General features: G+C 32.5%; 1 protein-coding gene across 1 annotated transcript; it reads left to right on the top strand.

Annotated features, from left to right (window-relative positions):
* The first annotated feature begins 27323 nt into the window (after positions 1-27323).
* LOC124928167 lies at positions 27324-44186 on the top strand. Its single transcript, XM_047468698.1, has 7 exons — positions 27324-27392; positions 43014-43115; positions 43235-43399; positions 43472-43633; positions 43730-43783; positions 43894-44043; positions 44142-44186. Exons 1-7 carry the CDS (start codon positions 27324-27326, stop codon positions 44184-44186), a joined length of 747 nt encoding a protein of 248 aa, XP_047324654.1.
* Positions 44187-72089: the final 27903 nt, after the last annotated feature.

Here is a 72089-nt window from a genome sequence, read left to right on the forward strand (position 1 = left end):
AGGGTTTATTTGATTTTTATATTTCCTAATTGGGCTGGACCCATAAGGCCCAACAATCTCCCCCTCCAGCCCACGGAGAGAGGCACACCGATCTTCAAGTCATCACTTGGTATTCACGCCGACAAGCCGACAACAAAGCTCAAACTTGTCTTTTGGAACAATCTTCGTAAACATGTCTGATGGATTCTTATCAGTGTGAATTTTCTTCAGCTTCATCTGCTGGCTTTCTATTGCATCTCTTAACCAATGAAATCTCACATCAATATGCTTAGTTCTGGAATGATATGTAGCATTCTTGCTCAAATCTATAGCACTTTGGCTATCACAGAAAACAACTGCATTTTCTTGTTGCATACCAAGCTCCAAGAGAAATCTAATCAACCACAATAGCTCTTTACCAGCTTCAGTGGCTGCAATGTATTTTGCTTCTGTGGTTGACAAAGCCACACATTTCTACAATTTGGATTGCCATGACACGGCTCCCCCTGCAAAAGTAAACACATAACCTGAAGTGGATTTTCTGTGATCCAGATCTCCAGCCATATCAGAATCAGTGTAACCTTCTAGCACATGTTCACCATTTCCAAAACTCAAACACAAATTGGAAGTACTTCTTAGATATCTAAGAATCCATTTCACTGCTTCCCAATGTTGTTTTCCTGGATTAGAAAGAAATCTGCTTACCACACCGACTGCATAAGCTATATCTGGCCTAGTGCAAACCATTGCATACATCAAACTCCCTACAGCTGAGGAGTATGGCACACTTGATATTTCATCCTTTTCTTTTTCTGTTGATGGACACAACTTCTTGCTCAATTTCAAATGGCTAAGAAGTGGACAACTTACTTTCTTTGCTCTTTGCATATTGAATCTTTCAAGCACCCTTTCAATGTACTTCTCTTGTGACAACCAAAGTCTCTTAGCCTTTCTGTCACGAGTAATCTTCATGCCCAATATCTGGCGTGCTTGACCCATGTCTTTCATTTCAAATGTCTTGGACATCTCTTTCTTCAACATAGCTATAAACAGAGCATCCTGTCCTGCAATCAACATATCATCAACATAAAGTAAAAGGATTATAAATTTTCCATTAGGAAATCTTTTGAAGAAAACACATGGATCTGCCTTGGTTTTCTGGTACCCATGACTCATCATAGAGGAGTCAAATTTCTTGTACCACTGTCTCGGGGCTTGTTTCAAACCATATAGACTCTTCTTCAATTTGCAAACTATGTTCTCTTTTTCTTTCACTTCAAATCCCTCTAGTTGCACCATATAGATCTCTTCTTCAAGGTTACCATGAAGGAATGCAGTTTTACATTAAGTTGTTCAAGTTCAAGATCTAGGCCAGATACTAGACCTAACACTGCACGAATGGAAGTCATCTTTACCACTGGTGAGAAAATTTCCTCAAAGTCGATGCCCTGTTTCTGTCCAAAACCCTTTACAACCAGTCGAGCTTTGTACTTCATAAGTTCTCCATTTTCATCTCTCTTTAGCTTGAACACCCATTTATTTCTCAAGGCCTTTCTGCCCTTAGGAAGCTCCACAAGCTCATATGTGTCATTTTCTTGCAATGACTTCATCTCGTCTTTCATTGCATCCTGCCACTTAACTTTGTCTTTATGAGCTTGTACCTCCTGAAAACTTTCTGGCTCTCCTTCTTCTCTCAACAGGATATATACTCTAAAGAAGGGTATCTTTTAGAAGGTTTGTGCTCTCTTTCTGATCTTGTTACTTGGGGCTCTTCTGGCTCCACTTGATGATGTTGCTCCCCCTGCATAGAAGCATCATTAACAATATCATCATCATTACTACCATTCATGTCAGAGGTTTCTTCAGCAACTTCTTCATCATGTTCATCTTCATTTGTTACTGCTGACTGTACATATGAAGGAACTGGTATCAGTTCTATGAACTCATCAACCCTCTCTGAATTCTCGTTGATTTCTAGACTTATCCTTGTATGACCTTCAATGAACACAACATCTCTACACCTGACAATTCTCTTCTTTTCTGAGTCCCATAACCTGTACCCAAATTCTTCATTTCCATATCCAAGGAAAATACATGGAGTTGCTTTATCATCCAACTTGGATCTTTGTTCCTTTGGAATATGCACATATGCTTTGCATCCAAACACCCTTAGATGTGAGTATGAAACATTCTTCTTAGACCATACTATTTATGGTATCTCGAATTTCAAAGGAACAGATGGCGACCTGTTTATGAGATAGCAGGCTGTGCGAACTGTTTCTCCCCAAAACTGTTTTGGCAACTTTGCCATCTTCAGCATGCATCTCACCTTTTCTACAATGGTGCGATTCATTCTCTCAGCCACACCATTGTGCTGCGGAGTTCCAGGCACTGTCTTCTCATGTCGAATACCATATTTGGTACAGTATGCTTTAAATTCCTTGGAGGTATACTCTCCCCCGTTATCAGAGCGAAGACATTTCAGCTTACTGTATGTCTCTCTTTATACCATGACATGGTAGAAAGAAGGGTATCTTTTAGAAGGTTTGTGCTCTCTTTCTGATCTTGTTACTTGGGGCTCTTCTGGCTCCACTTGATGATGTTGCTCCCCCTGCATAGAAGCATCATTAACAATATCATCATCATTACTACCATTCATGTCAGAGGTTTCTTCAGCAACTTCTTCATCATGTTCATCTTCATTTGTTACTGATGACTGTACATATGAAGGAACTGGTATCAGTTCTATGAACTCATCAACCCTCTCTGAATTCTCGTTGATTTCTAGACTTATCCTTGTATGACCTTCAATGAACACAACATCTCTACACCTGACAATTCTCTTCTTTTCTGAGTCCCATAACCTGTACCCAAATTCTTCATTTCCATATCCAAGGAAAATACATGGAGTTGCTTTATCATCCAACTTGGATCTTTGTTCCTTTGGAATATGCACATATGCTTTGCATCGAAACACCCTTAGATGTGAGTATGAAACATTCTTCTTAGACCATACTATTTATGGTATCTCGAATTTCAAAGGAACAGATGACGACCTGTTTATGAGATAGCAGGCTGTGCGAACTGTTTCTCCCCAAAACTGTTTTGGCAACTTTGCCATCTTCAGCATGCATCTCACCTTTTCTACAATGGTGCGATTCATTCTCTCAGCCACACCATTGTGCTGCGGAGTTCCAGGCACTGTCTTCTCATGTCGAATACCATATTTGGTACAGTATGCTTTAAATTCCTTGGAGGTATACTCTCCCCCGTTATCAGAGCGAAGACATTTCAGCTTACTGTATGTCTCTCTTTCTACCATGACATGGAACTCTTGAAAGTAATTGAATACCTGGTCTTTTGTTCTCATAAAATAAACCCACACCTTTCTAGACGCATCATCAATAAATGTTAAAAAATATCGATTTCCACCTAATGACTCCACTTCAAAAGGACCACACACATCAGAATAAATCAAGTCTAACACATAATGTTTTCTTTCTGATGTCAGACTAAAAAAGACTCGATGTTGCTTACCAAATGGGCAGTAGTCGCATAGATCCAGAACCTCATCTTTGGTTGAAGGGATGTGCAGCTTCCTCACCAGAATTTGCAGCCCTTTCTCACTCATGTGACCAAGGCGTTGATGCCACAGATTTAGAGAGTTTTCAGCTTGTACTGCATTCAGATCACCTTTGAGTACCTTCACATGTGTTATGTACAATGAGTGCCACGACTTCCCTTTTGCTACAATCATTGATCCTTTGCTGAGTTTCCATTCACCACCACCAAGATAATGCTTGAATCCATCTTTGTCCAATGCATCACCTAATATCAAATTTAGACGCAAATCAGGAATATGCCGCACATCTTTCAGTGTTAACCGATGCCCCTGTTCTATCTGCAAATAAATGTCACCAATACCCACAATGTTTGAGTGACTAGTATTACCCATCTTCACTGTACCAAGATCTCCAGCCTTGTACGTGGTGAAGAACTCTTTATTCGGTGTAGCATGATAGCAAGCACCTGTATCAACTATCCACTCAACTCCTTGGTGATCTTCTACATGTAGATATTGTTCATTTTCACAAGAAAGAATAACTACATCCTCTGCAGTTACTGTGGCTGTGGTATTTCTGTTTTCATCATCTTTCTTCTGATTTTTGCTTTCATTCTTTAGTCTTTTACATGCTCTACAATTTTTCTTCATGTGACCTTCTTTACCACAGTGATAACATTCTCTTCCCTTAGATTTTGATCTGCCTCTTGACTTGCTATGGCCTCTTGATTGTTGTCGGTGTTCAGCTCTTCCCCTGTTCTCTGTGACTAGGGCCTGTGCACTATTTGTATTAGTTGACTTCCTTCTTGTCTCCTCATTGAACAAGCTGCTAGTAACTATACTCATAGTAAGCACACCATTCAGAGCTGCATTACTAACTGTCACAACCAATGTCTCCCAACTGTCAGGCAATGATCCCAATAGCAATAAGGCTTGTAGCTCATCTTCTAAAGTCATCTCCATCACTGATAATTGATTAATCAAGCTCTGGAACTCGTTTAAATGCTCAGCAACACCTGTGCCTTCTCTGAATTTCAGATTTACCAACTTTCGGATCAGAAACGCTTTGTTACCTGCCGTTTTCTGCTCATACAATGACTCTAGCTTCTTCCATAGCTCATGAGCACTTTTCTCACTTGCTACATGGTGATAAACACTATCATCAAGCCATTGTCTGATTGTGCCGACTGCTTTCCGGTTCAGTTTTATCCAATCAGCTTCAGCCATCTCTTTTGGCTTTGCACTATCTCCTTCAACTGGCTCATACAGATCCTTACAATAAAGGATGTCCTCCATTTTGGATTTCCAAATCTGCCAGTTATTGTTTGTCAGCCTGATCATAGTGCTACTGCCTTCCATCTGAACCTGAGAAAAGCACTCTTCAATAGAAAGTAAACCTAACAGCTCTGATACCACTTGTTAGGAATTTCAAGTTGAATAATACTTTCCTATTGAAATCAATTGATCTGATTAATTTCACAAGTCAACCAAATCATACTAGCAGATCAGCAAAGTAATAAAGAACACTAGATTTACGTGAAAACCCCTCTCAACACGGAGGGTAAAAAACTACGGGGCAAAACCAACAGATTTCACTAATCAGTAAGAAATCGATACAATTGTTCTTCTCAACTTTAAACCTAAAGTTGAGGTATACATACAGAGAAACTAATTTCATTCAAACCCAAACAAATATAGGTTTGAGAAAACATGAAATTCCCTTTACAAGTAAGAGAGAAATGAACCTGACGGTAATCAAGACAAATAAGGTGATACTCTGTTCTCCTTCTCTTCTTCATCCTCTATATCTTCTTCTCTTCTTCTTCCTCTGTATTTTCTTCACTCTGTTTCTCTTGATCTCTTCACAGAACTCTCACTGAAAATTGTGGTAGAGAGAGAAACAAAATAAGGGTTTATTTGATTTTTATATTGCCTAATTGGGCTGGACCCATAAGGTCCAACATCTCCTTCGTATAACTAGGTTGGAACACCGTAAATTAAGGACGCCGGTTCAAAAGAGTGATCAAGTGAGCGAGGAGTCGGAATTATGACCATGTCTGTGTTGATTTTGGATTAAAGTGGATTCAATTGAATATTATTGGTCTAGTGAATATATTTTTTTTATTTGTATTAAAAATATTATTATTATTTTTTAAAGTTTGTACTAAACAATATTATTTAAATAATTTCATGAATTATTTAAATAACAATATACCATGAATTATTTAAATAACAATATTTCGAACAAACAAACATATATTCGAAAGATGATTTCTTAATTTTGGAAATGAGAAAATTTGACATTTGTATCATTACATAATTCTGCAAAAATTTGTAGCGACATTTAAATAGACTTTTAAATGAAAGATATTATTGTATGATTCCAAATTATGTTAAATAAATGTTAATGAAAAATTGAAACTTATCTTAATATAATATTAAAAAATGATAATTAATGCTGCCACAAATTAATAGGCAGAAGATCTGAGTTTGAATTAGTAATTGACAAAAATGATCTGGATTCAATTTATTTTCTAAAATTAACGTTAATAATTAAAATAGTTACTATTTTATTAAAAACAAAATCATACCAGATCAAAAAAGCTCTAATTATACCTTTTATTTTATTTATTAATCTCATTTAGATTTATTTTTAAACCTAACTTATGTATATTTTTTTAATAATAATAATAATAATAATAATAGTTTTATTTAAAACTAATGAAGTATAACGAGGGCCCAAAACCATCGGTACAGTGATTACAATACCGAGAGCTTTTTAAAGTGGTCGCTATTAAGCCCTAGATACCGAAGGCTTTGTGAATGGTCGCTATTATATCCTAAATACCTACCACTATCGACTTGGTCGGCATTGATATAATATCTACCGATGGTTTTTGCAGTGTTTTTTACTAGTGCTTCTTCCTGATTTTAAGTTTGCAAATCTTCTAAAACATTATATCCGATAATATAAAGCATTTATATTTCTTGTTCATTTGATACTGTTTCAAATCATTTAGGATGTTTAAAATGAGCCCAGATTTGTAGTGGGATAATCAATGATTGAAAATATTTCTATTCATATAAGTATGTAACTGGCTTCTTGTGAACATATCTGTTAATTTTGTAATTTTTACAATTATTTTCTTGTTTATTTCATTGAAAGAAAGTTTATGTATTCATTGTTAAATTGATGCACAACATCTCCAAGACTACCAGGATTTCACGTTTGTGTTGGAAGTGGAGGTAAAAGATTGCTAGCAGAGTGGTATATGGAGAAAGGTAAGATCGATTCATGCTAATTCTTGAAAATTAAGACCACATCTCTGAGGTAAGAATCTAATAAACAAATAATTTAACCATGCTAATTTTTTGTTGTTGCAGGAATTGAATTGATTCTAAACAAAAATATAGTTAAGGCAAATCTTGCTTCTAAGGCTCTCATAAGTGCTATTGTGTAATTGTAAACCTTTAAATAACAATCTTTAAATATCAATCTTTGATCATTGCTATTGGTTCCAATGTAAGCATGCTCAACATTCATTCACACTAGATTAATCTGATTTCCTTCTATTCCAGCTTTTGATTACATTTGTTGTCTAAAACTTTTATTCTAAGAATCAAACATCTGTTTAAAAAATTTGAGAATAGAATTAATTCACACTAGGCTAAGTCAAAATTACTTTCTTTTACTTTTTTTTTTATTTTTTTTCATCTACTATAATTGATTGAGATGTTCTCATTTTCAAAAACAAAATATGCATATTATATTTCATCTATGTATTCATACACAAGTTTCAATCCAACCTAATCAAGAACAAAATGTTTGACTTTGGGTGATCATTCAAACGTTAATGGTTCGCAATCAAAATTTCAATCCACATAATTTCCTTCTGTCCTTGGGGAAATAATTCAGAGGTTAACCTTTGAAACTAAAATCATTCAAAAGTTTCAATCCACCTGTTTTTCCTTTTGTCTTGTTATTTAGTTATATATTTTTAAATCTTGAGCCACTTGAAGAGCAGTTTTTGGTGCAGATTGAATTCTCCATTCACCAGTTCCACATGTTATGTATATGTTTTTCTAAAATAGCTTTCTAACTTAATTTTATTAGATTACAAAAGATCTTTTGGAAAAATATGGTCCAGAGAGTGTTGTTGATATCAATTACAGATGTTGATACTTATAAGTGGAAATACTGAGTTTTATTTCTTCTACTTCCAATCTCAATAGAAAAATCTAACAACATACAACTTCCATTGGAAAATGAAAGTCTCGCTTTACTGGGATTGGTGTTGGATCTGCTTACTACAACATGTGGCCTATTATAGAGTTCATGACATTTAATTTCGCCATGCAAATTAGCATAACTATAACCCTTAGTTGAGTAAATCTCTATCCTTACCAACTTATGTTGCCAAAAGGCTATATCATAGGTTGAGTTGAGATTTATTGCTTTATAGTGTGTGAAGATTGAGTAAGTTTTGGAGATTTACTTGACTCAATTGCTGGATATGGAATTGTCTTTTTGTACCATTTAGTATTAAAGTCTGTCTTGGACTGCATGGGCGTGAGGAATTTTCCAACACTTTTTGTTGAGAGTATTTACGAAAAGGAGTTACGTGTTTGACATTTTTTTTCTCATTTATTTAAAGGGAATTTACTTTGTGGTCTGCTGCAACCATTTGTTTATGCTGTGAAGGGAAATGAACTTTTTCTTCTTTGGATCTCATTGCATGCAATACACCACAGTTGCAATACATGGTGGTCAAATATCAGTTGTGATTATGTTTAGAGGAGGACCTACTGGAGTTGGTGCCCTAAAAGTTGGATTTACAAAATTATCTTTATCTTGATTTCAGTGGTTTATGGGGTAATTATTGTTTATATCTTTTTATTTAACTCAGTTTAGTATTTTTTTTTTAATTGCTTCTATAACTATCAGAACATTATTAAAAAAATTGTAATATGTTAGTTAATATTTTTTTATTTAAATATAATATGATTTTATGAGATAATATTATTATAATGATTCATATTTTTTTTGTTATTATTTAAATGTTAATAATCAGTAAGAAATGTTATTTTTAATGATTATTCAATTAAAAAAAATTGTTACAAAAATTAAAATATAAAATAAAATTATTAAAAACTAAATAGACTTTTGGAGACTTAAATTAATGTTATCAATGCTTAAATAAGCGTTGTTAAAACTTGCATCACCCTGCTTCTAGTAGCGCAAGAAGTTTGGTGATATTTCTGGCGACGCTTTTAAGGGTTGGCTGAAGTTTTATTAAGCGTCGTCAGAATATTTTTTTGTTGTAGTGATGGGTTATGGATATTCATAAATGCAGAAATTAATGCAAAAATTTGAACATTATTCTATACATTCAAGGAATATACATTCTTTAAGAGTTATTGTTAGTGGTGGTTATATAATAAAAGAACACTTTATAATGTTTAAATCAGTTAATAGTAAGAACAAGAAAAAAAATACATATTTGATCTGATCTCATCCAATGGTGTTTAAACATTAATAATTATTCATTTCTTTCCCAAAAAAATGAGTCAAAATTTTAAAATACAATCTAAGCACCTTTGTCTGTTGGGTATGACGATAAAGTGATACAAATCAAACTTAGTCTCCGTCATGTATTTCTATTACTACGAAACTAATGCTTCTCTTTGGGTTGGAGACACAGATGAATTAAGTGAAACCATTATTTACCTTAATAATTATATTAAATTAAATAAATGGTTAAGTTCTACATTCTAAAAGCCTCAAGTACTTTTCCTAAGTTATTAATACATTGGTATTTTTGTTTTTCCAATGAGATATCATGAATTCCACAATAATGTGATACATTTGGTTGGTTTTTCTATGGCCAATAATTTTCTAAGAGGATTCTTTTAAAACTTAAGTGTTTCAAAGAGAGCTTATTCCCCTAGTGAGAAAATCCACTACTTGATCATGCCTTGCATATTAAGAATATTTGTTCAACAATATTAAAGTAAACAAAAATTTAGAATCGATATTGTCACACAAAACAACTAACACGAGGACACAAAAGCAAACCCAAAAGTGATCACAATAAACAAATCCAATCTTAAAATTGACATGAAAATGAAATTGAAGTTCCAATTATAATAATACATGACTATCATCTCTTTGTTAGCAAATTAACATTCAAAACACTAAAAATATAACATTCAATATGCTGTTTTGGTATAACATCTTTTTCATGTATATCATAAAACATTTACCTTGTTATTTTTGTCAAAAACCACAATCATGTAAAAAAAATGTTTTCATGATTAAAAATGATTTAATCATATGATGTTAGAAAAAAAATCTGAAACAACTCCCCAAGTCTATCTCTATAGTGTAACGTGTCCGACAAGAAACTTTTTGGGTATATCTGTTAATTAGAGCTCATTTGTCATTCTTTCAGTTTTAGGCTTGATGTAAACGAGGTTACAAGCAGGCAGGCAAATTGACTAAGTCTTTTTATCCATGTACATATGGTGTGGGATGTTTCTAAAATTGACCCTGATTTGTTCTGTTTACGGCTATCTAAGTTTCAGATTCATACCATTTTTTAACTTTTCAACTTTAAACCAAGTCTCTAGATATAGGTATAGTTATTCACAAAAACCTATAACAGGTCTTGTCCAGCTTCTAAACATCAGATAATAAAACTCATTTTGGACCATTTTCTCTAGCCCTATAGATTCTCCTTGTTTTATTAGCTAGGGAGTCCCTAATAGCCGGGAATGACATATTTACGCCTCCGATGAAGTGACCAATTACTACAAATTTCCACAATTGAACCACAATGTACGAAGGTGAACAAGTATTTGCTAAGCATCCTTTATCGGTATTAGTGAACCAATAGTTGACATTTGAAAACCACGATCAACTAACCACAACCAAAGATCTGGTTTTCAGTAAAGCTGTAAACCACTATCAGATGAAACCACTATCAGTAAAGCTAAAAATCAGAGGAGAGGCATATCAGATGAAGTTCAGAATCGATAATGGAAGGGGAATATTATTTTGGAACGATCTATGGTTAGAGAATAATCCCATTATTCGTTGGGAGGAATTACAATCTATCAAAGTCAGATTCAGAAGAAATTGTCTCTTTTACTCAATTAGAGATATTCAAAAAGGAAAATGCAGCTCTATTCTTAGGAGTAATCTAGAAGGAGTCAAAATTCTGAGTCTGATCAATAATATACAATTAAATAGAAACATTGGTACAAGGAACTGAGATACTGTTATGGATGAAAAGTTTGTGGCAGGAAAAACATGGAAGATCATTAGAAAAAAAGAGGTGGTGATCGATTGACATAAAGTAGTTTAGTCTTCAAAGGTTAAACCTCGAAACCAATTCATTATTTAGCTGACATTCAAAAAAAGATTGGAGAAAAGAGATATAATTAAGAAGTATATGAATATTACAGATGTCAATTGCCCAATCTGCGTAGTAAAAGAGGAAAGTATTGACCACTTGTTTGGGCAGCATTTGCATCCAAGCTGTTGATCATTTTTTCTCAAATAATGAATATCACTAAATTTCGAGGTACATGGAACGAATAATATATATAAATAAAAATGCTAAGGACGATAGCTTTTATGCGAATGTTTTTAAATTCTTATTTGGAGTCCTGGTGTACAATACCTGGAGAGAAAGAAATAAAAGAATTCATCGCACGAATAAGAAAACATAAGGAAAATTTTGGGATGATATTGTTTCTGATAACGACGCTCTCATACATACATGGATGAGAATTCCGATTAATGAAGACAGTTGGAAGATCAGTCAAGATGAAATATCCCCTATAAAATCATTACAAGGAAATGAAGACTCAAATAGTTCTTGTTTGATGACTTGTTTGTAATTCAATTGTTCTTTGTTTTGTTTCTTTTGAATTAAATTGTTTAAAACTCATTTGGTATTTCTCAACAAAGTTAGGGCATGTCTACCTTTTTTCTTGAAACTCATTTCCCTCTTTTGAAGTTTTTAATGAAATGACAATAAGCCGAGATTATTTCATAAGAATTAAAAGTATTATTATTCTTTATGCCATGACGATCCAATCCCTAAAATAATTAATTTCAGACTTTAAAATCCAAAACATAAATGATAAGTTGATAATTTTAGTAATTTAAATAAATATACATATTATTATTAATGTTATTGTTTAAGTTGGTACTTTATGTGAGAAATATTCTACATAAGGGATGCTTTCGATCACTATGATAACCATTTTATTCATTATATGTTGTCTTTGAGCTGATCTTACTTTTGTTTACTTTTGTTACCTAAGTAATAATATAATGATAACCATTTTATTCATTATATGTTGTCTTTGAGATGATCTTACTTTTGTTTACTTTTGTTACCTAAGTAATAATAGAATGGCTAATTTTTTGCACATGAATTTCACATCCCACCTACTAAGATCTAAATAAAGAAAATCGTATGAAGGGATGCATAGTTAGGAGTTGCAGTCTAACTCCATTAGACTTTTCAATCTAATGGAACACGCAATTAGACATTGATGTCTAACTCCCTTAGACTAGGAAGTCTAATGGAGCATGTCTAATGCCTCTCTTCAGTATCCATTTGAAGTTAGCATACTCTACCCATGATCAACTAGTTGTCTGCTACTCTACTCCACTCACTCATGTGCAGTCTGACAGCCAACTAATTATATCCAATGAACGAACGTCACGTACGCAAATGTCCTTCCAATGGTTTGTCCAGTACAGGACAATATTAGAGAAGATATTCGGCGCACTACCAGTTCGGTACGATCACAATCTATTTTCTCAGAGTCTGTTGTACTCTTGTCCTATGGGCGACCTTCTAATGAATGCTTGCTACGTGTTCATGAAGAAGATTCGACCGTTGGTGTCCTTCTACTACAAATAGATGCTCAAGGACAACGGCTAAATCACCAGTTAACTTGCTTACTTGCTAGTCAATTCACCAGCTTACTCTTGCCTTACTAATTTCTTACATCATTCAAGCTCAAGAGAGAAAGAATCAAAACATTGTCTAGTTGTGAGAATATCGTTCTTAATATTGTAAGTTGGATAGAGGTTGTTCTGTTCAACAGAGTGTTATCTAGATCAGTAAACTGTATTTGATTCAAAGAGTTTAGTGAAATCCTTCTGGCTGTGGAAGAAGGGGTGACATATGATGGTTTGCTTTAAACATCCATAAACAACTCCCTGTGTTCTTTACTTTTTGTCTTTCATCTTTCAGTGGTTTAAAGCTTCAAATCCGACAAACACTTCCGCCCTTGAAACCGTTTCAAGAGTTTGAAGGATTTGTGAAGAATATAAACAGATTTTAACTTCTAACAGAGTTAAACTCGAATCTTTTGTCATAAGTTGTTATCAATAGCTAGACCCTAGTCTCTATTGGTTACATCGATTCTATCAAATTCTATAGAGGTATTAAGTAGTGTTCGGCCCGAGATTTGAGAGGATAAATGTAAATTCAAATTTTTTACCCCACAAAATTAAAATAAATATAATAATTACACATTTTATCAAAAACAAATTAAATATATAACAATATTAACTAATATTAAAAAAATACTTCAAAAAATATATTAAAAATATTAATATAATAAGTTGTAAACAAAAAAATATTCCATAATAATTTATGGAATGGCTTGTAATATTAGATTTAACAAAATTACTAGAGCCTTGCATTTTTTTTAGGAAAAATTACTAATCCATTTAATCTTTCTTGTGATAGTGTATTTTGTAAGTAATTTTTTTATCAACTTGAACTTAGAAAAATTTCTTTTTGCACACAAGCATTGTCTTCAAATTACTAAGATTTTTAAATAATTCGTCATTATCAATTTCCATTTATTTGTTGTGTTTTAAGAATTTTTTTTAATTTAGTACCATCCTTCAACAATTACTAGTCATTAACCATTTTGAATTTTCCATTGAATAAAAATACAAAGAGTTCTTCATATCGTTTAAATTGTTCAAACCGATTCCGAAGTGATGTAAATAAATTTAAAGACATTAAAATGTAACCTCAAAGTTGATTTTTACAATTTTTTTCTCAGTTTGCAAATGATTTTTAATTTCTATAATAATAATATTGTTGGATTTATGATAAAAAAAAATATTAGAAATAGAAAAGGCAATTACAATGTAATTATGTTTAGTGATATAAAAGTGTTACAGTAAGGTTATATAATAAATGAGCCTAATATTAAGGATAAAAAATACTATAAAAAAATAATAAAAGGCTTACAAAGTGCATTTCAGAATAAGAATATAACAAAATGAGCCTAATATTATTTATTAATATATTATACGGAAATAAATAGAAAATAAATATAATATTATACAGTAAAATAAATGTTTTATAATATATATAATATATAATTAATAATATTATATATTAAATATTTGGGGACTCTGAAAAAGTGGGAGACATTATAGCTTCATTACCCTTCAGATTAAGGTTATCCAAAATAGCTAGATAGGTAATGATTAGTGATATTTTAAGGAGTTAGAGATTTTCTTGGTAAAAACATTTAAAGTTATTAATATATAATAATAAAAAAATAAAAAATAATAATATAAAATAGAGATTATTTTGATTAATAAATTGTATGATGCGAGGACAAGAGGGTAGTGAGATGATATTTTGATAGGATCGACTTTATCAATAGAGACGGGGTCTGGCGATTGATGAAGGCTTATAGAAAACGGTTTGAAAGAAATCTTGTTAGGGATTTGATTCACTTTCTATTCTACGCAAACCTTGTAAACACTTGAAACATAATCAAGTGCGGAAATGTTTACTTAGGTTTGAAGCTTATGATCAAGAATGAGAAGATGACAAAAATGAACAACATAGCAGTTTGTTTATGGATGTTCGGAGTAAACTCTCCTATGTCATCCCTTTTTCCAACCACTGGAAGGATTCACTATAATATGCTTTGAATCAAATATAGTTTGCACGAATAGCTCACTATTGAATAAAACAAACTCTGTTCAACTTATAATATGATGAATATCACTCGGCTAAAACGATGCTTTGATTCTAACTCTCTCTTGATTAACATACAGTACAATCAGAAGTAGCTAACAGTTTGACAGAATGAACAGATCGATTAATTTCACTCTATGTAATTCCAGTAAGTGAGGCAAGTAGAGGATGTTCTTCCGTTGTCCTTAAGAATCTTTAAATATGAACATGTACCAACGGTCGAATCTTCATACTGATACGTGGAACTCTTTCATTGGAACGCCTCCATAGTACACAATAAACTCTGAATACAAGGATCATGACCGTACAGAACAGGTAGTGCGCCGAATATTTTCAGAGATTTACCTTCAAAAAAAGTAGTGGGAAGGATATTTGCTTACGTGTCATTAGTTGATTGGTTGCATATGGTTGTCGTACTGATCTTCACTAGAAAGTGGAGCAGGAGTAGCATACAGCTATAGCACGTGGGTAGGCGGGTGCTAGCTTCAAGCAATTGCTTAAGCAAGGCATTAGACGCATTTCAATTAGACGACCTCGTCTAATGAAATCAAACGTCCCCGTCTAATAACGGAATCCATTAGACCACCTGGTCTAATGAGATTAGACTTACATCTAATTACAATCACTTCAGACAAATCTGAATGAGTTAGACTGCACATCTAACTTTCACCAGTTAAACTGCACGTCTAAATTTCACCAGTTAGACTACATGTCTAACTTTCACCAGTTAGACTGCACGTATAACTTTCTCTTTTCATTAGACTGCACGTCTAACTCCACGAGTTAGACTGCACGTCTAACTCCACGAGTTAGACTGCACGTCTAACTCCACGAGTTAGACTGCACGTCTAATTACAGTTCTACTTCAGACTAGTCTGAAGGAGTTAGACTGCATGTCTAACTTTCATAATTCATTAGACTGCACGTCTAATCACGGTTCTATTAGACTGCATGTCTAACTCCACGAGTTAGACTGTACGTCTAATTACGATTCTATTAGACTGCACGTCTAACTCCACGAGTTAGACTTGCACGTCTAATTACGATTCTATTAAACTGCACGTCTAATTACGAGTCTATTCGACTGCACGTCTAATTAAGAGTCTATTAGACTGCACGTCTAACTCCACGAGTTAGACTGCACATCTAATTACAAGTCTATTAGACTGCACGTCTAATTATGAGTCTATTAGACTGCACGTTTAATTCTCACAAGGTAGACTGCACGTCTAACATCGCTTAGTTATACTACAAGTCTAACTTCGCTAGTTAGATTGCACGTCTAACAACATGCATCTAATACTAAATCGGTCTAATGAACCTCATTAGAACTAAGTCTTATGAAGTCTGATTTCGATACACCTGCATCAAAAACAATTAGACGCATAGATTATCCATTCATCATTTCATCATCAAAATTACAATAGTCAAACTATTTCAACCTTTAGTCAAAATAATTTGACCCAACAATTTCCCCCTTTTTGATGATGATATTGAAATCCTGCATAAGCAACAGATTAGTGTATCCATCATATAGATGTACACTAACCCCTGTTTACATACAAACATTTTCAAACACATAGTATTCAGAATATAAAATTCATAAGTACATAAGTAAGAGTGTTTTAAGGAGAAACACACAAAACATTCTTCCAAAAATAACTGAAATAAGTTCAAAACACAACAACAACAAAAGATCTTTCAAAAACTTCATCTTAAATAAAGTCTATTCTAATCTTCTTCTTCTTCTTTTAATCATTTTTCTGGAAAGGATAGTCTTCAACCTAAGAAGTCTCTTAGACTGTGGTTAGAGGAGGGTTGGAAACATCTCTTTTCCTTTTCATAGACGTGAGCCTCTTCACCCTAAGAACATATTCAACAACCTTCTGGTTGTTTAGAGTTTTAGAAGAAAGGTGATATTCTTTACCGGGTTCATCGAGAAGGAAGCAAAGGAAAGCTCCAAGAGGACCGTCAAAGCCAAAGATTCTCTTCTGAGCGCAAATCATTCTGACCAGATTTTCGAAGAGAAAACTAGTCCAGTTGACAGGTACGCCCCTGGTGATAGCCACCATTATCTCAAAAACCTTCGTACAGTACTTGTAGGAAGATTCTTTGGCGAGAAGAGATTTGGAAATGATTTCGCTTAGAAGAGCAAACTCATCTTTCAGGAGACTTTTCTTACCGTGAATATCCATAAGGGGAGAATCAGAGAAGACTTTCATCATTTTGAACATAATTTCAGACGGAGAGGGTGAAAACTCATGAATACCTACATTGGGAAGTTGGAAGAACATACCGAACGGACTTTCGGAGATACAGATCATCCTGCCCATAACGATCCCAACAATATACTTGTCCTGATAGAAATTTGTCGTTTCAAGGAACTCATGAATCAACTGTTCGTGATAGATAGGATGAGTAGGGCTGTAAATGAGCCGAGTCGGGCTCGAATTTGCTTGAGCTCGAACTCGACTCGATTTAGTATTTATTAGCTCGACTCGAACTCGAGCTCGAACGAGTTTATAAATTTGAGCTCGAGCTTGACTCGACTATTTACCTATAAGCTCGGCTCGACTCGAAAACCTCGAACTCAAGCTCGAATTCAAGATCGAGTTCGAGCTCAAACTCAAGCTTGAGCTCGAATTCAAGCTCGAACTCAAACTAAAATTTATTTTCAAAATGAAATATCAAACTTTCATACATATTCAACATTTAAGTATAATATTTAAAATTGAAAATATTAAAAAATTATAACTATTTAAAATTACAAAATTATAATAATCCAAAAAGCATTCAACCACAATTACTAGTCAAAATTCTAAAATATAAAATTCTAAAATTAAAGTACAATATTATATAAATTGTTTGAAAATTCAATATATTAATATTTTTTAAGTCACGTTCTTCAAGCATAGCACAAGTACACCTACCTAATTTAACTTACTTTAAGGGAGATATGGACAAAAAGAAATTCAACCTATTTTTATTAAATATTATTATTTATAATTAAATTATTTGTGTACAAATATAACAAGAATTTATTTACTTATTTATAGAAAAAATCTATTAATTTATTTATATATTACAATATATTATTAATATTATAAATTCATTTTTTCTCTCAACATATTATATATAATATATACTAACCTTTTTTATCTCTTCATAATATATACAAAATATATACTAACATTTTTTTATCTTTTATTATATATAATATATTAATATTTCAATATTATATATAATATAATATAATATTATTTACCATAATAGTGTTTTTCTATATAGATCTATGATCAATACATATTAAAAATATTTTTCTATATACATCTATGAACACTATTAATAATATATAATAGTGTTTTTCCATATAGATCTATGAACAATTAATATATATAATAGTGTTTTTCCATATAGATCTATGATATGAATGATCTATATAAACACAAATTTCTCATAATACAAAAAAATCAAAATTATTTAAAAGTATGAGCAATAACTATAGTAGAAATGAAAATATATTTTAATTTACCTATAGGTTTCTTGAGAATGAATGATAGAAATAGTGTAGATGAGAGATAACATAAAAAAATGTATTAACCTATTATGAATGAAAGTAATTATGAAGACGAAAGAAGAAGAAATAGTGAAGAAGGAAGAAGAAGAAGAGATGGTGAAGATAGAGGAAGAACAAGAAGAAAGAAGAAATTTTGAAGATGAGGAAGAAAAAGGATGAAGACGGAAGAAAGAAGAAGAAAAAGAGATGAAGAGTCACTTTTGATTGATACATTAAAATTAGGGTTTTGTTTTATGACAATATAATATAATAATGTGGATTATGGGCCTCCTATATGGGCTTTGAAAATAGAGAGAAAAAAAAATGTTTTAAATTTTAAATTTTTTTATATTAAATAAATAAATAAATATATTATATATTATCAGGCTCGAAAAAGCTCGACAAGTCGTCGAGCAAGCATTATATGAGCTCGAGTTCGGCTCGAATATTAAACGAGTTGGTTCGAGCTCGGCTCGAACTCGATCAAAGTCAAGTTCAAGCCGAACTTTAATCGAGCGGCTCGTGAGCCGCTCACGAGCGGCTTGACTCATTTGCAGCCCTAAGGATGAGGGGTGAGGAATTTTCGCAGCCCGGAGGCTTTCAATGACTCAAACATTTTCAACATTCCAGGAGATTTCAACATGGATACCGATCTAAAATCCACTTGAAAAGATTTCGGAGAGAAGGATGACATTTCGACTAGGTGAACAAGAACTAGACGATTCAAATTGTAGAGAGAGAGACACGGATTTTGAAATACTCAACCATTTGAGTAATATCACTCATTAAATATTAAAACCTATAGTGTAGTTAATATGCAATGATCATATCTACCATCAAAAATTCAGAAATCTGTTCCTAATGGACGCATCATTTAATATTAATCATGAAAACACACAGTTAATATTAAACGTACAGACTAAAGTTATCAGAAATATTAGTCATTCTTTATGTATTGAGAGACACGTGTCTTCAATCCTTTTAAGGAATGACTGATTTGATTTTTGGCGGGAATAAGTACATGAGCATATACATAATCAAAAGACAACTGTGCAAATAGCCAGAAGATGAAAGGTCCAATTACACGAGTAGTTAGACGTTTATTCTTCTTTTCACATTTTCAACTTCTACTTGGAAATCCGTCTATTAGACGTATACGTCTAATTATGCAAGAACACCACGTGCAACACGTGAGTTTGGTTAGATGTGAGCATCCTCTTGCTCATGACGTAAGAACGTCTAACGTCTATTAGACGTATGCATCTAACCACGCAGGTTAACTAACCAAGAAAAATATTCCAAAGGAAGATTAAACTGATAGAGTAGACGTACGTCTAAGTAGTTTTGTTTCTCAAACCCCTAATCCTTAGGACGTATTAAGACCTATGTCTTCATGTCTGTTCAGTTACGTTTTTGAGCAATACGTTCCCTCTCAAATTATGCACGTAATCACATCAATCAAGATCAAAAAGACCTAAAATATTTCTAACATGAGAAAACTTAGCATCGGGCAGAGGTTTTGTGAAGATTTTTGTCGTTTGTTGATCTGTGAGAACATATTCAAGACGAATCTACTTCTGATTGACGTGTTCTCGGATAAAATGATGCCTGATATCGATATGCTTTGTCCGAGAATACATAACTAGATTGTAGGTGATTGCAATAGCACTAGTGTTGTCGCAGAAAATTGGAGACTCTTCAGCCTCAATCCCATAGTCCCTGAGTTGTTGTTGAATCCACAAAAGCTAAGAGCAACAACTGCCACCTACAAGGTACTCTGCTTATGCTGTAGACGTGGCAATTGACGTCTGCTTCTTGCTGAACCATGAGATTAGACGATCTCCAAGGATCTGGCAAGTTCCACTCGTGCTTTTTCTATCAATTTTGCACCCTGCACAATCTGCATCTGAGAAACTGGTCAAATTGAAACTGTAATCCTTCGAATACCACAGTCCCATATTTTGAGTTCCCTTTAAGTATTTAAGAATACGTTTAGAACCAGTAAAGTGAGAAAGTTTAGAATTAGTCTGAAATCTGCCACAAACTCCAACGGCAAACTGAATGTCTGGCCTGTTAGTAGTCATATATAGCAAGGATCCAATGAGTCCTCTATATGTTGTTACATCGACACTTTGGCCACCTTCATCATTATCCAGTTTATTAGAGGAGCTTATTGGAGTGGCTGCGGCAGAGCAGTTCTTCATTCCAAACTTCTTTAGTAGTTCTTTGATGTATTTGGCCTGATTGATGAGGGTCCCTTTTTGTAACTGACGGATTTGAAGCCCAAGGAAGAATGTTAATTCTCCCATCATGCTCATTTCAAATCTGTCCTACATCAGCTTAGAAAATTTCTCACACAATTTGGGGTTAGTTGAACCAAAAATAATGTCATCAACATATATTTGAACAAGTAGAATGTGAGAGTCTTTAGTGAATCTAAACAAGGTTTTATCCACAGTTCCAATAACAAAATCATGATAAAAAAAAATTCAGTTAAAGTGTCATACCAAGCTCTAAGAGCTTGTTTCAGACCATACAATGCTTTATCAAGCTTATAAACATGATTAGGTAACACATAGTCTACATATCCAGGAGGTTGCTCAACATATACTTCTTCACTCAATTTCCCATTTAAAAATGCACTTTTCACATCCATTTGAAAAACCTTAAAGTTCTTAAATGATGCATATGCTAGGAATATTCTAATTGCTTCAAGTCTTGCTACAAGTGCAAAAGACTCATCAAAGTCGATACCTTCCTCCTGTCTGTATCCTTGAGCAACTAAACGAGCTTTGTTTCTAATGAATAAACCATATTCACTACGTTTGTTTCTACAGACCCATATTGTTCCTATAACTAACTTAATAGTTGGTCTTGGGGTAAGATGCCACACTTTATTTCTCACAAATTGGTTTAACTCCTCCTGCATAGCATTGATTCAATCTGGATCAACAACGGCTTCACCAATTTTCTTGGGTTCAATCTGAGAAATAAATGCAGAATTGGTAATTTCATCCATCAATTGACGTCTTGTCCTTCGAGGAGAGAAGGGATTTCCGATGATCAATTCTGGTGGATGATTTATGTTCCATCTGAAGTTGGATCCAAGGGGATTGGTCATCTGAATGCGTGACTCCGCGATGTCAAAACTCTCAACATCTTGTTGAATAGGAGTTTGTACGTCTGGTTGAACCTCAACCGGATCAGCCACTGGATCAGACAACGTAATCCGTTTATCTAGAGTTTCTTCTTCTTCACTCACAGACTCAAGACTTGTCACTTTTAGTGTGTCAGCAAGATCAATGGGTTCAATGGATTTGCTCTCAATAGGCTCATCAAAAACTACATGGAGGGATTCCTCAACGGTTTGTGTTTTTTTGTTGTATACTTTGTAATCCTTGCTTACTGACGAGTATCCCAATATGAATCCCTCATCTGCTTTAGCATCAAAAGAGGTCAGATAAACCTTTCTATTGTTATTAATAAAATATTTACACCTAAATATCTTAAAATATGAAATTGTGGGAATTCTCCCATAATACAGTTCATAGGGAGTTTTATCAAAACGTTTGTTGATTATTGACCGATTTTGTGTATAGCAAGTAGTGCTTATGGCTTCCGCCCAGAACCTCTAAGGCACGTCTGATTCAGCTAGTATAGATCATGCGGCTTCCTTCAAAGTCCTCACTCTTCTCTCAACAATGCCGTTTTGTTGTGGAGTTCTGGCACTAGACAACTCCTGCCTAAGATGTTAGATGTCTGTTAGTGAACTCAGTTCCCTGATCACTTCTAATGCATGCAATATTCAAAGATTTCTGATTCTGAATTCTTTTAAATATTCTAATCAAGTTTTTAGCAGTTTTATCCTTTGATGGCAAAAATGAAACCCATGTAAATCGAGAAAAATCATCAATAACAATTATGGCAAATCTCATTCCTCCTAAACTTTTTACAAGAATTGGACCAAACAGATCCATATGTAACAGTTCTAGGCAACGACTAGATTGAGATTTCCCTTTACTTTTGAACGATATCTGCCCTGTTTGCTTAACTGGTAAGAAGGACATACCTTGTCCTTAGCAAACTGCAATTTAGGTAACCCAATAACTAAATTGTTTGAACATATGTTGTTAATAGTTTTGAAATTCAAATGATTAACCTTTTATTCCATAACAATTGCTGGTCATTCTTGGTAATCATGCACACAAGATCAGAAGATTCTTTTTGCCAATTCATTTTGTATGAGTTTCCTACTCTACTTCCAGTTAACAAAGTATTTCCATCTTGGTCCTTAACTAGACATGTATGAGTTTGGAAATCAACTGACAAACCATTATTGCATAACTGACTAATACTGTTCAAGTTATAGCACAGATTGTCTACAAGTAGCACGTCATTAATGGTTAGGTTACCATGGATAATATTACCCTTACCCATGGTTTTACTCTTCTTATTGTCACCAAAAGTAATCTTAGGTCTAGAGCAATCTGTTATATTAGTAAGAAGTTGTTTATTTCCTGTCATATGCCTGGAACATCTACTATCGAGATACTATACAGATTCCTCCAGTCCATCGTTTATTTGTACCTACACAAAGATATATTTACAAACTTTTGGTACCCACTTTTAATTGGGTCCTCGGTCAATCAGTCCCTTTAGGAATCCATATTTGAGTTATTCTAATGAATTTCTCATTTTGTGCTGTGATTTATGCGTATGTTTTTGACCTAGCAGACGACTTTTTGCTAGCCACTGATCCCTTAGCTTTTGAAGAAGACTTTCTTTTAAAACTCTTTGACTTTGAGTCAGGTTTTAGATTGCAAGACTTGTTAACTGCTTCTAATTTATTCTTCTGTCAGCTAACAGTCGATGGAACATAAATAATTTCATTCTTAAAAACTATTTCTTCACGAATGGGGTCAGATTCACTGTCAGTCAGACCTCCATTAACAAAACTTATTGGCTTAAGCTTGTCATTTGATGAGTTTGACATTTTGTAGGACATGTTAGGGTCATTGCTATTAAATCCTAGACCGAATCTAGATTCAACAGGTTTTAACATACTGATTTGATGTTTGACAGTATCTCCGGACCTTGTCCATGCACTGACAACATAGTTTAACCTCTTATTTTCAGATTAAAGAGTTTGAATCTGTTCTCTGAGCATCTAATTCTCAGATGAGATCTCTGCTATGTTTTCGTCAAAAATATTTGATTCAGAATTTTTGTTAGAAGAGAGAACAATTGATTCATATTTCACTTTCATTTCGTAAAAAGAATTAGTTAACTTTTGTACTCAATGGCCATTTCATTGAGTGCATTAGTTAACTCTTCGTTTGTAAATTCTGGTGTAGAGACATCATTTACCTTGGATTGGTCATCTGCCATCAAACATGTAACAGGTTCAGTCTCTCTTCAGCAGGAGACTCCTCTGAGTCGCTATCAGCCCATTTGGATTTGTTTTCAACACACATGAAAACTTTCTAATCCTTCTTTGCTTGAACGTTTCTACCATAGATCTGAGTAATATTATCTCAAATCTCATTATCAAAGGAACATGACTTGATTTCATAGAAAACGTTCATGTTGATCGACTGATACAGAATGTTCCTAGCAACATTATCCAGGTTGTTGGTCATCTTGTCTTCAGTAATCCACTCACTTATTGGCTTTGAAATCTTTATGGGGCCATCAGTAATGACGCTCCACATATCACAATCAAGGGCAGCCAAGTGAGCTTGCATTCTCATAATCCAATATTCACAGTTATCTCTTGATAGACATGATTCATGATATTTGAGCTTGAGAATAGAAACAGAGCTATGATACCAATTGATAGGATCGGCTTTATCAATAGAGACGGGAGTCTGGCGATTGATGAAGGCTTATGGAAAATGGTTTGAAAGAAATCTTGTTAGGGATTTGATTCACTTTCTATTATACGCAAACCCTTGTAAACACTTGAAACAGAATCAAGTACGGAAATGTTTACTTAGGTTTGAAGCTTATGATCAAGAATGAGAAGATGACAAAAATGAACAACACAGCAGTTTGTTTATGAATGTTCGGAGCAAAATCTCCTACGTCACCCCTTCTTCCAACCACCGGAAGGATTCACTATAATATGCTTTGAATCAAATACAGTTTGCACGAATAGCTCACTATTGAATAGAACAGACTCTATTCAACTTACAATATGATGAATATCACTCAGCTAAAACGATGCTTTGATTCTAACTCTCTCTTGATTAACACAAAGTACAATCAGGAAAGCCGCTAAAAGTTTGATAGATTGAATAGATCGATTAATTTCACTCTCTGTAATTACAGTAAGTAAGTCAAGGCAAGGCTATTCTTCCATTATCCTTAAGAATCTTTAAATATGAACATGTACCAACGGTCAAATCTTCATACTGATACGTGGCACTCTTCCATTGGAACGCCTCCATAGTACACAGTAGACTCTAAATACAAGGATCGTGGCCGTACACAACAGGTAGTGCACCGAATATTCTTCAGAGATTTATCTGCAAAATAAGTAGTGGGAAGGATATTCACTTACGTGTCATTGGTTGATTGGTTGCATCTGGCTATCGTACTAATCTTCACTCGAAAGTGGAGCAGGAGTAGCATTCAACTATAGCACGTGGGTAGGCGGGTGCTAGCTTCAAACAATTGCTTAAGCAAGGCATTAGACGTATTTCAATTAGACGACCTCGTCTAATGAAATCAAACGTCCCCGTCTAATAACGGAATCCATTAGACCACCTGGTCTAATGAGATTAGACTTACGTCTAATTACAATCACTTCAGACTAATCTGAATGAGTTAGACTGCACATCTAACTTTCACCAGTTAAAATGCACGTCTAAATTTCACCAGTTAGACTACATATCTAATTTTCACCAGTTAGACTGCACGTCTAACTTTCTCTTTTCATTAGACTACACGTCTAACTCCACAAGTTAGACTGCACGTCTAATTACGGTTCTACTTCAGACTAGTCTGAAGGAGTTAGAATGCACGTCTAACTTTCATAATTTATTAGACTGCACGTCTAATAACAGTTCTATTAGACTGCACGTCTAACTCCACGAGTTAGACTACACGTCTAATTACGATTCTATTAGACTACACGTCTAACTCCACGAGTTAGACTGCACGTCTAATTACGAGTCTATTAGACTATACGTCTAACTCCACGAGTTAGACTGCACGTCTAATTACGAGTCTATTAGTCTACACATCTAATTACGAGTCTATTAGACTGCACGTCTAATTACGAGTCTATTAGACTGCACGTCTAATTCTCACAAGTTAGACTGCACGTCTAATTCTCACAAGTTAGACTGCATGTCTAATTCTCACAAGTTAGACTACACGTCTAACATCGCTTAGTCAGACTACACGTCTAACTTCGCTAGTTAGACTGCACGTCTAACAACATGCATCTAATACCAAATCGGTCTAATGAACCTCATTAGAACCAAGTCTTTTGAAGTCTGATTTCGATACACCTGCATCAAAAACAATTAAACGCATAGATTATCCATTCATCATTTCATCATCAAAATTCCAATAGGCAAACTATTTCAACTCTTAGTCTAAATAATTTGACCCAACATATTTTTTTAATTAAATTATTTAAATAATCCAAACCGAAGAAGTATTTATATACCTCCACTCTTAAAGAATGAATCATGCATCTCTCATTTATGAGAAAATGGTGATTTATTTTTCATTGATATCTGCAGTTGGGATCCTAGCCATATCCCATCTGTTACACCATGGACTTGTCAAAACCTAAAGGAACTATTCAAACCATCAAGTTCATTTCTCTTGTCACTCTGTATAGATTATAAAAGATTTTATTTTATAACTTTAATGTTGAAATTAAAGAGAAATTAATGATGGTTTTAACAGTTTCTTTAGGAATTGATAAGTCCAAAAATTTCATAGTGGCCTCAGTAAATCCATAAGGTAACAAATGGGATATAGCTAGTATTCCAAATGCAGAGTTCAATGCATAACAAAATCACTATCTCATAAATGAGAAATGCATCAAAGAGGATTCATTGTATAAGAGTAAAGTTATATTTTGGCTTATTCAGTTTTGGTTATTTAAATAACCCATTGCCTTGTTATCTAAAAACAAATCATTTTTTATAATCCATTGATTAAGAGTTTGCAACTCAATATTAACTTGGTAAAGCAGTTACATTATACCACACAAGTCCCTAGGGAAATATTTCATAAATTCTTAGTTAATTAATTAATCTTTATAGATAAAAAGGGATATCTCTCTCCCCAAGAATAAGCTTATCCAGGGCTGGCATAGAAATGAATAATGTCCATTTCAAACAGTCCCTATTTTGAGATCCCTTGACGTCAAACTTGGTCGTTTCAGCCACTTCCAGCCATCAAGAGTGTTGACATTAAGAAGCATGATATATGATAATGTTATTACATTTTAAATTATTATTTTAAAATAATTTAGTATAATGAATTAAAATGTTAGTATGCAGCGTTACGGACTAAAGAAGGAGCATACTATGGAGCTTTCGTCGTTCGTCTTCTCCTTCATCATTTTGCTCCGGACTACTTCTACGTGCTTCCTTCGTGATGTTCGTCTGATTAATAGTCTTATTGAGCGAGTTTGCTTACCTCGTAGTTGGCCTTCTTGAACATCCTAGTCCACTTGGCTATCGATCTAGTATATATCGTGATTTGCATAACAAAATCTCAAAGACAATAAACTTGTTATGTTATGCGTTTTTATTTTTATTTTTGTTTTCAAAGGAATTTTAGAATGTACTCTTGGACGTCTATATCATGTACATGTATACTGTTGTTTTTGTCACAATTAGATACCCACATCGGAAGATGATGGGAGTTGGGGAAGTTTCTTAGTGTATAAAAGAAACTCTCCCCTCTTTGGTTTATTGCACCCAATATTTGTATCGCTTCTTCCTTATTAATTGATAACCTTAGTGCTCGGGGACGTAGGCAACATTTTGGCCGAACTCCGTTATCAAATTCTGTTAGTGTTCTTTCGTTTGTTTTCTTCTTTTGTGTTTCTGTTAGAGTTTTTCCCAACAAGTGGTATCAGAGCCAAAGGTTCTTCCTTGGCATGGTGGAGTCTTCAAAAGGGGCGTCAACTCCTTCGTCATCTTGGACAAGAACACCGATGTCGAATTTGAAGTTTGCAGTGGAAATCTTTGTTGGAATTGGGAATTTCGGCATATGGCAAGGTGAGGTTCTAAATTATCTTTTTCAGCAGGGTCTAGATGTTTCTATTGAGGTCGGAAAGCCAGATGGTATAGAAGAAAAATAGTGGAGTATCATGAATCGGTTGGCGTGCGGAACAATTCGATCGTGCCTATCCAGAGAGCAGAAGTATGTTGTGAAGAATGAAACTTCTGCACAGAAACTTTGGCAAGCATTAGAGGATAAATTTCTGAAGAAGAGTGGTCAAAATAAGCTCCTTATGAAGAAGCGGTTGTTCCGGTTTGATTACCAATCAGGTACTACTAAGAATGAACATATTACTAAGTTTAATGAATAGGTAGCAGATCTATTAAACTTTGATGTTAAGTTTGAGGATGAAGATCTTTCTTTGATGTTGCTATCGTCCCTTCTTAATGAAATTGAACACTTAGAAACAACGTTACTTAATGGGAAGGGAAATGTTTCTTTTAATGCTGTAAGTTCTGCTTTATATAGTCATGAATTGAGAAAGCAAGACAAAATAAAAAGCAAAATAGGTACATCAGATGAAGCATTGATGGTCAGGGGCCGTCAACAAAGCAAATCAAAAGGAAAAGGAGGAAGATATGAAAGTAGAGTTGAAAAAGATGAATGTGCTTTCTGTCGTGAGAAAGGACATTGGAAGACTAACTGCCCAAAATTGAAGAAGAAATAGAAAGATTTTGAAGATGAAAATGTTGCATAAAACAAAGGTGATGTAGATTCAGAATAATCTTTATCGATGTCACACACAACATCACATCCTGATGCGTGGATATTGGATTCAGCCTGCACTTATCATATGACACCAGTTTGAAAGTGGTTCTTTGACTTTAAGGAACTGGATGGTGGAGTTGTTTACATGGGAGATGTTAGTCCATGTAAAATAAAAGGGATAAGTTCAATCAAGCTGAGAAATGATGACGAATCCACCAGAATTATCAGAGATGTTCGGTATATACCGAATATGAAAAAGAATCTCATTTCTTTGGGGGCTTTGGAGTCAAAAGGCCTACATGTGAAATTGGAAAATGGAATTCTTAAGGTAATCTCTGGAGCGCTAGTGATGTTGAAAACTACCAGGAAGAGTAATATTTTGTATTACTATCAAGGTAGTACAGTTAATGGGACAGCATGTGTATCAACTTTTGGGAGCAGTAAGGAATTAGAGGCAACAAAGTTATGGAATATGCGATTGGGGCATGCTGGTGAGAAATCTATGCAAACTCTTGTCAAGCAAGTATTGTTGAAAGGTACAAAAGTTTGTAAATTAGATTTTTGTGAATTGTATTCTGGGAAAACAAAGGCGAGTAAAATTTGGCACTACTATGCATAATATCAAGGGTATTTTGGACTATGTGCACTTAGATGTCTGGGGACCTGCCAAGACTCCTTCTCTTGGAGGTAGACATTATTTTGTTACTTTTATTAATGATTTTTCTAGAAGAGTTTGGGTGTTTACTATGAAGAACAAAGATGAAATGTTTGGAATTTTTCTTAAATGGAAAACTCAAGTTGAAGACGAGACAAGAAGAAAGATCAAAGTTCTTCGGACTGATAACGGTGGAGAATACGAGAATGATCCATCTTATAAGTTATACCAAGAGTGTGGCATAGTTCGACACTTCACGGTCAGAAAAACACCATAGCAGAATGGAGTATCAGAACGTATGAATAGGACATTGGTGGAGAAAGTTCGATGTATGTTGTCTAATGCTGGGTTAGATAGGAAATTTTAGGCAGAAGTTGTGTCATACGCTCAACATTTTGTAAATCGCCTACCATCATCTGCACTTGGTGGAAAGACTCCATTAGAGGTATGGTCTGGAAAACCTGCAATTGATTATGATTTTTTGCATATTTTTGGTTCTACTGCATATTATCATGTAGTTGAATCAATGTTGGATCCATGAGCAAAGAATACTCTTTTTATGGGATTTAATACGGGAGTTAAAATATATCGCCTATGGTGTTTGGATGCAAAGAAAACCATTATCAGAAAAGTTGTTACTTTTGATGATTATTCAATGTCGAATAAGGTAACACCAGACAAGATTGATTGTACTCCGCAACAGGTAGAGTTTGAGCAGATAAAGATAAGTCCAACTAGAAGTGACTCTCCGACGACAAACAAAGAGTTAAATATGGAAGAGGTTATGACCCAAGAACCTTCAGAATAATGTGAATCAATTACTGTAAACAGGCCAAGACGAGTTACTCAAAAACCAGGTCGGTTTGTTGACATGGAGGCCTATGCACTTCTAGTCGTAGATGATGCTCCATCCACTTTTTCAGATATCAGTCAAAGTACTGAAAATGGAAAAAGAAGAGGTGTTATGGAAGGTGAGATGCAATCTATTTAGAAGAATGAGACATGCAAGTTGACGCATCTACGAAAAGGGAAGAAGGCTATTGATGGTAAATGGATCTTTGCTAAGAAAGAAGGATTTTCCGAAAATTTTGATGTTCGCTACAAGGCAAAATTGGTAGCTAAAAACTATGCTCAGAAGGAAGGAGGTGACTATAATGAGGTACTTTCTCCTATTGTTAAACACTCTTCCATTGGAATTTTGTTGTCATTGGTAGCGTAGATGAATTTGGAGCTAGCTCAACCAGATGTGAAGATCGTAGACATACACAGTCATTTGAATGAAGAAATCTACATTTATCAACCAAATGGATTCAAAGTTGCTAACAAAGAAAATTGGGTTTGCAATTTGAACAGATCATTGTACAGGTTGAAGCAATCGTCGAGACAATGGTACAAGCGACTTGACAAAATTATGATGGAGCACAAGTATACAAGAAGTAGATTCAGTTCATGTGTGTATTTGTGAAAATTGCAAGATGAATCTTTATCTACTTGTACGTTGATGATATGTTGATATCATCAAAGAGCCATAATGAAGTTGATAAATTGAAGGTTCAATTAGGTAAAGAGATCGAGATGAAAGACATGGGAAAAACCAAATATGAATCTTGTTTAGATTTGGTAAACATATTCCGCGTTTGAGTCGGCGTTGAAAAGTGCCAAATGGAAGCACTAAAGGTTTATTTTTAATATTGAAGATTAGTATTTGGATATTGTGTCAATGTGGAGATTTGTTGTTTTTGGCAAAATTAGAATCCCACATCAGAAGATGATGAGAGTGAAAGAAGTTTCTTAGTATATAAAAGAAACTATATTCACAATTAGAATAAATCCCACATCGGAAGATGATGGGAGTTGGGGAAGTTTCTTAGTGTATTAAAGAAACTCTCCCCTCTTTGGTTTATTGCACCCAATATTTGTATCACTTCTTCCTTATTAATTGATAGTCTTAGTGCTCGGAGACATATGCAATATTTTGGCCGAACTCAGTTATCAAATTTTGTTAGTGTTCTTTCGGTTGTTTTCTTCTTTTGTGTTTCTGTCAGGGTTTTTCCCAACATATAAATGTATTTAATATATAAAGTAGACAATTAATAGGCTTTCCGACGTGGTTACGTTGCTCAGGAACGACGAGTCAACGAGTCTAGTGACAATAAGTGGTCAAAGATGTTCCGTCTATGAATTTCAAGGTAAGAGAGAGTTGTTCAACCGACTAGGGAATTTGAAGGCTTCCAATGTAGGGAGGTACTCTTAATTGGGATATCCCTCTCACCGCCTTTCATGATCCCCTCACCTATTAATAAGGGACCTCACTAGGTGGAAGAAATATTTAACCTTGAGTTTTATTCTATGTTTAAATTTCACGCAACATCGCGCAAAAAAGGACGGATCGTCATCCGGGATAATGATCTCAACATACAAAGCGCAAAAAAGGATCATTCAGGATAACGATCTTAACATGCACATCAATATTTGTAAAGATGGTGCATAACGTATCATGTATAGTATCTGTTAGATAAAATTAGACCAGTTCAAATAAACCTAACTTAAATAAACCTTCCATGCAGGAACAAGGAACCGGACCGGACAAACAAAACAACCGGCTAAGAAATCTAGCCGGTCAAGCTAGTAAACCGACCAAGAATACTTGGAACATGACCGCACAAAGAAAGGATCGGCCAAAGCTTAAAACCGGAAACATCAGACAACCGACCGGCCACAAGGCAAAGGAATAACCAGAAAAAGTCCGGTTACATCACTCGTACCAGAAGCCATCCGGTTACGTCAAATGACCGACCAGTACAAGAAGACAATTCGGGTATCTGTTGAGAATGATACCAAAGGAACAGACTGAACTCTTCCATATCCATACAAGTCTGAGGAAAGTCTGCAGGCTGCAGAAGACAGTCCTACCGGATCTTTCCACTTCGAGATAAGTTAGAAAGGAGATCTTCCAAGTACAGACAACTGTCTAACAGACAGTGTTTACATTGAGTAAAAGACAAACCTAGCAGGTTTGTCTTACATACCGGAAGAACAGACTGTCAGGTCTGAGGTTGACCGACAGGTCTGGAAAGGTGACCGCAGGTTCTGAATCAATGAATCACTGAACCTCTGCACCCCTGCTCAGCCAATCAGATTCAAGGTAGTGAAATATGACCGTTGGCATATTTCACCTATAAAATGGGGCAGTTGAAGAAGAGTAAAGGTGGTACAGAAACAACAAGCATTTAATCTATAAGTGAAAACAGTGTGCTCTCTCTCTAGAAAGCCTAGTGTTAAAGTTGAAGTGTTTAATTTACAATTTCGGTGTAAATTGTAAGAGTGTTATCGAGCAGGAAATAAGTCTCGATCGGATTGTACTTGTATTCCTTAGTGAATATCCTTCTCGCGGTTTCGAGAGGAAGGGGTGACGTAGGAGTTTTATCTCCGAACATCCATAAAATCTGTTTTGTCATTTACTTTCTGCCGGTTCCATTATCTAACCGATCCGTATCGCTATAACCAACTTAACTTTATCCAAGCCGAATCTCCAGATTACCAAAACCGACCCATCAAATCTCAAACCTTCATCATCTAAAACCGATCCTGTCTATTATACAACGTGCGCCGCTTCAACCTGAAAGCAAACCTCTTCCGCGCTTGAACCTAGTTCAAGGGTTTGTGACAGGTTGTGTAGTATTGAAACCCCAGTGTTAATCTCTAACCGGATTAACCACCACCCTTCGAGTGAGAACCGCTAACCGGTCCAACCCCCGGTCCTCCAGCGGCTACCTAGATCCTAACAGTATCTAAACATAAACAAGCTCATGCACGTCACAAAAAATTGGATCTTAGGTACCCTTTAAATGTAAAATATATTTTTTCAAATGGTTAACCAAAATATCATTTCAAGCTAAGCATCAAATATTTCTAACAGTGTTGTAGCTAGAAAATTGTATGCATAAAAATGATTACCCCGAAAATTGTAGTTTTCGAATTTTTGAAATAAATTAAATTAAATTTAATCGAGAAATTGGTTACAATTAGTTTGAGACTTTAAAGTCGTGACCAATTTTTCCCACAAAATTAGGGAAAGACATATTTTGGCATGTAAAATAATAATGCCATTAGAAAATAGATTTATTAGGGTTCAATGATCGGTTATACACGTGTAAAAGGCATCAACGCTATTTTTAAAATTTTCGTTAGAAGTTGTCCACTTTTAATATTTCACCATGTTTTAAAAAAAATTACACTTATTTTAATATTTTTATTTGTTAATTTTCATCGGTTATCTAACTTATACTTGAGACTAAATTTAAAGATAGTAGTAATTATTTAGTACAATAATACTTTAAAGATAATAATTATTATTCATATTTAAATAAATTAATGACTTGAACATTAGAAAAAATGAGAAAAGTATTAAAAAAATAATTAAGAATTTATTATATTCACAAATTAAATTTATAAATATAAATAAAGCAACTTGAAAATTTTTAGAGTTTTATAGTCCATTTGTGGACAAAAGAAAAATATATATTTAAAATTTAAACCAAACCTACCTAAATGAAATAAGAAAATTATTTTAGTTAAATATATTATTTTGAATATTTTTTTGAATTTTTGTTAATTGGTTCAAGACATTAAATAAGGTTGGAAAGTAAAAGGAAACAAACAAGGAGTAAGGCCTGTTTAAAGACCTCGACTTTCAATTTAGGGGCTTGGATCAAATGCATGTGGTGGGTTTGGATCAAATGCATGTGGTGGGTTTGGATCAAATGACTAGATCAGGAAGACAAGGTCTGGTCAGTCAGGTCAGTCAGGTAGTTAGTGCCATGGTTGCAATACTGTCAAAATTGAAAATTTACGTAAAATTGATAGTTAGTTGTAAACTCGTAAAATCATAAAATCTAAAGTTTAGATAAAGTTATAAGACTTTAATTTGAAAAATATTAGTTATATATTATTATTATTTATATATATATATATATATATATAATTAATTATTTATTCCTAACTAATTTTAAAATTTTATATATTTAAATATAAAATTAATAAAAAAAATAATAAGTAAATAACACTATAAAAAAAATTATATTTACAAATTATTTATATTAATTAAATTATTTAAATAAATAATAACTTTTTTAATTTATAAATATAAATTTATTTATTTTAACGTAAAATCGTATAAAATTTTAAAATCTAAATTATTTATAAACTCGTAAAATCGTAAAATTTTATTATCGTAAATTTAAAATTTTAAGAGCTTACTTATCTAAAAATTTACTTAAAATCAAACTCATGAACTCGAAATTTTGACACATGGATGCCTATAGTAGTGATCCAAGTGAGGATGATTCAAAGGCCTCGACAATCTTCTCAATGGAGATCCATGTCCATATTTTGCTGCCTCCTAATTGGCAGGAATAACACTTGGCTTTTTGACTCTTTCTTTTTTTTTTTTTTTTTTCTAACATACCTATCAAAAATAAAATAATAATAGATATATATTCATTTTTTATTTTTATTTTTATATTTTGACTTATTATTTTTTCTTATTCCTAAAATACTTAAAACAATAACATTAATAATAATATGTATAGTTATTTTAATTATCCTGATTATCAACTTATCATTTATATTTCGAATTTAAAAGTTTGAAACTAATTATTTTCGGAATTCTATCGACATAAGATCGCATATTTAAGTTAAAAATAAGTGTCTACAATCGTCAAAGAGTATATTGATTCGACTAACTTTAGAAGCGATAAAAGTACTTTTGTTAAACTCGATTACGAAAAATCATATGATCATGTTAATTCATAGTATTTTTTATAATATGGTTAGAATGAGTATGTGGGAGAAATAGATCAGATTATGAAATTATAGTGTTATTTTTTTCAAACTAAATTAACTCGTTAGTGTTGAGATTCATTAAAAAATTGGATGATAGCGTACCTTCTATTAAATCAACAAAGAAGTTATAATTTTATCAGCATTAGCAAAATAGCATATAAAAAGAACTACAAAGTCACTCGCAAGTTTTGAGATCCATCCACAACGAAATAAATGTGTATTGACTAAAAAAACAGTAAAAAAGAAAAAATATCATAGACATTGAATGTTAGGGTGAAACAACAACTAAAAAAACTTCAAATCTATGATAATTGAACAAAATAAAAACACCAAACATTCATGTTAATATAATAGATTAATTATTAGAGATTTAGAGCCCTCCATAAATAACTAAAATAATCGTTGATAGAGGCAACATAAAACTAAATTATGATTTTGTGTGCTCTATGACAAAAAATTGAACTAATATCATGTTATAATATAAAGATATTGTATTAAATAGTATCTATTGAATTACATAATTTTATATATAATATATAAACATTACATTAAATTTATAAATAATTAATATAATATAATTATAGTATTATAAAATATTGTAAAAATATCAGACGACGAATGACCAATACCACCTGAGTGTTTCCTTATCTCGATTCTCAAGACAAGAGGATTGTACCTAGTTTGACCATTGGTTGCAGACTCTAAGTGTTTTTATAACATGATCTAATAATCTTGTTGGTGAGACTATAATCTAAAAGATTTAGAGTTCGAGTTATTGACAAAGAGAATTGGTGTCAGTTTTAAATGAAAATAACATAGAAACAAAATCGAAAAAAAATTATTCTATTTTAGAGTTGATTTTATATATAATTGAAATTATTATTAATTATAAATATATTAGAGTTATAAATGAAAATTGTTAGATGTAGATGCAAACCATGTTATCAGTTGAAATTGTAATTATTAAGATTGGAGAAATATTTTAATACTTTAAATAATTGAATTCTTTGTAAAGAATACGAACAATCTAACCATCAAAGCTACAAGACTGTTATAAAATAATTTTTATTTCACTAATATTCTTATTACAAAAAAAAATTGTTTGTTGTGTTCTCATGTTTGTTTGAGTTTTCATTTTTGTAGAATATTGTGTTACTTTTTTTCATTCCTTTATAATATATATAAAATTATGTAAATTTTAATTCTTTTTTTTTTAAAAGTCCATGAATGTAATTCTTATTTTGAAAACAAAAGAACATTTTCTCTTTATAATTTATATAAAATTATGTAAATAGTAATTTATTTTTTAAAAAATAAAAAGAAATGTCCTTCCAAAAGGATTAGATTATTTTTTATGATGCAATTCATTTTGTATTAAATAAAAAATTATGTATAATATATAGACTTTGACAATTCGCTGTTGAAGACGAGATTGTGAAATGATAATGTTATGTTTTTTAAATTGGATAAACTCGTAAGTATTGAGATTCATCAAAAAAAAATGGGACAAGATAATAGTGTACGTATTTACTAATAAATCAACTAAGAATGTAAAATTTTACCTGCATTAAATGTTGGGGTGAAATAACAACATAAAAGAATACGAAGTTACTCGTAAGTATTGAGATCTATCAAATAACGGGATGACTAAATAAATCAAAAGAGAAGGTAGAATCTCATAGACATTGAATGTTAGTGTGAAATTAGGGATGGGTCGGTACGATATACATTAACTTTTTATTCATACCTTATATCTTACAAAAAGTTTCGGTATAGAAAAATCCATATGTTTATCGTACATTAATTTCGATATACCTTGATTTTGGTATAGTATCGGTGTATAACCTTCATACCTATAGAACATACTATTAATTTTATTCACAACATTTTTTGGCTTAAAATTGTGTGGAACAAAATCCTTTCTTGCCCTATCGTCTATTTCGTTGATATGATTTGACTTTTATCACCCTCGCTTGTTTCGTAGAGAAGACTCAACTTACATATTTTTAATAAGTAATTTTCAACTCTCTAGCCCTTCCCAAAATGTCTGAATCAAGTTTATAGCACTTGTATACCCCGATAGATGTATTCTTTCATAAACTTTTCTTCTTTTCATAATTCTAGAATATACTTTATACTATTTAGGAGTTACAAAGTGTTTTGGTTTTGAAGTAATTCTTACTCTCTTTCGAGTTGTGAACTCTTGTGTATCAGATTTCATTGTGTTTTTTATTTGAAATGAACTTGACAATATATTAGACTAGGGCTGCAAATGAGTCAAGCCGTTCGCGAGCTGCTCGCGAGCCGCTTGATCAAAGTTCGGCTTGAGCTTGACTTTGATCGAGTTCGAGCCGAGTTCGAGACGGCTCCTTTAATATTCAAGCCGAACTCGAGCTCTAATAATGCTTGCTCGACGGCTTGTCGAGCTTTTTCGAGCCCGATAATATATAATATATTTATTTAATATAAAAAAGCTTAAAATTTTAAAAAAAAAATTCTCTCTATTTTCAAAGCCCATATAGAAAGGCCCATAATCCACATTATTATATTATATTGTCATAAAACAAAACCGTAATTTCTAACTTATCATTCATAAGTGACTTTTCATATCTTTTTCTTCTTCTTTCTTCTGTCTTCACCGTTTTCTTCTTCTTCCTCATCTTCACCATTTCTTCTTTCTTCTTGTTCTTCCTCTATCTTCACCATTACTTCTTCTTCCTTCTTCACTATTTCTTCTTCTTTCGTCTTCATCATTAATTTCACTCATTCATAATAGGCTAATACATTTTTTTATGTTATCTCTCATCTACACTATTTCTCTCATTCATTCACAAGAAACCTACAGGTAAATTAAAATACATTTTCATTTCTACAATAGTTATTGCTCATATTTTTAAATAACTTTGATTTTTTTTTGTATTATGAGAAAATTTTGCTTATATAGATCGTTCATGTTCATAGATTTATATGAAAAAACACTATTATATATATTAATTGTTCATAAAGTCGAGTTCGAGCTCAAGCAAATTCGAGCTCGACTCGGCTCATTTGCAGCCCTATATTAGACCGCATTGATATATTTTGAATAAAAAAATATATTGTTATGAAATAAAATTAGCTTAATTAATATATATATGAATTGCATATATGGAATAATATTACAATATAATTATTTTTTATTTTACTTTGAAAAAATATATTTTTATAATTGAATTAACATAAAATTTATTTAAATATGTCCGAATAAGAAAATAAATTTAATAAAATTGGTTAATTCGTTAATAAACTTTTGATCTTACTAAAAATTTTATGCATTCGTGGATATATTTTCTAAAATAGAAATGAAAGTATAATTTTTTAAAATTTAATTAGTAATAATTAATTTCCTTATAAGTATTATATATATATTTAATTTATAAATATTATATATCGATATACCGAAATTTTGAAAATCTCGTACATTTACCTTAAAAATAATTTCGGTATCGGTATCATTTCTTACATTTTTTTAGTATACCCAAAAAATTGATATTTTTGATATTTTACGGTACGATATTTTCTATATAATGATAATTTCGATAATTTTTTCACCCTTAGTAGAAACAATAACTGAAAAAAAATGTAAGAATATGATAACAGAATAAAATAAAAATATCAACAAAATATCTAAAAAGAAAAATGATTATTGAAACTAATATATTATAATAAATATCTCAAATAACCATTGATAAAGAAAAAAAAAACTAGACTATGATTGTAGTGCTTAAGAATGAAAACTTGGTTCTAATATAATGTTAAAATATAAAGATATCTATATATATATATATAATGATGCTTAATTTTTAAAGTGTCTGGATTGTCGGGTCGAGAGTTGTGGTTAATTTGGATACTTGGGTCGGATTGTGGGTTGGCCCGCCTTTAAACTTAAAACAGTTAAAAATAAAATTAAAAATGCTAAAGGTATGTTTCGAACTTGCAACCTAACAAAATAAGTACAACTCTTTAACCAATTAGGCTACAAAGACTTTATATTTTAAATTCAACACCAAATTTCATAAACGCGTGACGTTTTAATATTAATATAATTTCAACTATTTAACTAACTAATATATATATATATATATAATGATGCTTAATTTTTAAAGTGTCCGTATGTTTCGAACTTGCAACCTAATAAAACATGTACAACTCTGTAACCAACTAGGCTACAATGACTTTATATTTTAAAATCAACACCAAATTTGATAAACGCGGAACGTTTTAATATTAATATATATATATATATATATATATAATGATGCTTAATTTTTAAAGTGTCTGATTGCCGGGTCGAGAGCTATGGTTAATTTGGATACTTGGGTCGGATTGTGGGTTGACCCGCCTTTAAATTTAAAACGGTTAAAAATAAAATTAAAAATGCTAAAGGTATGTTTCGAACTTACAACCTAACAAAATAAGTACAACTCTTTAACCAATTAGGCTACAAAGACTTTATATTTAAATTCAACACCAAATTTGATAAACGCGGGACATTTTAATATTAATATAAGTTCAATTTTGTAACTAACTAATATATATATATATATATATATATAATGATGCTTAATTTTTAAAGTGTCCGGATTGCCGGGTCGAGAGTTGTTGTGAATTTGGATACTTGGGTCGGATTGTGGGTTGACCCGCCTTTAAATTTAAAACGGTTAAAAATAAAATTAAAAATGCTAAAGGTATGTTTCGAACTTACAACCTAACAAAATAAGTACAACTCTTTAACCAATTAGGCTACAAAGACTTTATATTTAAATTCAACACCAAATTTGATAAACGCGGGACGTTTTAATATTAATATAAGTTCAATTTTGTAACTAACTAATATATATATATATATATATATAATGATGCTTAATTTTTAAAGTGTCCGGATTGCCGGGTCGAGAGTTGTTGTGAATTTGGATACTTGGGTCGGATTGTGGGTTGACCCGCCTTTAAATTTAAAACGGTTAAAAATAAAATTAAAAATGCTAGAGGTATGTTTCGAACTTGTAACCTAACAAAACAAGTACAACTCTTTAAGTAACTAGGCTACAAAGACTTTATATTTTAAATTCAACACCAAATTTGATGAACGCGGGACGTTTTAATATTAATATAAATTCAATTTTTTAACTAACTAATATATATATATATATATAAAATAATGTTGAGTAAATGGATACTTGGGTCGGATTGTGGGTTAACTCACCCATAAACTTAAAACGGTTAAAAATAAAATTAAAAATGTTATCCGTAATTGTTTTTCACGGTTTTTTATATTATTAATCGTGCAAATGCACGGGCTAAATGCTAGTTATATTACATGTATATATATTAAATAACACCATCTATGCCTAATATATAGACTTTATATTAAACTTATAAGTAAATTAATATAATTGTTATTTTTCTATTTTTATAATATTTATAAATATATTATTATATGACATTGAACTCTAATATATACCGATATGTTTGTTTGAGTTTCTATTTTCGTAAAAGACTTTGCATATCTTAATTTTTTTTGGTAAGTTTCATGAATGTAAATCTTATTTTTGAAAACAAAAGGAAATTTTATTCCTTTATAATTTATTAAGACTAACATCTGCACAAGTAATGATATAAAAAATCGTGAAAAAATCACGCTAAAAATGTGATAACATTTTAAATTGTGACGCGGTCTAAAGGGAAACGTAGTTAGACGATGATATCTAACTCCTTTAGATGTTGTCTAAAGGGAAGTGTAGTTAGACAAGGTCGTCTAATTCCTTTAGACGCGGTCTAAAGAGAAACGTAGTTAGATGAGGTCGTCTAACTCCTTTAGAAACGGTATAAAGGGAAACGTAGTTAGACGAAGATGTCTAACTCCTTTAGACGCGGTCTAAAGGGAACCGTAGTTAGACAAGGACATCTAATTCATTTAGACGCGGTCTAAAGGGAAGCATAGTTAGACGAGAACGTCTAGCTCTTTTAGAAGCGGTCTAAAGGGAAACGTAGTTAAACGAGGTCGTCTAACTCATTTAGATGCGGCCTAAAGAGAAACGTAATTAGACGAGGACGTCTGACTTCTTTAGACGTGGTCTAAAGGGAAACGTAGTTAGACGAGGACGTCTAACTCCTTTAGACGCGTCTAAAGGGATAGTTAGTTAGATGAGGATGTCTAACTCATTTAGACGATGTCTAAAGGGAAACGTAGTTAGATGAGGATGTCTAACTCCTTTAGACGCGGTCTAAAGGAATGCATAGTTAGACGAGGACATCTAACTTCTTTAGACGCGGTCTAAAGAAGAACGTCTAATGTCTTAGCAACCGTCTGAATAAAGCATTTGTCTAACCACGATCTCTCTACTTTCTACTCCACTTTCTTCTGTGTAGTCTGACAAGCCAGCTAATTTTATCCAATGAATTTATGTCACGTACACGGATATCTCTCAAATATACATTTCTAGTACAAGACAAGATCAGAGGATAATCGGCGCACTACCTGTTCGGTACAGCCACAATCATATTATTCAAAGTTTGTTGTACTCTAGTACTATAGGCGGTCGTCCAATGGACACATGCCACGTGTCCTCAAAGAATATTCGACCATTGGTGTATTTCAACTATATATGGAAGCCTAAGGACAACGATCGACATAAAGCCAGATTTTACAAGTCTAAAACACACTTTACTTAACGCATACATTAAATATTTTACTGTCTACCTGTGAATACATTGAAATTACATACTGTCTTTTTTATGAGAAACCTCAGTACTGTAAGTTGAACAAAGGTTGTTTTGTTCAACAGAGAGTTAGCTAGATCAGTGAGTTGTATTTGATTCAAAATCTTTAGTGGATATCCTTCTGGTTGTGGAAGAAGGGATGATGTAAGAATTTTATCTCCGAACATCCATAAAACTCCTTGTGTTCTTTACTTTCTACCATTTGCATTCAGCTGTCTAATGTTTTAAATCAAACGAACAGTTCCGCACTTCAATCCATTTCAAGATTTTGAAGGATTTGAAAGAATAAAAATAGACATTAATCCCTCATAGTATTATTATCGAATAGTTTATCATAAACTGTTAACAATAGTCAGACCCTAGTCTCTATTAGTAACACCGATCCCAATACCACGTCTAGAGGAGTTAGACCGCGTCTAACTACGCTTCCCTTTAGACCATGTCTAAAGGAGTTAGACCTCATCTAACCGCGCTTCCCTTTAGACCACGTCTAAAGGAGTTAAACATTGTCTAACCGCGCTTCCCTTTAGACCACGTCTAAAGGAGTTAGACATCATCTAACTGTGCTTCCCTTTAGACCACGTCTAAAGATGTTAGACCTCGTCTAACTGCGCTTCCCTTTAGACCACATCTAAAGGAGTTAAACATCGTATAACTGCGCTTCCCTTTAGACCACGTCTAAAAGAGTTAGACCTCGTCTAACTACGCTTTCCTTTAGACCACGTCTAAAGAGTTAGATCTCATCTAACTGTGCTTCTCTTTAGAACACGTCTAAAGGAGTTAGACCTCGTCTAACTGCGCTTTCCTTTAGACCATGTCTAAAGGAGTTAAACCTCGTCTAGCTGGACGGTCTTCTTTAGATATTTACCTGCTAACGACAAATAACCCAACTTAATTTTGTTCAAATCATATCATCAAAATTATGTTGTTCATATTCTTTTACGTTAATTAATTATTTATTAATTAATTAATTTTCTCTTTTCTTTGTTTAATTTATCCCAACAATATAGGTTTGTTTGAGTTTACATTTAAGTAGAAGACTTTGCTACTTTTTTTTTCATTCCTTTATAATTTATAAAAAATTATTTATATCTTAATTTATTTATTTTTTTAAAAAAAGGTCCAATGAATGTAAATCTTATTTTTGAAAACAAAAAGTAGATTTTATCCCTTTATAATTTATATAAAATTATTTAAACTGTATATTTTTTAAAACAAAAGAAAAAGAAATGACTTTCCATTGGATTATATTATATTTTATTATGATGCAATTAAATATATTTGAAAGAAAATGTATAATTAATGCATGCCTAGACACTTTGGGATCATATCAGGTCTGTATTTTCTTCTTTTTGTTCTTACAATTAATAGATTTAAACCTAAGAAAGCTTTACAAGTCTTATATAACCCACCACTAACGACTCTCAAAGAACGAATCCTCCTTGAATGTATTTTTAAAATGATGAATTTTCTTGCATTGATCTCTGCATTTGGGATAATAGCCATATCCCATTTGTTACACCATAGATTTATAGAGGCTTCAGAACCCAAAGGAACGGTTAAAACAATCAAGGTCATCACTACCATCATCATCATTTATTTCTTTTCTATTTCAACATTAAGGTTATATAATAAAATCTTTTATGATGTATGCAGAGTGACTACGGAGATATAATCGATTGTGTTAATATCTACAAACAAATCAGTTTCGACAATCCATTGATTAAGAGCTCGCAACTAAATCTTAACTTGGAGCAGGTACATTATATCACATGAAATTATTTCCTAAATTCTTGGTTCGTAATCTGAATTCAATTTTAATCAAGATCTAATTTAAATTATATTATAAGATTAAGCTAATTAATTAATGTTTATAGATGAAAAGGGATAACTATTTCCCCAAGAATAAGATTGTCCAGGACTGGCATAGAAATGGAGAATGCCCATTTCAAACAGTCCCTATTATAAGATCCCTTACACGTGAAACTTCCTTGTTTCATTCACTTCCAGCCATCAAGAATGTTGCAATTAAGAATCATGAGGTATGATTATTCTTTTACATTTTAATTTATATTATTTTTTAAATAATTTAATGTGACAAATAAAAATGTTAGCATGCAATGGTATCGAATAAAAAAGGAAACTACTACGGTGGTTCTGCAATATTCAGTGTTTCGAAACCTCGAACTGAGGAAGGTGATTTCAGTTTAGTGCAACTTTGGCTCGCAACTGATCTTAGTACACCGAAATCAAACTCTATTGAAGCCGGTTGGACAGTAAGTACAAAACTCAATTGAACATTTTATGTCAAAACATTATTTATAAACATAGCTTGTTTAATTAATTTATTATCGATTTAATTAATTCCTTAGGTCCATCCCCACATGTATGGAGACAGTAAAACAAGGTTTTTCATATATTGGACAGTGAGTTCTCTCTAGACTCTTCCAACATAATGAGTGTTTTTTAAGATTATTATTGTAACATTATTCAATGTTGAAATTTGTTTAGTAATCTAGTTCATACGGCAATGCAGAATGATGGCTATAGCAATACAGGATGCTATAATCTCAAATGCCCTGGCTTCGTGCAAACAAGCCAATCATTTGCCATTGGTGCGCCCCTAATATTACCGATTTCCACCTTGGACAATACAACGACCGAGATACAAATTTCTATCTACAAGGTTTGAAAATGAAATTTCTAGAATTATGTCGTAATCCTTTTTTAAGTCTAGGTCTTGATATAATATGATATGATAATTGATATTATATGATGTATTAGATATTTAGAGGTTTATCCTTTTTAGCACAATTATCACAATCATAGCCTTATATTTAACTTTTTTTCACTTGAGGAACACATAAGTTCTATTGAAGATAGTGGTTTACGGCTTTACTGAAAACTAGATCTTTGGTTGTGGTTAGTTGATCGTGGTTTTCAAATGTCATGTTATAACGGATGCGAGAACAATGATAATAATAATAGTAAAAGACAGAATGAAAGGGACACCCGATTTAATGTGGTATCCAGCAAAAGTGCTGACTAATCCACGGGCAGAGTCACTGAAAAATAATCCACTATAATCGTTAACACGGATTACAGATACTCAATAGTTCAAGAGAAAACTAACACCCAAGCCCTTTATTTATAGGGTCAGGTCAAGACATTTTTCTTGCTCACTTCCTATGTGGGACAAACACCCAAAAAGAATATTCTAGGCAAAGAAACCAACAAATCTCCACCTTGACTTGAATATTTTCCCAGATAGCCAGATGCACCAGATGTACTTTAAATACCAGATGTGCCAGATGCATTGTACTAAATTCCCAGATAAACAAAACAAATGCATTACACTGAATGCCTAGATAAACAAAACAGATGCATTACACTGAATACCCAGATGTGACCTGCTCTGCCTCGGGCCTTGCCCCTTCAAGAGCAATCAACAGCTTCTAACATTGAGCAAGTTCAAATAGTGTTGAAACTTGCTCTACGGAACCGGCTTGGTAAACATATCAGCTGGATTGTCTGCAGTTCCCACTTTGTTTACCTTGATCCTCTTCTCACTTCTCAGAAAATGGTACCTCACATCAATGTGTTTTGTTCTTTCATGGTGAACTTGATCCTTGGTTAAGCATATTGCACTCAAACTGTCGCAGTACACTGAAGCCTGATCGTGGTGTAGACCCAAGTCACTAACCAATCCTTTAAACCAGATTCCCTCCTTAGCAGCTTCTGTCAAAGCCATATATTCTGCCTCTGTAGTACACAAAGTTACTGTCGGCTACAGAGTAGCCTTCCAACTCACAACAGAACCATCAAGAGTGAATACATAACCGGTCATCGATCTTCTACTGTCTACATCTCCAGCATAGTCAGAATCTAAGTAACCAGATACTAGACACTAACTATAACCACCATAACTAAGACTAACATCAGATGTACCCCTGAGATAGCAGAAAATCCTCTTCACTACTTGCCAGTGTTGCTTACCAGGGTCTCCCATGAACCTACTAACAACACTAACAGCATGTGCAAGATCCGGTTTAGTGAAGACCATATTATACATCAAGCTTCCCACTGCACTAGCATAAGGAACATGTGACATGTATTCCTTCTCCTTAGATGATTTAGGTGTAAATACTACAGAAAATTGTGCATTTGAAGCACTAGGAGTATCAATGGGCTTAGCAGTAGCCTTTTCAAACCTCGATAGAACTTTCTGAATATATCCCTTCTGTGACAAGAATATCTTGTTATGACTTCTATCTCTGTAGATCTCCATTCCCAGAATTTTCTTAGTAGCACCTAAATCATTCATTTCGAATTCTATACTGAGTAGTGCCTTCAACTTTTGAATGTCAGACTTCTTCTCAACAACTAGCAACATATCATCTACATACAATACAAAATAGATGAAGGAACCATCTTTGAGCTTGTTGTAGTAGACACAATTGTCATACGGACTCCTTGAATAGCCAATCTTAAACATGTAGCTATCGCACCGCTTATACCACTGCCTCGGAGGTTGTTTCAGTCCATATAAGGACTTCTTCAACTTGCAAACATATTCCTCTTTTCCAGGTTCCTGAAAACCATCTGGCTGACTCATGTATATCTCTTCTTCCAACTCTCCATGTAATAAAGTTTTCTTCACGTCTAGTTGTTCGAGTTCCAGGTCCTGATGTGCAACTATAGCAAGTAGCACACTGATGGAAGTATGTTTGACTACTGGTGAGAATATCTCATTATAGTCCACTCCCACTTTCTGAATGAACCCTCTAGCAACTAACCTAGCTTTATACTTGACCCCCTCAGCTTGTGACAACCCTTCCTTCTTCTTGAACAACCATTTACAAGTGACAACCTTTCTCCCTGGTGGTCTTCTAGCTAATTCCCAAGTCTGATTCTTTTGATGTGACGTCATCTAATCTCCCATGGCAGCAAGCCATTGGACAGACTCAGTACCCGTAACAACTTTCTTGTAGGTGGATGGCTCATGAGGATCCACTTCCTCTGCAACCTGTAAAGCATAGGCAACCATGTCCTCATAGCCATACATTATAGAAGGTACACCAAAATTAGCTCTTCTAGGGCGATTAAGAGCTAGATTTTGATGTTCTACAGATGATGATGGAGCAACTGAGAAATCTGCCGCTGAAAGTGGTTGACAAAAACTCTCCTATGCTTCACAACTAGCCTCAGTCTTTTCCTGCTCCACCTGTTTCTCGACACCACAATCTACCGGAATGGTGAACTTCACAGTTGTGTTAAGCATGAAATTTTCATCAAAGACAACATTCCTACTCAGAATAACCCTCCTCTCTGAAGGGGACCAGATCCTATATCCTAGCCTACAAATACTCCCTTCTTTGCTCTTGGCTCCAACTTCCCCTCATTGACATGATAGTAGACCGTTCAACCAAAAGTTCTCAAAATAGAGTAATTAGCAAGCTTCCCAGACCACAGTTCATAAGGAGTTTTCAGATTTATACCTATGTGAGGTCCATGATTAATCAGATAGCATGTTGTGTTAACTACTTCAGCCTAAAACATTCTTGTTAACCTAGCATTTGAGAGCATACACCGAGATCTCTCTAGTAGTGTCTGATTCATACGTTCTACTACACCATTCTGCTGAGGTGTATTCCTAACCGTATGATGTCTGGCAATCCTCTCAGTCTTGCAAAACTCATTTAACTCAGACCAACAGAATTCTAAACCATTATCAGTTCGTAACCTCTTGACCTTCTTCCCAGTTTGATTCTCCACTAATGCCTTCCACTACTTGAAGTTCTTGAAAGCATCACTCTTATGCTTCATTATGAATATCCAGGTCATCCTTGAATAATCATCAATCAACGATAGAAAATACTTGTGACCCCCCAAAGACTCTACACGTGACGACCCCCAACAATCAGAGTGGATGTAATCAAGTGTTCCTTTTGTTCTATGAATCGCTTTGGGGAACTTGCTGCGATGTAGTTTCCCAAAAACACAATGTTCACAAAACCCAAGATCCTTTATCTTATTCCCACATAGAAAATCATCTTTAGCCAGAATTTACATCCCCCTCTCACTCATATGCCCAAGCCTCATGTGCCACAACTTCGTCATGTCTCCTTGGTCAATCTCGGAGGAAGCAACGGCAGCAGAATCAGATATTGTAGTACCTTGTAGAAAATACAAAGTGCCCCGCTTCACACCTTTCAGAATCACACTTGAACCCTTGTAAACATGTAAGGCCCCACTTTCACCTTTGAAGCTAAACCCCTTCTTGTCCAAAAGACATATAGATATTAAAATCTTCGTCATGTGTGGAACATGTCTAACTTCGTTCAGTGTACGGAATTTTCCTTCATTAGTCCTAATATTGATCGAGCCCATCCCAACCACCTTGCAGGTAGAGCTATTGGCCATAGAAATATTTCCACCATCCACCTGCTCATAGGTTGAAAATCATTCCCTCCTAGGACAAATATGGTAAGATGCTCTAGAATTCAGAACCCATACATCAGTGTAATGTGTGTGACCATCAGCAACTAAGGCAATATCCTCTTCGGAGTTTGTACCATCTTCAACAACTGCAACAGTACCTGGTGCCTTCTCATGTTGACTTTGTCTCTTCTTTGGACATTCATTCTTCCAATGTCCCTTTTCCTTATAGTAATTGCACACATCTGTTGGTTTCGAACCCCTTCTGACTGGTTTCTTGGGGAACTTCTTTTTCCCCGGTTTACCATATCCCTGATGGTTGTTTGCAACTAGCCCAACAACCTGACTATCCGAAAGAGTGCCACTGCAGCTATGTCGTAATTCTCTACTATGAAGGGCAAATTTAACTTCTTCTAGAGCCAATGAATCTTTACCACTAATGAAAGAATCCATAAAGTTTTCATATGATATTGGTAAAGAAACTAACAGAATCAATGTAGCATCCTCATCATCTATCTTAATATCCATATTACGCAGATCTAATAATATTGCATTTAATTGATCTAGATGGTCTCTAAGAGGTGTACCTTCCTGCATACGCAGACTGAACAAACGTTACTTCAAAAGCAACTTTTTGGTTAAGCTCTTCTTCATGTATAAAGTCTCCAGCTTAGACCACAAACTAGCAGCGGTTTCCTCCTCAACCATCTCAGTAATGATATTGTCTGCCAGAGCCAAGAGCAATGTTGAGTGTGCCTTTTCTTCCAAAGACTCCATGTCAGCAGGTGGTGGGACAGGTGCAGACTTCATCAAGGGAGCCCATAGGCCGTGTTGTTTCAACAATGCCCGGACCTTGATCTGCCACAGACTGAAACTATTCCTCCTAGTAAACTTGTCGGCTTTCAAACTTTTACCTCCAACCATCGTTCTTGCCTGAGCAGATCTGAACAACCCTGCTCTGATACCAATTTTTTATAACGGATGCAAGATAATGATAATAATAATAGTAAAAGACAGAATGAAAGTGACACCCGATTTAACGTGGTATCTAGCAAAAGTGCTGACTAATCCATGGGCAGAGCCACTGAAAAATATTCTACTATAATTGTTAACACGGATTACAGATACTTAATAGTACAAGAGAAAACTAACACCCAAACCCTTTATTTATAGGGTCAGGTCAAGACAATTTTCTTGCTCACTTCCTATGTGGGACAAACACCCAAAAAGAATATTCTAGGCAAAGAAACCAACATGTCAACTATTGGTTCACTAACACCGATAAAGGATGCTTAGCAACTACTTGTTCACCTTCGTACATTGTGGTTCAATTGTGGCAATTTGTAGTAATTGGTCACTTCATCGGAGACATAAATATCTCATTCCTGGCTATTAGGGACTCCCTAGCTAATAAAACAACGAGAATCTATAGGGCTAGAGAAAATGGTCCAAAATGAGTTTTATTATCTGATGTTTAGAAGCTGGACAAGACCTGTTATAGGTTTTTGTGAATAACTATACCTATATCTAGAGACTTGGTTTAAAGTTGAAAAGTTAAAAAATGGTATGAATCTGAAACTTAGATAGCCGTAAACAGAACAAATCAGGGTCAATTTTAGAAACATCCCACACCATATGTACATGGATAAAAGACTTAGTCAATTTGCCTGCCTGCTTGTAACCTCGTTTACATCAAGCCTAAAACTGAAAGAATGACAAATGAGCTCTAATTAACAGATACACCCAAAAAGTTTCTTGTCGGACACGTTACACTATAGAGATAGACTTGGGGAGATGTTTCAGATTTAATTTTTATAACATCATATGATTAGATCATTTTTAATCATGAAAACATTTTTTTAGATGATTGTGATTTTTGACAAAAATAACAAGGTAAATGTTTTATATACATGAAAAAGCTGTTATACCAAAACAACATATTGAATGTTATATTTTTAGTGTTTTGAATGTTAATTTGCTAACAAAGAGATGATAGTCATGTATTCATATCATTGGAACTTCAAATTCATTTTCATGTCAATTTTAAGATTGGTTTTGTTTATTGTGATCACTTTTGGGTTTGCTTTTGTGTCCTCATGTTAGGTTTTCAGTGTGACAATATTGATTCTAAATTTTTGTTTACTTTAATATTGTTGAACCAAAGGTTCTTAATATTCAAGGCATGATCAAGTAGTGGATTTTCTCACTAGGGGAATAAGCTCTCATTAAAACCCTTAGGTTTTAAAAGAATCCTCTTAGAAAATTATTGGCCATAGAAAAACCAATCAACTGTATCACATTATTGTGGAATTCATGATATCTCATTGGAAAAACAAAAATACCACAGTATTAATAACTTAGCAAAAGTACTTGAGGCTTTTAGAATGTAGAACTTAACCATTTATTTAATTTAATTTAATTATTAAGGTAAATAATGGTTTCACTTAACTCATCTGCTTCTCCAACCCAAAGAGAAGCATTAGTTTCGTAGTAATAGAAATACATGACGAGACAAAGTTTGATTTGTATCACTATCGTCATACCCAACAGACAAAGGTGCTTAGATTATATTTTAAAAAATGGACTCATTTTTTTCGGAAAGAAATGAATAATTATTAATGTTTAAACACCATTGGATGAGATCAGATCAAATATGTATTTTTTTTCTTGTTCTTACTATTAACAGATTTAAACATTATAAAGTGTTCTTTTATTATATAACCCACCACTAACAATAACTCTTAAAGAATGTATCTTCCTTGAAGGTAAAGAATTCAATTTGTTTGCATTAATTTCTGCATTTGTGAATATCCATCAACCATCACTACAAAAAAAAAATATTCTAGCGACGGTAAATAAAACTTCTTCCAACCCTTAAAAGCGTCGCCAGAAATATCACCGACACTTCTTGCGTCGCTAGAAGCAGGATGGGCGCATGTTTTAACAACGCTTATTTAAGCATCGGTAATATTAAATTAAGTGTCACTAAAAGTCCATTTAATTTTTAATAATTTTATTTTATATTTCAATTTTTTTAACAATTTTTTTTAATTGAATAATCATTAAAAAGAACCTTTCTTACTGATTATTAACATTTACATAATAACAAAAAAAAATATGAATCATCTTAATAATATTATTTCATAAAATACTATTATATTTAAATAAAAAACATTAACTAACATATTACAATTTTTTAATAATATTTTAATAGTTTTAAAAGCAATTAAAATAAAATAAAATACTATAGTAAGCTATATGTAAGCTATATAAAAAGATATAAACAATAATTACTCCATAAACCACTGAAATCGACAGACAATTTTGTAAATCCCACTTTTTGAGCGAGCACCAACTCCTGTAGGTCCTCCTCTAAACATAATCAGAACTAATATTTGACCACATGTAGATAGATTTGCATTGCAATTGAATTAATTATGTGGTGTATTGCCTGAAATGAGATCCAAAGAAGAAAAGTTAATTTCCTTTCACAACATAAACAAATGGTGCCAGCAGACAACAAAGTAAATTCCCTTTAAATAAATGAGAAAAAAAATGTCAAACACCTAAATCCTTTTCGTAAATACTCTCAACAAAAAGTGTTGGAGAATTTCTCACACCAATGCAGTCCAAGACAGACTTTAATACTAAATTGTACAAAAAGACAGTTTCATATCCAACAATTGAGTCAAGTAATCTCTATAACTTACTCAATCTTCACACACTATAAAGCAAGATATCTCAACTCAACATATGATATAACCTTTTGGAAACATTAATTGGTAAGAATAGATATTTACTCAACTAAAGCTTATATGTTATGCTAATCTGTATGGAGAAACTAAATGTCATGAACTCTATAATAGGCCACAAGCTGTAGTAAGCAGATCCAACACCAATCCCAGTAAAGCGAGCCTTTCATTTTCCAATGGAAAATGAAATTTGTATGTTGTTAGATTTTTCTATTGAGATTGGAAGTAGAAGAAATAAAACTCAATAGTTCCACTTATAAGTATCAACATCTGTAATTGATATTAACAACGCTCTCTGGACCGTATTTTTCCAAAAAACCTTTTGTAATCTAATAAAATTAAGTTATCAAGCTATTTTAGAAAAAAAATATACATAACATGTGGAAATGGTGAATCCAATTAGCACCAAAAAATGCTCTTCAAGTAGCTCAAGATTTGAAAATATATAACTAAATAACAAGACAAAAGGAAAAACAGGTGGATTGAAACTTTTGAATGATTTTAGTTTCAAAGGTTAACTTCTGAATTATTTCCCAAGGACAGAAGGAAATTAGGTGGATTGAAATTTTGATTGCGAACAATTAACGTTTGAATGATCATCCAAAGAACATTTTATTCTTGATTAGGTTGGATTGAAACTTTTGTATGAATACATAGATGAAATATAATATGCATATTTTTCTTTTGAAAATGAGAACATCTCAATCAATTATTATAAATGAAAAAAAAAATAAAAAAAAATAAAAGAAAGTAATTTTAACTTAGCCCAGTGTGAATTAATTCGATTCTCAATTTTTTTTAAATAGATGTTTGATTCTCAGAATAAAAGTTTTAAACAACAAATGTTATCCAAACCTGGAATAGAAGGAAATCAGGTTAATCTGGTGTGAATGAATGGTGAGCATGCCTACATTGGAACCAATAGCAATGATCAAAGATTGATATTTAAAGGTTTACTCAGTATCACTTATGAGAGCCTTAGAAGCAAGATTTGCCTTAACTATCTTTGTGTTTAGAATTAATTCAATTCCTGCAACAACAAAAAATTAGCATTTTTAAATCATTTGTTTATTAGATTCTTACCTGAGAGATGTGGTCTTAATATTCAAGAATTAGCAAGAATCGATCTTACCTTTCTCCATATACCACTCTGCTAACCATCTTTTACCTCCACTTCCAACACAAACGTAAAATCCTAGTAGTCTTGGAGATGTTATGCAACCAATTTAACAATGAATACATAAATTTTATTTAAATAAAATAAACAAGAAAATAATTGTAAAAATTATAAAATTAACAGATAAGTTCACAAGAAACCAATTACAGACTTGTATGAATAACAATATTTCCAATAATTGATTATCCCACTATAAATCTGAGCTCCTTTTAAGTATCCAAATGACTGGAATCAGTATCAAATGAACAAGAAATATAAATACTTTATATTATCAAATATAATGATTTAGAAGATTTGAAAATTTAAATTCAGGAAAAAGGTAACCCTTACTAAGAGTTGGACGCTCATAAGGACCAAGTTGAAAGCCAGAAAATACCAATAGTGATGACCAAAATAAACAAAATCAAATTAGCATTACTCCAATAAAAAATAAAAATATACATGAAAAAGATAATAGTTGCAGGGAAAGTCATACATACCGTTTCTTAATTTAAAAATAATTGCAAACTCAACTGGCTTAACACCCTACTTGTAGAACTATTTAGCAACATAACCCTACAATAATACTACAATATTGCATTAATTCATTTTGGTGAGGTTACCAAAAATTAGGGAGGAAGAAAAGAAGTTTTCAGTCATATGAAGTCAAAATAGTACATATAAATATATTAGATCAATAATTCACAAGGTTGTATACAAAATTCAGAAGAAATCAAGATATTATTTCACAAAGCTATGATAGCACCTGAGCATAACTTGTAGTAGTATTTTTATCATAACTTGTAATTGTGTAATAAAATCCAAATAATGCAGAACCAAACAAATAAATCCCCAAAATTCTACATAACCTTTAGTAAATAATCAATCAATCCTCCATTGAACAAGATTTTCAAAATTTCATATGCAATTAGCCTCTATCTTGACATAAAGGAGAAAAAATACATTTGAGAAATAAAAATTAGAACCTTAAGATGACCCTGTTAAGATTGCAGAGTTGGGGATATTGTCTCCTCGATATTAGCATTGACATTTGCAGTTGCGTTCCTTATTGGGTTTTGTCTTGAATTCATTCATCTGGGTATTGTCCAATGAATAAATATCTTATCCAATTTTTTTAGAATAAATTTAATAAATATATACCCAAGTAGGAGGATTTTCATATGCTCCATCCCATCCAATATGTGCAATATGTTTGACATCAGTTGAAAGCCCAATTTTAATCTCTCGTTCCTCCTTCATAACTACAACACATATAATATAATATGATATCACATAAACATAACATAATTAAGGTATACAATGAATTTGGTATCTTCGTCCTACATCAAAATTTGATTAGAGTACGATAATATTATAATTGTGTAACTTACACTAGCGTTGCCATCTAGGATGACGTATTTGAAGCTTTTCTTTTCCATTGTTTGACTGCTCGTTGAATGGCTTAACAATTCAGATCAGAAAACAGACTGAAAACGCAACTCAACATAGCTAATAAATTTTAATGTAATTAAAAGACAATACACTTACATTCCAAACATAGTCAATGATTTGTTCAAGGATCATCAAATCAGCAAGCAATAGCCATTACAACATAACTAGGAAATGAGAAGTAATTCAGTTCAACTAACCTCCATGAAGATAATAGTAAATATCAATTACACAATCATGGAATATCTGAGAATCATCAAATTTTCCTTCAATTTCATATGCATCCTTCATTTTCTACTTGGTAAGCATTAACTTCATTAACTTCATGAATCCACCCGTTGTTCTGCAATTTAGCTTTCGAAGCTCCGTATCCAGATCCTTAGTTATACCTTGCCTCTCTTACTCTGCGACAATATGACCTAGAAAGAGAAAAACAAACTCACAAATTGTTGCCTATTCTTTAACACCCTAAAAAGAAGCTTTAACCACTCGTGAACACTCCATGGTATCAGATTCTCATACTTTTTTATATTTTTTTTATAAAAAAACTCATTTAAATTAATCACTTAATTTCAATATATTATTTAATACAGTAAAACCTAATACTCTATAAATTAATAATCTCAATTAATTAATTAAATTTTGTAGTCCCAACTCGGAACCATTAAAATAAATTAATAATTAGCTAAATTTATAAGATAATATAATTTTATTAATGCATATAAGTCCCCGTATAATATAAAAATTAATAATTTCATATTACATCAAAATTATAGATATTTATTCTAAGATGTACTTTTATAATAAGACTCTAGTGTAATTTTCTCCCTTTTGAAATTGATGTCTCTTTGTACTTTATCTTGAATTCTTCTTAATGCATTATGAAGTTGTGGCGTATTATGTTCATATTGCAAGAGAAAATTATGCAATGTATTTGTTGCTTGAAGGACATTTTTTCGTGAGACCAGCTCCAACTCTATATTATCATCTTTTGCTTCATCTTCTTTCTCATTTTCTATAACACTACTAATGATTTGTTCTATCACTCAAAAATTCTGCAGTGGCTTCATTTTCACCAGGATAATCAATAACCTTTTCAGAATCCATTGCATCACGATAATTCAATTCTTTAATGAGAAGACTTAAATGTTGGACATCTTTAGACAATTGCTCTACATCTTCTGAAATTGCAGTTGTATTCACTTGCCTTAGTTTATAGTGATGAAAATAATTTGTAATTGTCTTTGGTTGAACATCTATCGAGCATGCTGCAATTACAAAATTCATTGCATCTAAAATATTTACCTTCTCTGGATTTGGAGTCCCAGTTTCAAATCCCTCCAAAAGATTATGAAAAAAATCTCCGATGATAATGAAACTTGAAATTTCTTATGATACCAGCATCACAAGGTTGAATCTTTGATGTAGTGTTGGGTGGTAAGAAAAATAATTCAATATTTGTGAGTCCTTCAATAACTTTTGGGTGAGAAGGACAAATATCAACCATGAAGAGAATTTTTCTTCCACTCATTTTCTTGTCGAATTGTCGAACATAATCCATGAACAAAGTTCCTGTCATCCATGCCCGTTTGTTGGTCGCCGCTGGAGGACCGGGGGTTTGACCGGTTAGCGGTTCTCACTCGAAGGGTGGTGGTTAATCCGGTTAGAGATTAACACCGGGGTTTCAATACTACACAACCTGTCACAAACCCTTGAACCAGATTCAAGCGCGGAAGAGGTTTGCTTTCAGATTGAAGCAGTACAATTGTTTGATGGATAAGGCCGGTTTCGGATGATAGAGATTTGAGAATGGTGGGTCGGTTTCGGTAATCTGGAAATTCGGTATGGATAGTATAGAGCGGTGTAGTTGAGTTAATCGGTTAGACAATGAAGTCGGCAGAAAGTAAATAACAAGACAGATTTTATAGATGTTCGGAGATAAAACTCCTACGTCACCACTTCCTCTCGAAACCGCGAGAAGGATATTCACTAAGGAATACAAGTACAATCCGATCGAGACTTATTTCCTGCTCGATAACACTCTTACAATTTACACCGAAATTGTAAAACACACTTTAACTTTAGCACTTACGCTTTCTTAGAATAACACAATATTATCACTTGTAGTAAATGCTCTTAGCGTTTCACTTATCTCACTGAGTGTCCCGCATTTACTCTTCTTCAACTGCCCCTTTTATAGGTGAAATATGCCAACGGTCATATTGCACTACCTTGAATCTGATTGGCTGAACAGGGTGCAGTGATTTAGTGTTTCAGAGATTCAGACCTGCGGTCGTTTCCTCAGACCTGCGGTCGTTTCCTCAGACCTGATGGTCAACCTCAGACCTGGCATTCTGTCTCAGACCTGGCGGTCTGTTCTTCCGGTATGTAAGACAAACCTGTCGGGTTTGTCTTTTACTTGATGTAGGCACTGTCTGTTGGACAGTTGTCTGTACTTGGAAGATCTTCTTTCTGACTTATCCTGAAGTGGAAAGATCCGGTAGTACTGTCTTCTGCAGCCTACAGTCTTTCCTCAGACTTGCATGGATATATAAGTGTTCAGTCTGTTCCTTTGGTATCGTTCTCAACAGATACCCGAATTGTCTTCTTGTTCTGGTCGGCCATTTGTCTTAACCGAATGGCTTTTGGTATGAGTGATGTAACCGGACTTCTTCCGGTTATTCCTCTGCCTTGTGGTTGATCGGCTGTTTGATGATTCCGGTTTTAAGCTTTGGCCGATCCTTTCTTTGTGCGGTCATGTTCCGAGTATTCTTGATCAGTTTGGTAGCTTGACCGGCTAGTTTTCATAACCGGTTCTTTTGTTTATCCGGTCCGGTTCCTTGTTCCTGCATGGAAAGTTTACTTAAGTTAGGTTTATTTGAACCGGTCTGATTTTATCTAACAGTATATATTCACAATTTAAACTACTTAAGTTTATATTTTTGAAACACCTTGCTTTATCATATTTGCCAATAAACTACAATGGAATTTTTTTCTGAACCAACCTCATTACAACAAATAATAACAGTAATTCTTTCTTTGTCTTGTTTTTTACCTTCAAGTTGTTTTGTTGCAAGAGAATGATCAGGTTGTAGCCTATAAAATAATCTTGTTTCATCCATGTTGAACACATATTTCATAAAAAAAAAATTGATCAAGTTTCTCTCTTATAGTTTGTAGATTGCTTTTCAAATTTTCCATATTAACTGATCCACTTTCTCTAAAACGATGATATGACTTGATGTCATGCCTTGATTTGAATCTTTCGAGCCAACCTTGAGAAAAACTTATTTCTGGAGTATCGGTGGGAAACATCTTTTTCAATAACACTTTTGTTTTCTCAATGATTAGTTCTCCAGACATATTTATACGATCTTGATATTGAATGAACCACTCATAAAGAACTACTTCTAACTCTGGAAATTTTGCACCTATGTGTCTTTTTGTATCACCTCTTTCCATATTAGCCGATAGATAATTTGTTGACTTCTTAATGGTGTTTGATATTGTTGTTTGACTTACTTTTACATTGAATTTTTCAGCCACCCATTGTTGTAGTTGTTTTTGAGTGCAAGATAGATTATCTCTAGCATGCTCATATAATGCCTTCTGCATCTCATCTATCATGTTTGATTTTTTAACACATATGAGATGAGACGCCGTGATATTACTGTATACAACACTGGTGGATATTGCTATATTTTTTGGTTTCTAGTTATACAATATTATATATAGTATACATTAAAACAAATATGTACATGTACATGAATGTGTGAACTTAGTTTAAATTCATGAATGAATTAGGTTTAGTAATATTCGTGAATGTATTTAATTTATTTAAATTCATGCCTCCATAATTTATTTAAATTCATGCCTCCATAATTTAATTACATTCAGTAATTTATTTAATTTACTAAAATTTATGAATATCTCGATAAATTAATAAATTATTAATTTATCGATTAATTAATAAATTATTAATTTATCGATTAATTAATATTTTAATTAATTAATAATTTTTCCCGGTCCTAAGGGTATTAATTTATCGAGGTTTTACTGTATATGATTTTGGTTTTTTTTAATATAACTATGGTGAGCATAAATTCGTTGGAATATTAATTATAAATTTAATTTTAATATTATTTTTTAGGGAAATTTCTAATTTATATAAAAAAAATATTTTGTTAATTTTTTTACGTATAAATAATTTAAATAAATTTATTTTAAATTTAAATCATATAAATTTAAATTTAAATATATATTATATTTTCATGTGTAATTAATAATTAAACTAATTTATTGAGTTAAGGTTGAAAATCCAATTTTTGTCTGACTTTTGCAACGCTTAATATGCGTTGGCAATTATGTGTCACTAGGCGCATTTGTTGTAGTGTGTTCTTTGAAGAAAGTGCATGAGGTGGATTTGATGGGCGGTTAGTTTGTTAAATGTCTTCATAGAAAATTTAAAGACGAAGTAGTAGAGGGCAAGAATTAATATTTTCAAAGTACGAGTCATCCCACTTAGACCATTTATAATAAATAAATAAATAAATAAATAAATAAATGACAATAATTTGAAAATTAAATAATTAAGAAATAATAATTTAAAAGTGAAATAATTAAGGAGGAATATTACATTATCTTAGATAATAGTCATTTTCACGAGCACAGCACACGTGAATCTTGAACCCAATCTTGCGACACAGAAGATGCGGACGAGCTTTGCGTAAAAATGAATTAGATATTTAAAGAGAAGTGAGCATAGGAAGACAAAGGTCGTTAAATCCTAGATTGAGAGAGTTGTTCAAAAACATTTAAGCAACATCAATTACACCAAGATAAATAAAATAGGCACGTTCCTGTACATGTCCCACCTGCTAAGAAGACTTATTAGCTCAAAACACATTTTAGCTCTTATGAAAATCATCAGTACTATATATATATATATATGAGGAATTGGTGGCATTTGATTATTTTGTCCAATATTTTGAATTGTATTTGCATACTTTATGTTTCGCCTAATTGATTAATTCATCATAAATTATATAAATTATATGGGATAAATGATAAATTTAGGACTGTAGTTGAAAGATTTTTTTAAATTTAGGCCTAATCTATTTTCTTATCGTTTTAAGAATTTTAGTTACGATATTTTGTCATATCTAATACTTCACACTAACACCGTTAAAAATCTGTTAAATTATTTAAGTTGTTATTTAATTTATTTATTATTTTTATATAGTCATCAGTATAAACGCATGTCGCTCTCCTCCACGATCACCACCACAACCACCGGAGGCTTCCCCACCTATCTTTGCCAATAACTTCCCTCTTCAAACAGCTATTAAATCATTTCCGGTCGTATTTCTCTTATAAACAGAAAAACGATTTCTTGAATCCTTCGAGGATCCTTCTGTTGAGCTGGTATACAAAATACTAAGTGCGGACCTCTCTCTAATCCATTTTGTTTATAAAGGATCATTGCAATTTCAATTTCTACAGACACATATATGTATATCTTTCTGTATCTTCGATTCCAGCTACAAAATGTTCAAGTTCCAAGTTGTTTTTGCAAATGTTTGTCTTCTAATCTTAGATCTAAAACTTTTAGATAGCAAAACCCTAACTATAGAAGACAATGCGTTCTGTGTTAACCATATCTAACTCACACACGCACTCACTCTCTTTTTGCTATTTGCTTTTCTCTTTTAAAAATAATCTCAAAACAGATATCCCACCAAAATGCCCTGAATCGTTTAGGATTCACCAATCTCAACCACTACTTTACTTGAATCTTTCTACAATATATCGTTTCCAACATCTACTCTCACTTACTCTATCCAAATAACTATTAACTCTATTTACGACTTATTTTTGTTACTTTACAAATTAGATGCCAAACAAAAGGGGTATTAATGATGCATATGTTGATGCTATCTATGTCACTCAGCTTTATATATTGATTCTGCAGCTAATTTATACTAGTGGGATAAGTTATATATGAAGCAGAAAAGAGCATACAAGGCTTCTGCATGGCAGAGAATCGGCAAATAGGGAAAGTTATTGTTGCGTCTTTGTCTTCTTCATCCGTCACTAGCACGGATGCTCGCATTCCAGATGAAAGTGGCGGGGATAAACTCGTCAATCTCGGCCAGTAAATCAAATACAATCTGTTTACTTCATTATGTAGAATAACTTAGCATGGACTATAGAACTTACGGTGGTGGTGGTGATATCAGTTAGTTTGAGTCTGAGGTGTTGGGAAGAGGGGAGAGTTTAAATTTCAGAGTTAAAAAATATTGATAGATGATAAGTAATAAAAAAATAAGATGATAAAATATTAAATAAAAATAAAAAATAAAAATTGATTAACGGTGTTAATAGGTGTTAGTGGGGAGTATTATATTTAACAAATATTATAACTAGAGTTCTTAAAATGACAAAAAAATAATAGAGGCCTAGATTTGACAAAATTCTTCAACTACAATCTTAAATTTGTCATTTATCCCTAAATTATATCCTAATGGGTTGAACTTCTTTGTTGGGACTATTCACCATAATTTTTTTTTTTTTTGTTAATTATGAAATAATGAATTGTTTAGATATTTTAAAAAAAATGTTATATTTACAAAATTATTATAGATAATTGATTTTGTAAACAATAAAACTATGATAGGTTAATGATACAAAATCTTGATACAAATAAAAAATAATATTAAACGAAAATAAATTATATTTTTTTTGGTATATAATCTTAATAAAAAAAATAAGATTAACAAAAAAAATATATATTTTGTTATGTTAATACAACAAGAAAAATATAATAATAATATTTTGGAATCTTGCAAAAGAAATCATATATATATATATAAAGGCTCTCCTATCATGTTAAAATAAAATGATATTATATTAAATCATATATAATATATAGACATTACAAGGAAATTAATATAGTAATATAGTCACTATATTATAATATTTTAAATAAAATCTTATAAATATATTATTCTATAAGATAACATTAAACTCTAATATGGTTATTTCATTAACTCGATTATCGTGATTAGAGGTTTTGCCATTGGTTGTAGACTCTAAGTGTTTTATTAAGTGATCTTGATTTACAAATTGACTCGTGAATTGGATTCTAATAATCTTGTTGGTGACACTAAAGCCTAAAAGATTTAGGTTCAAGTTCATATTGATCGACAAAAGGAATTGGTGTTGGTTTAATTTAAATGAAAATAACAGAAAAAAAATGGATAAGAAAATATTAAGTTGTTCTATTTTTAGGATTGATTTTACATAATTGAAAACTAAATATATATTACAGTTATAAATGCAAAATATTAAATGAAGATGCAAACCATATTACGAGTCGAAATTGTAATTATTAACATTGTTGAAAAATTTTAATCCTTTTAATAATTAAATTCTTTGTGGGAAATGAGACCAATCTAAACATCAATGAAGTTACAAGACTCAAGAGGTTATATAGTCTTCTAGAGTGGTTTTTATTTCACTTATATTCTTATGAAAATATTATTTATCGCGTGGAAGACTCTCCTACTTTTCTTGACATGTTTTAATTTTTAATTTATTTTTGTAGAAGACTCTCCTACTTTTTTTTATTCTCTATAATTTATATAAAATTATGTAAATTGTACTTTTGAAAACAAAAGAAATTGTATCCCTTTATAATTTATATAAAATTATGTAAATAGTATTTTGTTTTAAACAAAAGAAATGTCCTTCAAAGTATTAAGAAATGTGTAGTTATTGCCTAAACACCATTGATCAAATCAGATATGTATTTTCTTTTTCTTCTCCATACAATTAATATATTTAAAACATAAGAATTCTGTAAAGGTATTAAGTCGAGAATGAGGTTTTTCAAAATATCTTGATATTTAAAAGTAATGATTGTTAATATTTTAAGGAGTTAGAGATTTGTTTTGTAAAAATACTTAAAGTTATTAATATATAATAATAAAATAAAAAATAATAATTTAAAAAGAGATTATTTTGATTAATGAATTAAGTGATGTGAAGATATGAGGGGAATAGGATGATTTTTTTTAATTGAATTATTTAAATAATCCAAATGTTAGAATTATTCTAATAAGATTATAATATAATGTGTGAGAAATTAAAATCTGAATGCGGCGTAAGCGTACCTTAATTCATTGATCTGAAACTTCTCTTTCCTTGTAATAGAAAATGTCTTTAATCTCTATTGCTTGTGACTTTATTTATGGAATGGTTCTTCCAAATTGATGAATACGTTAATATATTTCTCTCTCTCTTAATGGGGACACAAAGAAGAATTATTTGTACTTTAAATGGGAACCATAACCGTTACATATAACCAACATTAAGTTAGTTATTATAGTTAGGTCATTTCTAATTTTTCTAATTTAGCCCTTCATAAAGTTAGAAAATCCACTTAGTTATCCTCATTTTATATTCATGACAAATATACTCATATGTCATAAGCTTACTTCACATTAGATCACATTATTTTGATTTATATTAAATATGACATTTGCACAATTATTTATTATACTAGTGACCCTATAAATTCCAACAATCTCTCACTGGGTCACTTATGTACAAAAATAAATGTATCAACCATAATGTGCCTGAAGTTTATGTCATCTCAATCATTTTTGTATAAACAATTTTACAATTAATCATATCAACATGGGACCAAAGATCTCGTCGTTATATTTAAGCACAACTAGACCCAACAATGATCACATAAATCAATACAATTAATTGACAAATCATATCATGAATGTGAAGAATGAAAATTCCATTCAAGGCGATCTTTTTATGTCTATTTTCAACAGGTCTTACTTGACTTTAGTGAGATCATACTTTAAACATAATTCCACAAAGTGTAATGAACTAAATAATACTTAATTTCTTTTCAGAATAAAAAACTTTATAAATATCTATAAAATAACTAAACTGAAAGACAACCAAACTACAAACTCCCACTAAAGTTAGAGATCGTCGATCTATACGACATTCATACGAGCAATATTCTCATGAAAGACATTAATCGATAAACCTATTGTCAAGGGGTTCATAACCACAGAGTTTGTACATAAATATTTTATAGAAATCTATCAACTTTGTATTATTTTTTTCATCACAAAAAACTTGATGTCAATATCACATAATTTGATGCCTAGTAACATGTATCAAATTCTTCTACAATATTCGATGATGCCTTAAGCGAAAAAATATGACCCAGAGTAGATTTCATACTATTTTGGCATCCGTAAGATCGGAGTCAGAATACTCAATGATCTCAAGACTATCCGACTTTCTATATGTGAGCATTTAATTCTTAGTTCTTTTCAAATATCTCATAACTATTGGACTACTTAATGTCAAGAAAAAATTGTGACAAATAAAATTTCACCCATATATAAACCATAAATAGGCGTTAAATCCCACTAAACTTGTGATACACAAAAATCAATTAAATTCACCTCAAAACCAAAAGAGAGAATTGTTATTTTTTGAAATTTATGGTAACACTAAAGAGATACTTTTTGAAGTCCATAAATGAATTTCTTTAATTTGTAAACCATATTAATTTGGTCTTTCGACACAAAATTTTCTCTTTCCACCAAATTATTTTTCAATGTCTCCATTGAGAAACTTTCTAACATATATTTTGGTGAAGATTCATATCAAAATATGCAACGAGTGCCATAAAATTGTCCATAAAGAGTACTTCGACTAAATTGAATTTTCGTAAAGACACTTAATTTTGAGGTTGTTGAGTTTGTACTTTATGAATTTGATCAACACTTTCTTGTTACTCTTGATTTTTGAACATTATCATCAATAGGAATAAAATCCTTATGAATGTAAAAAATATTTGAGATATAAATCAAATCTTCCTCAATATGAATTATTGATCTAAATCATTTTCAAAGATAAAATTATTTCTCCCCTCAAACTCAATATCCTCATTAAAAAAATATTGTAGTCTCGTCTAAAAAAATCTATCTTTAACTTGACATCATAAAAATTATAGTCCTTAATCACTTAGAATATTTAATAATGTAGTTGCTCACATTTATAAAATTAATTAACAACTAAATTCAAATAATGATTTATCAAATCTCAAAATACTTAATAAACCATTAATATCAAGTCTTTGGACAATAATATTAATTGCTAATAATATTTTGGTGTAATGATCAAACATTAATAATAAGATATGTCAAATAATAAATCTATCATTTGATGAATTGATTATTCACATAAATATAAATAAGACTTTATAATTATTACATATTTATCATCACAAGTATGTATGAAATTCTGCCAATTAATTATAAGCTTTGTGTCAAATAATATAATCACATGAATTACACAATACTACCGTTCTAAATTGGCTTGAATTAATTTCATCAAACATTGTTACTTTGGTGATTATTTGTATCAATCAATACAATCCAAATAATGAACAATAATATCATTAATTTGAATTTAAATGTCATATTATTATAAAAAAAAAATTATACATTAAATCTTAATTCTTGAATTTAAATTTCTCTTTTACTAATTTTAAATTTATTACAAAAAAAATTGACCGTACTCTTTTTTAATTCTTAAACAAAAAATATAATTTTTTTATTCAATTTCTTAATTTAAAAATATGATCCTTAATTCTCTCTTAATATATAATATATATATATATATATATAATATCATTATTTTAATAATTGAAAAAATATAAATATCCATAATTATTTTAATGATAAAGAAAATCTAAATATCCATGAATATAAAAGGATAACATCATTTTATATTCGTACTAATTATTTAATATTATTAAAAATTAATAAATATATATATATATATATATATTCTAGAAAAACACGTTTTATAATTATATATTGGATGAAAGAGAAAATCCAAATATTGATAAATTTAGAGAAATATCCATTAATCTATCGTAATCATAAAATTTAATCTAAATTTAAAATATATAAATCTTAATGATTTATATATATCTTTCCGATTAAAATTTTCAAATTTAAGAAATATATATCTTCATCAAATTGATTATAAAACATCATATAATTTAATATAAATTCAAAATATATAATCCTAATATAATGTGTGAGAAATTAAAATGCGGAGGCTACCTTAATTCATTGATTTGAATCTTTTCTTTCATAGTAATAGAAAAAATCTTTAATCTCTCTTTCTTTAGATTTTATTTATGGAATGGTTCAGAAAAAGTCTTTAATCTCTTTTTCTTTAGATTTTATTTATGGAATGGTTCTTCCAATTTGATGAATACATCAATTTCTCTTTCTGTTGATGTGGGGATGCAAAAGAGAATTGTCCGTACTTCAAATGTGGACCATTATCGTTACATATAACCAACATTAAATTGGTTATTATAATTAGGTGATTTCTAATTTAGCCTCTTCATAAAATTAGAAATGTCGGTCTAAAAAAAATTTAAAAATGTCACTTATATATCCTCACTTTATATTTATATTAATGACAAATACACTCATAAGTCATAAACTTAATTTCATATCAGATCACATTATTTTGATTTATATTAAATACATTTGCACAATTATTTATTATACTAGTTACCCTATAAACCGAAAAAGTATTTATATAACTCTTACTCTTAGAGAATGAATCCTTGATGCATTTCTCATTTATGAGAAAATGGTAATTTATTTTTTCATTGATCTCTGCAGTTGGGATACTAGCCATCTCCATCTCCATCAAAACATAGATTTTTCAAAATTTAAAAGAACTATTCAAACCATAGGTCATTTCTCTGGTCACTCTGCATAGATTATAAAATATTTTATTTTATAACCTTAATGTTGAAATTGAAGAGAAATTAATGATGGTTTGAACAGTTCCTTTAGGGTTTGACAAGTCCAAAAATTTAATAGTGCCCTCAGTAAATCCATGGTGTAACAAATGGGATATAACTAGTATCCCAAATGCAGAGATCGATCGATGCATAACAAAATCACAATCTCATAAATGAGAAATTCATCAAGGATGATTCATTCTATAAAAGTAAGAGTTATATTTTGGATTTTTGGTTATTTAAATAACCCATTGACTTGTTATCTAAAAACAAATCATTTTGTATAATCGATTGATTAAGAGTTTGCAACTCAATCTTAACTTGGTAAAGCAGGTACATTTATACCACACAAGTCTTTATGGAAATATTTCATCAATTCTTAGTTAATTAATTAATCTTTATAGATAAAAAGGGATAACTCTCTCCCCAAGAATAAGCTTATCCAGGGCTGGCATAGAAATGGATTATGTCCATTTCAAACAGTCCCATTTTGAGATCCCTTGACGTCAAACTTGGTCGTTTCAGACACTTCCAGCCATCAAGAGTGTTGACATTAAGAAGCATGAGATATGATTATGTTATTACATTTTAAATTATTATTTTAAAATAATTTAGTATAATAAATTAAAATGTTAGTATGCAGCGTTACGGACCAAGGAAGGAGCATACTATGGAGCTTCAACAAAATTTAGTGTTTGGAATCCTCGAACTGAGAGGAATGATTTCAGTTTAGCGCAAATTTGAGTTGTAACTAAGCTTGACACACCGAATATGAACTCTATTGAAGCCGGTTGGACAGTAAGTACAAAACATTTTGAACATCTTATTTCAAAACGTTATATATATATATAGCTAGTTTAATTAATTTATTATCAATTTAATTTATTAGGTCAGTCCCCACTTGTTTGGAGACAATCATATATTGAACAGTGAGTTCTCTCTAGACTCTTCCAACGTAATAGTCTTTCTTTTAAGATTATTATTGCAACATGATTCAATGGGTAAATTTTCTTAGTGTTGATTCGAATAATTATATAAATTAATAATAATAGAGAAAATAAAATAAATAACAAGATATACGCGATCAAGTCCTCAAGGAAATAATATTTGTTAACGGAGGACATGATTATCATGTAAGGTACGTTCATATTAGAGTAGATCATGTCCACCTGAGTCTGTTTGTTGGGTAGCCCATCGATCTGAGAGGCCACAACCTTCTACCTATCGATCGATGTATGATTTAAAGGTTTCATTCGGACCCTACTTAATACTTCTCCTCCGCTTTCTCTTTGTTTGTCTATCTTTAAGAATATACCAAAATGACTTATGAAGACCTTGACTAGCTCTACAATGGTTTGGTATTGGACTATGTTCTAGCGCATATACAATTCAAGTTCCACCTCTTCGAGATACCGAGAGTTGCAACAACATGATATTTGGCAGATACAGGTTCATGTAGGTGTTTAGATCTTTATTCGTGGCGTACTTGTTCAGATGTGGTAACTTAAGTTCGTGAGGTACCACAACCCTCCTCACAGCCTCTATCACATCCTCTAGTCCGTATTTCCAACAGTGTGCTTCGTGTGCCGGCACTATAAGAAAATTTGTCATTTGTAACGTATATTTCCTACAAAATTTTCGATGAATCCATAATTAGCAACATATTTTTTATTTGTATAATAAACATCGGTATTTTGGTTAGTTGGAAATTTTGTAATGTTTTCGTAGAAATATCCGTCGAAAAGTTTTTATATTTTTTACCATAGAATTTACGACGATATTTTGAAAGTTTATCATGTTTTCGAAAGAATATCCGTCGGAAAGTTTTTGATGATTTTTACCAAGGAATTTACGACGATATTTTCAACGAATTATTTCATTGAAAATTTTCCGTAGAAATATCCGTCGGAAATTTTATCATGTTTCCGTAAGAATATCCGTCAAAATAATTTTGTTCTTGTTTTTTCATAGATATATGTGTCATAAATTATTATATTTCTTTTAAATTAAATTTTTCCTAATTATTTCTAATAATCCATTAAATATTTGAAAACTTTAATAATAATATTTAAAATAAATAACTAGTTTTAAAAATATTAAGTTTAAATTTACTAACAAAAAAAACATTTGCTTAAAAACAAAATGTATCACCTAATAGTTACTAACAAACAAAACATTGACAAAATGTATATAAAAAAAATCATTGACAAAATGTATCACTAAATAGTTTCAAAAAGGGAAGGTATTTTAAATCATAATTCTCTATTTCAATTGATTTGCTCTAACTGATTTGCTCCAAGTCATTTATCGAGGGTATCATCCATATCTTTGCACACATAAATGAATTAGAAGCGTTTGTATGTGTTGTACTAATAATGAACAACAAAACTATGCCAACCTATCATACCACCCAACAAAAATTTGAATAAATAGTAATAAAATAATATTGAGGTTGTTAAAAGAGATATAATATGTAATGTCATTCAGTTACATCAAACTAATTAATTATTTCATTCATATTCATAAAATACACAAAGAACTATCACGTTATAACTTTATCCATGCATTTGTTTATCAACTAAACGAACAAATAACGAACAAAATATAAAATAACCTAATGATATTAGAGAAATGTCAATCTATCATACTTAAAAGTTGACTCTTTACTAATTTAACAAAAATAATTAGGAAGTTTCTTATTTGTGTTACTCGTGAGCTTCTAAACTAATTCCCCCTTAAGCCGTATGAAAAAAACCAAAAGTTATAACATGTATCTTTAGATTAAAAATGATTTGTAAAATTAAAATTGTAACTCACTATTTTTTTACTTTTACAAAATGCCATTAACTTAGACATTTGGGCCTGCATATCCTCTTGTCCTTTTAAAAGGTTCACAACTATTACATCTCTGTGAAGCTTTTCTTCTTTCAAATCTTGTTGTATTGTCAAAAATTATCTAGAAAACATCCCCATTCATGTGATTAAGAGAGTTATAAGTTTTCTTTACAAAAAAATAGAATATAACCATATATGTCTGCAAATATATCAAAATTTGAAAGAAACACATTTAAAAGATCAACTCTCCAAGAGTTTTTACTTCTCTTACGGTGGCCATGGCCACCCTGACGAGGATGAAGAGCACCCTAGAGTCTGCATCTGGTGCTTTCAGTTACCAGACCAGTGGAAGGCCTTCCACCCGATCAAAATCCTCTACTTCTGTTCTGTCGACAGGGGCTAAGAGAACCAAAACTATGAACGAATCGGAGGCCAGTTCCTTCAGCATGAGAAGCCCAAATCAGAAGGACACAAAATCTGTTGATTCAAGGGTGAAGCAAGGTCCAAGCGTACTTGCTGCAACCCCAATGACATCGTTATCCACTCCCTCAACTTATTTGAGGAAACCTTCGAGGTCTTGTGCCTCAAAGGAGAAGAAGACGAAGGCGCCCCGTGCGTCTAAATCTGCCAAGGTAAAGTCTTCTAAATCATTGGCTGCTGTGCCAAAATTTGATGTTCTCGAAGTGGAACAAGCTGAATCTGTTTTCTCTCCTTTGAGAGAATTTGCTGAAGGGCCTGATGTTGAGTCAGCCGGTCCAAATGTTGAAACCATTAACAGGGCGGAGTCTCCTGTTATGCAATTTGATCATGTAGCCGCCGGTGCTACAGAGTCGTCTCAACTAGAACAAGGTGTTGTTCTTACCCTTGTTGTTGGTGAACCCAATATTCCTGCTCCCAAAGATTCCTTGGTGGTCGGAAAGATTGTTTGTAGAGAGCTCCCTACTGAGTTCTGCTTGAAACCCCAATCTGCCTTTGAACTGTTGCGGGCCAGAAAAGGGACAAGAGGAATTGTAATTGGTGAACCCAAACCAGCTCCAAAACCTGTAGAGGTTGTTGGAAAAGGGAAATTCATTGCAATTCAAGCTCCTAAGAAGGTATCTGAAGCAAGAAGTATCGTTGATCTTATTCTGGATCAAATGAAAGTTCTTTCTGCTGAAAAGTTAGAAGTCTATGATTCCTGGTGTACTGAGAGGCTGTCCTCTAAGTACAACGACTCTCTATCTAATGCTGCCATAACCAAAGAATGGAAGAAGAGAGTGGCAAACGAGAAGAAAGTCTTGAAATGGGCAAGAACTTCAGATGTGGGTGAAGCTCTGAATAAAAGAGAACTTGTGGAAGCTTGCATTCTTAGAAAAGCTCTGTTTCCAATCTATGAAGCCAGGAAAGCTAACTTCAACCCTGATGCAAAAGGAGCTGATGTTGAAGCAAAAGTATTGAAAAAGTTGAATGATATCTTGGAAAGCTATGTATCTGCTGCTTCCAAACATATTCATGGCGCCGATAGCTCTAGTGCAGAACCTCTCAACGAAGAAGAAGCAATGGATATTCCAGATGCTGATGAATCAGATGTTGCTCTCTTGATCGAATTCGGGAATCTTTCTGCCGAAGAGAGACGCATTCTAGATCATCCTGTTCAAGAGCTTCTGAATGAAGAAGAAGGAATGGTGAATGTTCAAGAGCCTGAACAAGATCTTGAGACAAATAATGAAGAAGTGATCATAGAAGATGTAACAGAGGAGACTTTGAAAGCTCCTATTGAAGAAGATGAGATTATAACCCCTGTTGCAAGAATAGAGGGTGTTCAAGAGAAACTGGCCGAGGTCACTCAGCCAGAAACCGCAAGAACTGAGGGGGAACCCTCTAAAGAGAAAAATGATAAAGAAGAAAGTTCCTAATCTGAGGAGGAATAGGATGAGCAACCAACGTTTGTTAAGCCCCGTTTATTTCCCAATGGTGTTGTGGGAAGTGTTCACGAAAACATCAACATTCCCTGCCACTACTCTGGAAATCTGCTTGAAAGATTTGAAAGGGCACAAAAAGAAATTGAAGAAGAAGATCTAGAGAAAGCTGCTAAGAATGCTGAAATGAATCAGCCAGAGAAATCCTTGCAGGTTCATACAAACTTTGAGCATATTCAAAGTATGGTAGCAGAATCTGAAGAAGTGTCATCTCACGAAGGGTCATCTGCTGGCGGAAATAGAATGTTAAAATCTATGAGGTCTATGCTCTCCTCAATGCAGAAGACTATGTGTCAGTCAATGAACTCAAGGGAAGAAGAAAGAGAGAACTTTCGCAATATTTTCAAGATCCTAACCGAGTTGGATAAGACCTTGAAGATGAATACTTATGAGACTCATGTCTCGAATGTAAAGTTTTCAATGTTTGAAAAGGAATGCTTCAGCCGCCAAAGTGAACTGTTTGATATTGAAAGGCATATCAACGATGAACGCCACAAGGAAACCTTGGAGAAATTCAGTCTGGTGAAGAATCATCTGGTTGAAATGCAGGGTTGCATGAGCATAAATGATAATGAACGTCAAGCATTTGCTGAAACCATTGCTAGAAAGTTTCAAGCAAAGGAGGATGCTTTAGGCAATGCTGAAGGTGCTCAACCTCGACCAATTCAAGGTGTGTCAAGCAGAAGGAATGATGGTGTGTCAACCGAGACAAGATCTAGGCAGGGCCCAAGTACTGATGACAATCCTAGACCAACAAAGAGAGGTGGTGGTCGAAGCGGTGTTGAGCGTGGAGGAAGAAGTGGTGGTGGCCGGAGTAGGCTGTCAAATGCTGATCAAGGTGGACGTGCTAGTGTTGGTGAGCGTGGAAGAAGATCGAATGCAAGAGGTCGTGGTGGTAGCGGCTATCCTCATTTCATGAACATGCTTCCCAGGCAAGAGATGAGTACAACTGATCCTCGAGTGAAAAGGGAAGAAATTTGATCTCTCTTCTTTTACTCTGCTTAACTTTATTGAACATGGTTTCTCGATAGTTTTTCGAATACTGGTTCTTTTTGGATGAATGGTGTAAGTGAACAAAATGTTTATTTATTTAATTGATGAATGCATGTTTGGATATATGTCTGCAAGTTTGCAATTTCTTCATAAAAAAGGGTGAAATTGTTGGGTCAAATTATTTTGACTAAGTGTTGAAATAATTTACCCTCTGATATTTTGATGATTAAATAACTTATGAGTTTTGATACAGGTGTATTGAGACAACATGTCATA

The sequence above is a fragment of the Impatiens glandulifera genome, chromosome 1 (genome assembly GCF_907164915.1).
Source record: "Impatiens glandulifera chromosome 1, dImpGla2.1, whole genome shotgun sequence".
NCBI classification, from domain to species: Eukaryota; Viridiplantae; Streptophyta; class Magnoliopsida; order Ericales; family Balsaminaceae; genus Impatiens; species Impatiens glandulifera.

Bases quoted from the DNA above. Each gene is read 5' to 3' on its own strand.
- LOC124928167 (XM_047468698.1), top strand. From the start codon at position 27,324: ATGTCGAATTTGAAGTTTGCAGTGGAAATCTTTGTTGGAATTGGGAAT. The intron at 43,400-43,471 runs GTATGATTATTC...TAAAAATGTTAG, and splicing joins TTGCAATTAAGAATCATGAG to CATGCAATGGTATCGAATAA. The intron at 44,044-44,141 runs GTTTGAAAATGA...ATGATGTATTAG, and splicing joins TACAAATTTCTATCTACAAG to ATATTTAGAGGTTTATCCTT.